The sequence below is a fragment of the Pinus tabuliformis genome, chromosome J (genome assembly GCF_031772625.1).
Source record: "Pinus tabuliformis cultivar Carrire ecotype Pingquan chromosome J, CPIR1, whole genome shotgun sequence".
In the NCBI taxonomy this organism is placed as follows: domain Eukaryota; kingdom Viridiplantae; phylum Streptophyta; class Pinopsida; order Pinales; family Pinaceae; genus Pinus; species Pinus tabuliformis.
In genome coordinates this window covers 903,707,833-903,779,921 of record NC_142295.1, presented here as the reverse complement: position 1 = coordinate 903,779,921, position 72,089 = coordinate 903,707,833, and the positions used below count along the sequence as shown (strand labels likewise).

General features: G+C 37.2%; 1 protein-coding gene across 7 annotated transcripts; it reads left to right on the top strand.

Moving 5' to 3' along the window:
• The first annotated feature begins 25,774 nt into the window (after positions 1–25,774).
• Positions 25,775–58,537, top strand: LOC149229635 (uncharacterized). 7 transcript variants are annotated; one of them, XM_089378694.1, is made up of 5 exons: positions 25,777–26,189; positions 26,649–26,711; positions 34,318–34,338; positions 55,184–55,386; positions 57,280–58,537. In XM_089378694.1, the coding sequence occupies exon 5, from the start codon at positions 57,289–57,291 to the stop codon at positions 58,192–58,194; it is 906 nt and encodes a 301-aa protein (XP_089234820.1). In that variant the 5' UTR covers positions 25,777–26,189; positions 26,649–26,711; positions 34,318–34,338; positions 55,184–55,386; positions 57,280–57,288; the 3' UTR covers positions 58,195–58,537. The 7 variants fall into 7 exon arrangements, with proteins under 7 accessions (XP_089234822.1, XP_089234816.1, XP_089234821.1 ...); XM_089378696.1 differs by lacking the exon at positions 55,184–55,386 and having other exon boundaries at positions 25,775–26,189; XM_089378690.1 differs by lacking the exon at positions 55,184–55,386 and having other exon boundaries at positions 25,775–26,189; positions 57,275–58,537.
• The last annotated feature ends 13,552 nt before the right edge of the window (positions 58,538–72,089 follow it).

Sequence of the window (72,089 nt, the reverse complement as noted above, 5' to 3'; positions counted from 1 at the left end):
TATCTGCTGCCTCAAGGAAACCTTAGTCTCAATGGAGGACCCTGCTCGCTTCATCCTCTACCTTAACCAAGCTACAATAGGTAGATCTACATTCATTGGCCTCAACACTCAGATTGAGCGTTGTACTCAGAATTTAGAAATAAAACCCAGACACGGAGGAGATCTTCATTTCAGGGCTCTCTAGAGAGATTTCAAGCTTCCAGCCATCTGCGTTGTGCAAACCTCCAGCCACCAACCTCTCTCCCCCTCTAGCGACCATTCCCCCCCCCCCCCCCAGTGCCTCTCTTCCCTGTCAGTCACACTCAGGAATGCCAAGCAGAAAGTAGAAGGAACAACAAGCAACTGCAACCAACAGAGGAACAACAAGCAGAAGGAACAGCACAACAACAGAAGGAACAACACAACAACAAAAGGAACAACAAGCAGAAGGAACAACAAAACAATAGAAAGAACATCAAGCAGAAGGAACAACCACAGCCAACAGAAGGAACAACACAACAACATAACGAACAACAAAACAACAGAAGGACACAATAAGCAGAAGGAACAACCACAACCAATAGAAGGAACAACACAACAACAGAAGGAACAACCAATAGAAGGAACAACAAGCAGAAGGAACATCACAACAATAGAATGAACAACAAGCAGCCCAAAGGGAAAAAGAAGGAAGCAAACCAAACGGAATTCAAGACAAGAAGAATCAGCCCTCTCAGGAGTAGTCAGTCTACAAACCATGAAAAAATACCAGAGAATCAATGTTATGTAAATTTTCTTTACTAGTAGGACAATATGTTAGACAATATTCAAGAATAACTACAGAAATCTATGAATTTTTTAATATAAGCACAGGAGAAGGGACTACATTCCCAACACATTCTCATGGCTTAGTTTCCACTTATGCTACAGTTGATTGTAATAGGAGCTTGTTCCATCACAACTTTTGGTAATATATCCACTCTCCGACCTTGTTAAAAAAAATGTGATGTAATGAAAATATGAAACATTTTATGTTTTTTATCCTTTCAGTTTGGTTGAGGATAGAATACTCGCACCCCGATTAGGGTAACTTAACAACAACCGACTCCTAGAATGAGTGATGAGCCATTTTATCGGTGATAGTTTTATGGTGGGGGTTATGGTTGGCGCACACATTTTTTATTTGGTGATTGTGGTGATAATCCTCGAAAGTAGAGCTTAGCCCTACACCTAGCCCTGCATGGGCCACGCATGGTGTTTCCTTGTTTCACTTTACAAGAGCCAACTATCCAAGTCCTTTCGAATTTATTGCAAGGTGATGGGAGATCGCGGTTTTGTGTATGTCAATAGTTTCATTAATTTATTCCCTTCTTTCTGCTCAAGAGTGGATCATCCCTCCCATGGCAGATTGGAGGTAGTGAGGAATTACTCTGACAGTCAGAGAAGTTTCATTAATGAGTTCACTATAATACAATGTCTTGGGATGGATGAAATTTAGTGTACGCATTATACTTGGTTGTCGTTATGGGAATTTTTTGCGAGTGTGGTTCTTTCTTGGTATAGGATACATTATGTTCGCAACTATTTATATAAGTTTCACCAAGGTTTCAAGGTGGCAGAGAGGAGATGGGTATGCAACTATTGGCCTTCAGATGCAACACTTGTGTTTTAGTGCATGGTTAGCAGTTGACTGTGTTACAGTCACGTGAGGTTTGTGTACATTGGTGTTTCCTCAGGTGTTTCTAGTCGGGTTGCATCTTTTCATGTTTTAATACTCGTTATCATTGTATTCAATAGCCTTTGATTGTTGGCTTATAATTTATTCTACGGAGTGTCTGTGCTTTTATGTAGGGCGTCAATGTTATTTATGTTATTCTTCCATAATACAGGGTCTAATCCCTTTTTTGAATTGGTAGTTAACCTTCCTCCAATGACACCATAGTCCCTCGTGTTGAATTTCCACGACCTTGGGTCTAGGTTAGAGTCTTAAAATCACTGACACTACCAAACCAAGAATCTCAACCATAAACTACTTTGCATAGCAGAAATATAAAGAAGTAAATCACATATGCACAAATATACATGGTTTTTAACAAAATTGTACAATATTATAAAATTCCAATCTTCGTTATATTAAACCAAATCTGAATAATACAACAATCTATGGTATACAAGATACAATGGCAAACTTCGTTGCACAACTTTGATGTCGTATCTTATCCTATCGGTCCTTTGCTCCCATATTGCTCACTAGTAGTGCCTTAGTCCATCAAGGCCACTACATATTGAGACTCCAAGAGGTTTGCCTCCTTACAATGTTGCAAGTCACTTTTTCTGCACATACATAGGCTCATCAAATTGCTCTCTAGTATGGCCAATACCTGAGCTCCAATCTGCCTTTTAGTAGCCTCTTTCATCCATTTAAGAGCTACTCATAAGGCTGCAAAACTTCATCCAATCATGCACGAACAACGTCCTTCTTGTATGCTGCTCTATGGCTACTTTGGGTAGCCAACACACTGCCCTCTAATCAGATCAATGGTACCCAATCATCATACTATCAATTATGCTCCTAGGAAGACTCTTCACCACCAAAAATGATCCTCCACATGGCACCAACAGGCTGCTATGTCACAATCCAATTCTGGTCAACAATCTGACCCAAAATCCCCCACAAAAACATTGTTGTCCTCCACTATTTTTTTACTGCTCCTGCAACTCTAGTTAGGGCACAAACTGAAACACTTAACCCTTCACACATTCAACAATATCAAACCCTCATGGGTTGCTGTCTTCCTTGGAGAGATCCCTCCACTGCCACATTGCCTCAAACATGCATTTGTCACCTTGATGTTGCCCTTGAAACAACCTTAGCTAATTGCTATGGCATGTGGCCTAGCTAAGAAGCTAGTTGTAGTTGAGTCTCCCTCAAACACTAATTCAAACGGTCCCTACACAACCATGTTTTGTCCCTCTCTTCCTTGGCCTTGACTGCCCAGCAAACTCGGTCTAGAACATCCTTAAAACAACCCCTCAGCAGCTTCGCTATCATCTACAACACTCGATCCTCCACGCTGCTCGTCAGCCTCCTTACACACTGTCTTTGAACCTCCTTCTAGCTGCGACTAGCCTTATTCATCTCATAGCTCCTTTGGAGGATATGTTGCTCATTATGGATGCTTAAAACACAAGTGCCCACCCTCTTTTTATAGGCTAAAGAGGGGCTTCCATGAATTAATGAAGAGACCCTTCTATTCGAGTGTTTTACAACAAGCCTACATGACTTGACAACCAATAATTTATTAGACAACTTCAAAAATTAATTTCTCTCTAACAACAAATTTGAATCGGACGAATCATATTGCATTGGAATCATCTCGCCGAGAACTATCATCATCATCCATCACATGTGGCAAATCCATCATGGTTTTGGCCCAAACATCGATGGGTGCAAAACCCCACACTTGGGTTCCAAGCCCACAATTTGCCCTTGTGGTGCTTTTCCCTCCAAAACCTCAACCTTAGGGCTTGGAGTACCTCCCAAGCTACACAAATCAACACTCTCTCTTAGTGAGGGAAGTACTTCCAAGACTAGGAAGTCTCTTGTCATCATCATCACTACTCGCAACACTTACGTAACTCTTGGCATTCATAATCGCAACAATCCCTGTATGGTGAACTACGCCCTTCTCGGAAGTGTCGTTGTCACTGCAGGAAGCACCTTGCTTCTTCTTCTTATCTTGTAACGTCTTCCACTCTCTCCATGATTCCTTCTTGGAAACTGTAGGAGAACCCTTGCTCCCCACTGACCACGTGCTCTTCTTGGGATGTAGGGTCTCCCTCTGAATTTGTAAGCTCCCTGTCGAACTTGACTCCCTTTGAGTCTTTAGAACCTGGACCTTCTCAAGAAGGTGTACCTTCTTCTCGCGAACCTGACCTGCTCCTCTAAAACCTACACCTGCACCTTTCCATGATCCTCAAGCTTGCTTGTTAACCTGTAGATACCATGCTCTCTAATTATTAGTACAATCCCATCATATTTAGAGCCTTTGGGTTTGAGTCTTGCCTTCTCATCCTGGAACAAGACCTCAAACCTCTTCCTCTCGATCATCGAGATGGAAATCACGCTATATATGAGTCCTGGTACAAACAATACATCTTAGACCCACATCACACGTCCTTTCTCCATCTTGAATGGTAGAACACCCGATCCTTCAATCTCCAACTGACTCTTATTTCCTAACACCATGTGAAACTTCGAGTCCCATTCAGCTAGAGTCTCAGAAACCTCCTGTGACCTTGTCATATGCTTCATCACACCACTAGCCACGTACCATCCATCCCCATTGATAGTACCCTGTGAGAAATGAGAAGTCATACCAAAGTCCCCCTCTTCCAATCTCCTGGAGAGATCATCTATCTCAGTTGAAGTGGCAACACCAGCGTCCTACTTCCCTTTCCTTTTCTCATCATCTCCCTTCTTCTTCATCGGACATATCAATGAATAATAACCCATCTCGCCATAGTTAAAACACTTAACTTTACTCAAGTCCTTCTTTTCCTTACTCTTCATTTGTGATGCAAGTGCCATGTCATCATCTGAAGCCTTCTTCTTCGGATGAATATCCTCGTCTTTCAACTCTTCCTGAATGGATTCATCCCACATCCTATCCCAGACTGGAAGCTTCTCCCTAGCAATGATTCCTTTGATGAAGGGCTTCCAATCCTCAGTGAACACTTTCAAGGCAATCCTTACCATATCTCCATTTCAGGTAGACACATTGACAACAACAAGCTCATCTTTGACCAATATCGTCTGATACAAGGTTACGCTTTCACCCTTTATCATCTTGGTGGACTTCAACTTATCCTCCAATACCAGTACCTGATTCTCATTCTTATTCTAGAACAAATTCTGAAGAGCCATCCACATATCATGTGCATTGTTCTTCCGGGACAAATGAGGTATCAGGGCATCCTTCACACCATCTAGGATGATCAATCTCATCCTCGCATCCCAATCTTCATATATTTACAGCTCCATAGGGTCAATTGACTTCTTGATCTGTTTCTTGGTGAACTCCTAGAGCTTGTTGACCTGTAAGACCAACTTGATCCTTTCTTTCCAAGGACTATAGTTGGACAACCCCTCCAACCTGTCCTCATACCGGAGACCTGCCTACAACTTCGACATTGTAGTGAGCCCTTCACTTACAATGTGACCAACTCCCTCTCACGTTGTACTTCGTTGTGCACAACTCTGATTTACTTACTTCCAAAGTAGCTCAGACACCCTCTGATACCATGTTGAATTTCCACGACCTTGGGTCTAGGTTAGAGTCTTAAAATCACTGACGCTACCAAACCAAGAATCTCAACCATAAACTACTTTGCACAATGGAAATATAAAGTAGTAAATCACATATGCACAAATATACATGATTTTTAACAAAATTGTACAATATTGTACAATCCCAATCTTCGTTATATTAAACCAAATCTAAATAATACAATAGTCTATGGTATACAAGATACAATGAGAAACTTCGTTGCACAACTTCAATGTCGTATCTTGTCCTGTCAGTCCTTTTCTCCTGTAATACTCATTAGTAGTGCCTTAATCCATGAAGGCCACTACACATTGAGACTCCAAGAGGGTTACCTCCTAACAATGCTGGAAGTCACTTCTGTTGCACGTACATGGGCTCATCAAACTGCTCTCTAGGTTGGCCAATACCTGGGCTCCAATCTACCTTCTAGTAGCCTCTTTCATCCATCAAAGAGATACTCATAAGTTTGCAAAACTTCATCCAATCACACACCAACAACATCCTTCTTGTCTGCTTCTCTAGGGCTACTTTGGGTAGCCAACACATTGCCCTCTAATCAGATCAATGGTACCAAATCACGTTACTATCAATTCTACTCCTAGGAAGACTCTTCACCACCATGGAAGATCCTCCACATGGCACCAATAGGATTTTATGTCACGATCCAATTCTGTTCAACACTTTGACCCAAAAATCCTCCACAAAATCATCATTTTCCTCCACTCTTTGCTTGTTGCTCTAAAAACTTTGGTTATGGCACAAACTGTAATCCTTAACCCTTCACACATTCAGCAATATGAAGCCCTCATGTGTTGGGGTCTTCCTTGGAGATATCCCTCCACTGCCACGTTGCCTCAAACAGGCCTTTGTCACCTTGACGCTACCCATGAAACAACCTTAGCTTCTTGTTATGGCCTGCGACCTAGCTAAGCAGCTAGCTGTAGTTGTGGCTCCCTCAAACACTAACCCAAATAGTCCCTACACAACCTTGTTTTGTCCCTCTCTTCCTTGGCCTTGACTGCCCAACAAACTCAATCTAGAACAACCCTCAAACAACCCCTCAGCAGCTTCACTTTCACCTACAACACTTGTCCCTTAACCAAATACCCTCCACATTGCTCCTTAGCCTCCTTACACATTGCTTTTTACCTCCTTCTAGATGCGACTAACCTTATTCATCTCAAAGCTCCTTTAGAGGGTGTGTTTCTCATTATGGATGCCTAAAAGAACAGTGCTCACCCTATTTTTATAGGCTAAAGAGGGGTTTCCACGAATTAGTGAAGAGACCCTTCTATTGGATTATTTTACGTCAAGCCTACATGACTTGACAACCAATAATTAATTAGTAAACTTCAAAAATTCATTTCTCTCTAACGACAACTTGGAATCGGATGACTCTTGTTGCATTGGAATCATCTCGTCGAGCACTATCACCTTCATCCATCACATGTTGCAAATCCATCATGGTTCTGGCCCAAACATCGATGGGTGAAAAACCCCACACTTGGGTTCCAAGCCCACAAGCTTCCCTTATGGTGCTTTTCCCTCCAAACACTGAACCCTAGGGCTTGGAGTATCTCCCAAGCTACACAAATCAACACCTCGACCCTGTCGGGATTTTTTTAAACTGTCAATTGTTGGTTTGTGGAGTGTGGTACAGGGGATCCTTTTCCATTTGGTTCTAAAAATGGTCATGGCACTACTACCCCTTTGTTAATTCAAATGTGTCAATTCGTGATATCGTCTGGTCTTCTTGCCCTTGGGGTTTCTAGGCAGTTGAATCAATTTGGGTTTTCGAGTAATTTGTATTCAACAACAATTAACCCTCCAAATTATACTTTACGACGTGTTGGTTTGGGTTGGAGTGGGGTATCTCATTCTGGTCATCACACATAATTTTTTAATTAGTGTTATCGTGGTGTCTTATTATCACGGTGTCAGTCATAGTTGGATAATTAAGTTAGCTCAATCGGTCGTCTTGTGGTTTGATTGCAGGTCTCAAGATAAAATGGCTCTTGGTCAAAGACTACCTAGCCACAAGGGTGGTACTTTGGGTGTATCCTCATCCATGCATCGTAGGCTATTCAGATGTGAGTTGGTTGCAATTTTCTTCGATTCAGCTCCCCTGGAGGTTAGAAAAGAGATTCTAACTCTGGAAGCAAAGGAGTTTGGGGGCCGAATGTGTCATTTTGATTCAAAAATTAGTAGTAGTAACCTTAAATGGGTTCTCAATCCAAGGAAGTTGAGGAAAAGAATAGTACATTTCCTTCACCCAATAACGTTGCACTGTCAGATGGAAACACTGCCCAGTATGGTAATTCATGACAAACAGGTTGATAACTACAAACTCTTTGCTAATCAAGAAGAGACAAAGAGAATTCTGAGGGACATCAAGTATGATCTTGATAATATAGTGGTGAGATTAAATCAAGTGGAGTGCTTCATGGTATTAGACTCAGAGACAGACTCAAAAAATCATCAAAACAAGGTTGCCGTTATCAACGTCCCACCCCTTAACATGGTCAATGCAAACTCCTCTCCTTAATCTCTAATTGTCATCATGGAATAATAAGTCCACTACTAAATACATTTCTACTTTCCTCTGTTGGAAGTCACTTGTTGTTTTGTTATATAAATATTATTATCTTGTTGTGGATGCCACTAGTGTAGGTTTATTAATTCGGTTATGTTTTAGGTCCCTATAATACTGGTGTGGCCCCCTTATTTCTATTGTTGTGCCCCATAGAAACCTAGTATTTTTATTATTGTTCCCTTACATTATTATTGTTATGTAGGCTCAAATTATATTATGACCCCTTAGACTCCTATATATATGAAGGAGGTATTGTTATTTGTACCATCAAAGAATTGTTCATTCACGTGATGTAAAGGAGGTTTCCCCCTCGAACAGGCTAATTTTCAAGTCGTTGATCTATTTTTTCTTTTATTTGTGATATGGTTCCATAACATTTGGTATCAGAGCTTTGGATTCTAGGGTTTTGCTGCTTCAAAAAGATCATCTTGGAATGTTTGCTATAATTTATTTTCTATGAGGCTTCAAAACCTGAAATTTCGACTACAAGGAGATGAAATCTTGGTGAACTTAGTATGTAAATTTTAGATCTTGGTTCGTTGTATTTTCTGAGATATGGTTCGAGGAAGTTAGGGTTTTTGCAGACTCTAGAATTTAGTCTCAAACAAGTGACTTAGGGAAATAGTCATAACTTTCTCATTGAACATCGGATTAGAATTTCATAAAAAGTGACCAAAATATCATATATTATAGTTTCTCGTGTATCAACTTCATGGTTGAATGTTGAAACTGTGACATGTGGCATCCTATAAAAGTTTTCTCTATTCAACCAATCCATAATTGGGTCATCATGGGAGATTTGGCATAATTTTATCTTGAAGAATCCAATCTTGGTATGACTTGTGGCATTGGAAAGAAGACTTAGAGGGGTGCTAGAGTACAAAATTTCAGACCTTGGGAGACCAAAATTACAGAGATACAACAGTTTCAAGATCGAGCTCATAAAAGAAAGAAAAATGTGTGTATTTTTTTTTTAAATTTTGAATAACTTTTGTTTGAAAAATCAGTTTGAATTGATTCAAAAGGCATAGTGAAGCATATATATCATTTTTTGATTCCACAATGTCTCAAAAAAAAATGGATACACATAGTAAACAACCAGAAAGCTCTTCTATGATGCATGAAGAAGAGGAAGAAACACAACATGATATGTCAAAATTACAAAGTGCAACAAATTTTACTCTTGCAAAAGTAACAAAAAATGAATTGGAAGCCATGATGAATGTTAAGATAGATGGTAAAAAAATGGACATGGGAGTTTTGAATGAGGGTTTAAAAGAAAACATGGAAGCAATGATGAATGTCAATATAGAAGGGTTGAAGGAAGGTTTGACAAAGTTGTTAGAAGAAAGACTTCCCAATAGTGGCAAGGTAATCCATGAAAATCACGATGAGGAAAAAATGAATATGAATAATGATTTTAGGGACTCAAATATTGGGTTTAAGACCCACGACATTCCAAAGATATATATGAGGAAGTTTGATGACAAGGATCTAGTAACATGGATACTATAGATGGAACAATTCTTTGAACTACATTATGTGTTGCACGCACAAAAGGTACACATTGCATCTTTATATTTAGAACAAAATTAGTTTGTGTGGTATTAATGGCTTTGTTCTTGCAAATAAATTGTCACTTAGACAATTTTTTTGGAATAATTGCTAGCACATTATGAGGATACAAAGAGCAATACCTTCTTTAGCCAATTGATAAATATCAAACAAAAAGGTTCAATGGCGGAGCACATTGAGGACTTCCAAAGATTGAATATCAAGGTAAATGATATTCCAGAGGAGCATAGGATTGATGTCTTCATAGGGACTTTAAAGGATAACATCCAACAAAAGGTTCACCTTTGGGAACTTGATTCATTAGAGAAGGCATTCAAGGTGTCAAGAAAAGTTAAAAACAAAATTACGGCAACAAGGAAGTCTACCACTCACGACTATAAAGATGGAAGTGTTGTTACTCCTAGCCTCCCATGAACTGCAAGGTTGACACCACAACAACTGGAGGAAAAGAGAGAAAAAGGGATTTGTTACAGTTGTGATAACAAATACACTAAAGGTCACAAGTGTGCTGAGAAAAAATTATTTTACATAGATTGTGACGAGGAGGAAGAAAAGGAACAATAAACATCAAAAGGAGAGGATATACATCAGTAACCAAACCTAGAGAAAGAAGAAATGAATCCGACCATATCTTGCAATGAATTGGTGGGAATTACCACTCCTCAAACTCTTAACATAGAATGATATATGAATAAAAAAAAGGTAATAATGTTGATTGATTCATGTAAAACCCATAATTTTATTCATTGTAATATAGCCAAGGAATTAAATTAATTTCTATATCCAACACCAGAGTGTCAAGTGATGGTTACAAATGGAGGAACTATAAATTGCTCTGGAAAGTGCCATAATATCGAGCTAACCATGGGGGAATATGTATTGAATAGTCCAATGTTTTCCATTCTAATGGGTGGTGTTGATGTTGTACTAGGAGTCCAATGGTTACAATCTTTGGGGATGATAGTTTTTAATTTTCAACACATTTTCAAGAACTTTTTTTGAATTTTTTTTGGAAGGAAAGGAAATTGAATTAAGAGGTATCACCGAGAAACCCGGGAAGATAATCATCTCTAATGGAATGACAAATCTTTTGACGAAAGAACAATGGGGCATAATTGCACAATTGTTCTCACTAGAGGGTCAAACATTGAAATCATCCATTTCTCAAGATCTCCAAAAAGCCTTGGACAATCATTTCAATGTATTTGAGACTCCCAAAGGCCTCCCACCTATCTGTGATTATGATCGTGCTATTTACTTGATGTCATGAAGTGTTCCTGCAAACATCAAGCCTTATAGATATCTCTATGCCCAAAAGAGTGAAATTGAACATATGGTTGCATAAATGTTGAGGCCAGTATAATTCAACCTCGCCAAAGTTCTTTCTCTGCTCCAGTAGTATTGATGCATAAGAAGGATGGATCATGGCATATGTGTCCAGATTATAGGGAGCTTAACAAGCTCACTATTAAAGATAAATTTCTTATTCCCATCCTTGATGAATTGTTGGATGAATTACATGGATAAATTTACTTCACAAAGCTGGATCTTCGCTAGGATATCATAAAATTAGAATGAAGTCTTAAGACATTCTGAAAACAACATTCAGAACTTGTGAAGGTCATTATGAATTTTTGGTCATGCATTTTGGCTTTACTAATGCACCTTCCACATTTCAAGGTGTGATGAATTTCATTTTCAAACCCTTCCTTCGAAAATTTGTGTTAGTATTTTTTGATAATATACTAATCTACAACAAGTCTTGGAATGATCATGTTCAACATGTTGGCAAAGTGCTCAAACTATTGGAGAAGAAACAATTATATGCAAAAAGCTCAAAAAGTTTCTTTGGAGTACAGGAGGTGGAATATTTGGGTCATATCATATCTCATGAGGGTGTTAAGGTAGACCCTAACAAAATTAAAGCCATTAAGGAATGGAAAATCCCCACAAACTTAAAGCATCTTCGAGGATTTGTCGGGTTGAAAAGGTATTATCTCATGTTTGTTAAGAATTATGGGAGAATAACAATGCCTCTAACAACATTACTGAAGCAAGATGCATTTTCTTGGACTCCATAAGCAACTAAGGCTTTTCAACATCTTAAAGAGGCAATGTGCCAAGCATCGATCTTAGCTGCACCAAACCTCACAAAAACATTTATTTTGGAATGTGATGCCTCAAGAAATGGAATTAGTGTTGTTTTAATGCAAGAAGGAAGACCCATTGCTTTTGAAAATTGTCCAATTAAGGGAAAGTATTTACACAAACCTATTTATGAGAATGAAATGTTAGCAATACTACATGCACTAAAGCAATGGAAAACTTACATAATGGGAAGACACTTCAAGGTAAAAACATATCATGATAGTCTTAAATACTTTTTGGAACAAATATTATCTTTAGAAGAGAAGCAAAATGGGTCACAAAGATGTTGGGTTATGACTTTGAAATCGTCTACAAAAAAGGGAAGCAAAATGTTGTTACATATGCACTCTCAAGAAAGGATGAGGATGTGGAAGCATTGCCTTGTGTCATTTCTATTATCTAACCTGATGACATAACTGAAGCAAGGGAGGAATGGAAGAATGATGAAGAGGTGTGGACACTCATTTAAAACTTGCAACAAGATCCTAGTACATTTGATACATTTATATGCAAAAATGATTCATTATGTTACAAAGATCACTTATATCTATGTAAAAATTCACAACTCAAAGAAAATATCCTTTTGGAATTGCACACTTTCCCCTTAGGAGGGCACTTAGGATTTTTAAAAACTTACCATAAGGCCAAGAAGGAATTTTTTTGGGATGGCCTTAAATATGATTTTCACAAGTTTGTGGCATAATGTTTGGTTTGCCAACAAAATAAAGTTGAGACAATTAAGACCCTAGGTCTGCTATAACCTTTAGCCATTCCAAGTTAGCGTTGGGAGGAGTTCTCAATGGAGTTTATCACATGTTTACCCAAGTCGAAAGGAAAGAGTGTCATCAAGGTGGTAGTTGATAGACTTACCGTGTATGCACACTTTTGTGCATTACCTCATCCATTTATATCCAGTACACTTGCTACTATATTTATGGAAAACTACATGGAAACCCAAAGATTATTGTAAGTGACAGAGACCCCATTTTCATTGGAAATTTTTGGACGAAATTATTTATTGTCTTGGCACTCAATTAGCCTATCACTCATCTTATCATCCTCAATCTGACAGACAAACTAAGATAGTGAACAAATGTTTGGAAAGATACCTTCGTTGCTTTTATATGATAAACAAACACAATGGGTCAAATGGTTACCTCTAGCTGAATGGTGGTATAACACTTCCTTCCACACTACAACAAAAATGACCCCATTTATGGAATTTTATGGATATCATCCACCGTCCATCACATATTCTTTAAGAGAAAATTCTAAGGTTCAAGCAGTGGAAGATCACAACGAACATCAACAACAAGTTCTCTAACTCTTAAAGGATAACCTCACTTTGGTGCAAAATTGAATGAAACAACAGGCAGATCAACGTCGTAGTGAAAGAAGTTTTGACATGGGCGACTAGGTATTTTTACGACCACAACCATACAAACAAATGTCCCTCAAGCAAGAAAAGAAGGATAATAAATTATCGCCCAAGTACTATGCTCCTTACAAGGTGTTGCAAAAATTGGTACTATGGCATACAAATTGGAGCTGCCTACATCTTCCCAAGTACACCCAGTTTTCCATGTTTCATGCTTAAAGAAGGTTATCAGAGACAAGCTCCCAATTCAAACAATGCTACTAGAACTTGAAGAAGAAGGGAAAATCATATTGGAGCATGAAGCAACCACGGAAATATGAACCCGACATCTATGAAATTGATCGATTTCAGAGTATCTCATTAAGTGGAAGAACTTACCCACTGAAGATTCCACATGGGAGGATGAGAATTTTATACATAAGCATCCAGAACTACTCGAGCTTTAAGGACAACAATTTTTTTAAGGAGAGGGGCATGTTAGGTTCCTGTAATACTAGTGTAACCCCCTTAGTATTATTGTTGTGCCCTTACATTATTATTGTTATGTAGGCTCAAATTATATTGTGACCCCTTAGACTCCTATATATATCAAGGAGGTATTTTCATTTGTATCATCAAAGAATTGTTCATTTATGTGATGTAAAGGATTTTTCCCCCTCGAAGAGGCTACTTTTCAAGTCGTTGATCTATTTTTTCTTTAGTTTGTGATTTGGTTGTGTAACATTATGTCAAGTCAGGAATTCGTTTTTGGAAAAAAAACCACAATCTAAAGGATTCTCTTTATGTAATCAAGGGTTCCCACATATTGTAATCCTTTGGATAGTCCAGTCGTGTTCTGTTTGGTGGGTTTTTTGTTTATCCTGGAAGATGGTTTTCATTCTCTAAGAGAGATTTGTGCGTGAAGGTTTACCAAAGTAATCTCTTTTGAGTTTTTAATGAAAATCAGTTGACAAAATTTACCAAAAAAAAAAGAGGATAGCATACTCGCCTCAATGAAGGTATTATTTTCTTTAGAATGATGCTTTTTGGGATTCTTGAATTTTTAATTATAAGTTTATAATGGGTTAAATTGTGATGTAATTAATTAATTTTTTTTTTATGATTTTTATCTTATTAGTGTGATTGAGGATAACACTCCTTTCAATGATGGTGTTCAACCATTTAGAATGATGTTTTTTTGGATCCTTGAGTTTTTTATTATAAGTTTTTAATGGGTTAAAATTGCAATGTAATAGGGGCGGCGGGAGCAGGAGGGGCGATTTTTAGCCCCGAGGAAAATAAGGAGATAGGTTACGCTTGGTGATTAGGTACAACTATAAACAACATAGCAAGTATTTAACATTGTGGAAAGGTATAGATAGTAATGAAAATAGGCATAAGAAAAATAAAAAATTTAAGGGACTCAATGATTGTTGTTATAACAATATCCAAGTCTCTATTATCTGATAAATCTCCAATTCCTCCCATTGTAAGAAGAATTGTTCTCCAACTGAAAAAGTTTGAATATGTATCCCTTTTTCATGTATTAAGACTCATCATTGGAGAGGTTGGCAGTCTGGCCAATCGAGGAGTGTAAATTGAATGTGGAGCCATTGAAATTTGTGGGTATGACAAAGGTTTCGCCCTTGTGCCATAGACATGTGGATGGACCTTGATCAAAGTGCTAGCCAAGTAGACGTCTTTTTGAAATCTAGATTGAAGGAGTTCAGTTCTCACATGAGCAAAGGTTTGAGCACGATTATTAAGGAGAAACCACTTGGTGATCTTAATAAAAACGGATCGATACATGGTTTTCTCTCATACATAATTACCTCCCTCAATCATGTCATGATCTTGGCTCCAGACAATTGGATAGTTTGGATGTTGGGAGTATGGAGATCCCTCCCGATTGCATTAATGAAGCCAAGAAAATCGCAAACCCTCTCATTCTTGATCATAAATTCATTAAGAAGAATGTCGACTCCTCCCCTCATGAAAGGAAATTCAACAACTAATTTGGATTCTGGTGAAGATCAGGTCTTAAAGGAGATAAAGGCGAAATTCTACGAAAGAATGGAGGGGGAATGTCTATTTAAGGAGGAGGTTGTAATCACTCAGCTATTGATATTTTAGTTTCCCCAGTGCTTCCTTTGCATTTGTGCGCAACTTGACTGCTTGTCTTTGGCATCAACAAAAGTGAGGTCCATGGAGCCTGAAATGGAGAGATGGAAGAAAACAATGGAATTTTTGTTTAAATTGTTAATGAGGCGGATTGATCTTCTCTCTAGAAGATTAGACTTGATAGAGAGTAGAAGGTAAGCCAATGATAGATCGACTGAGGTTAAATTTGAAGGTCTAGAAGTAAAAGTGGACTAGAAATTTGCTAAGCTAGAAGCGGAGTTGATGACTAGCAGTGTAGAGGTGTTGAGCTTTGATTTCTTTGTAGGTACGTAGGATTTCATGAATGTCGAGACAAATGTTGAGGATAAGAAGCGTCAAGATCACTTTAGAGATGGCGCAACTGTTATAGGCACGAACAAAGGAAAAGAAGTATTTTGAAATGTATCAGATGCACTTAGACCCTCTGGTTCTATTTAAATTTTCTAGTTTATCTATTGCAGGTATATTTTGTTGTTGGGTCAATTTGTTAGAATAGATGGTAGATACTAGTGTGGAGCTATAACTTGGAAAGCTTGTAAGGGAAAGAAGACTTTGTTATGAATCCAATGGAATATGGAAGCAACAATCATAACTGAAGCTCATTTTGTTTTATTTTATTTTTCCATTGTAAATGGTTCTAGCCATGTAATCTAGGCTTTATAATATAAATCTATCTGCTTCATTGCACTGTAATGAAGGACATGAAACAATCTATTTGAGTCTTTTAATGGATACAATTGATAATTGAATTAAAGGTTTCTTTTGGTATTCCTAATTATAAATATGCTTATGAAGTAAGCATGTTATGTTATTATGAATGTTATTTAGTTGTTAGTTTTTATAACTTTTTGATGTTGCTACACTTTTTATTATGTGATTTTTTATTTTTACTTTTGTCGTCCATGAATTAAGTGTTTGAGTTCATAATGGGTTAAAATTTGTGACTTCAATGAAAAGATGAAACATTTTATAATTTTTATTTTTTGAGTTTGGTTGAGGATAACATACTCCTCTAAATAAGGGTGTTCAATTCTTTAGAATTATGTTTTTTTGGATTCTTGAATTTTTAATTATAAGTTTATATCGTGTTAAAATTGTGATGTAATGAAAGATGAAACATTTTAAGATTTTGCTTTTTTAGAATGATTGAGGATAACATACTCATTTCAATGAGGGTGTTTGACCATTTAGAGTGATGTTTTTTTGGATTTTGAGTTTTTTATTATAAGTTTTTAATGGATTAAAACTGCAATGCAATGAAGAGAAAACATTTTAAGATCTTGATCTTTTTAGATTTATTATGGTTGGAATTTTGTTTCTCCTATTACAATTTGATTTTACAATATTAATGGTTGATATATATGAATCTATCGATTACAAAATAATGATTAATATCTGTAATTCTACCCATTACAAATGATTTTTATAAGCCAAAAATCTTAATCTTACCTTCAACTTTTTAATGCATAAAGAAGAACCATCATATTTCATATTTGTATTACAAGTAGTAAAATCCATAGCTAAAAATATGTTTAGGATTAAACTAGATTATATAAGTATTTTTATTTATTTATTTGTTTATTTATTTTTATTTTTTTGGTTCACGAATACTCTGGTGAGTGAGTGGTTGCTATGTCCACAAAAAAATCTGGGCTAATCGCCCCTCGGCCTACTGGCAAGACCTAACCCCAAGGGCTTGGGGCAAAATCGACACCATGACCTCCCGATGGCGAGGCACGGTTTTTGACCAACTAAGCTAACCCTTGGGGCTGAAATTATATAAATATTATTTATAATGGTTATAAGTATATTTAATATATTACCTATGATGTGTATATCAATTGGTTTGTGTGGGGTTTAGTTCCCATCAAGTTGTTGGTTCAAATTTTATGGGGATGGGTTGAGGGTGTGAGGCACCTAAAAGAGATAAAAATTGTGATATAGGGTGCCCATGTTCAATGAAACTTTGCACAATCTTGATGACACCATTTCACAAGTGGATAGCTCGTTCTTCATTTCAATGTTGGGGTTGACTTTGGCCTAAACTCAATGCACACACACACACACACCGTTTTTTTCCCAAGAAAAAAAATGCACTGTTGTGCATAAGTATGGATTGCAAGGGTCTCTTTTAGTGTTGGTAGCAAACTGTTCTATCCTTGAGTATTCTTGTGAAAATACAACCCGTAAAGTATGTGTCCAAAAAAATCAACTTGTAGTGGTCACTAAGATATCTTTCTATGCATACAATCTAAGAGGAATTGTCTGTCCAAAGAGTCATAATACAACCATAATATTGTTATCATAAACAATAGAATTATCATGAAAAAAAAATTAACTCACAGGATGGATGAAATCTATCCATGAGGAGCAAAGATGCTTGGTATGTTATCCTTCTTTTGTTTCGTTATCTTCCAACTGCCTCTATCCATGTCTAGGCCCACGAGACCAATTTGGATTTGATTTTGATTCTCATGTACACGATCAAAAGAGATGGAGGTGATTGAGAGACGACTCGAAAAAGGTGGAAAATTTTATGATACCGCAAGCAATATATCTCTTCATCTAATTGATAACAAGAAGAGAATCACCATGTGTATGGATATGAGAAATATTGAGCTCATGAACCAGAATGAGGAGTAAGAATAGGCTGAGAAGTTTCGCATATTTATTTGTTGCTTCCCAAATTCTGATAGAAAAAAGAAAGGACGTGGACTTTAGAAAAATAGAGACTTCCCCCGCACTAGCCTTTGCAGGAGAACCTTGGGCTGCTCCATCAAAATAAGCACAAGGAGGGTCCACGTCGATTTTGGTTACCTGACGATTATTCATTATATATATATATATATATAGAGAGAGAGAGAGAGAGAGAGAGAGAGAGAGAGAGAGACACCTAACACAAACCCCTCTTGATTATTGTGTTCTGTCACCCCAACGGGGATATATTAGATATACAAAATTATGACAAAAGTTTTTCTATAATTTATAATTTTTCATCACTTAAATTAATATATATGTATGTGAGGAAATATTATTCCCACACACATAGGTTAGATTATTATGATTTTGTTTTAATTTATGGTTGGGAACAAATATTTACTTTGAAAATTTACCTACTTCACTAATAAATATTCAAAATTTATACTTCACCATTCATTTTTTCATAAATATTCGAAGTTCAGACTTATCAAGATTTTATTTCTAAAATCCCCGATGGGGGTGTCATTAATGGCTCTTGTAATGACATATATTAATCAATTAACAAGCTAAGGGTGCGAATGGAGAGCGGGTTAACGACCTTCATAATGTGTGCCATACTCTACACTTATCCATTCCTCGTCGTCAAATGTCATGAGCACCGTTCTCAAGGTTGGGGTCACCAACGCATGTCCCCTCATGTTAAATGCTCAGATGTAGTTGCAATCGAGAGGAGGTACGATGTAATTTTTCACATTGTTGCTTATCATTCTGCAGTTGATATGAACTAGGTATCTCAGGGCAGATTGGCTCTTGTCCTGGGAGAAAATGACAAACAGTTCTTTGAGATCATTGATGAGCGCATGAACAATGGGAGAAATGTGTGTTTTAAAACATGTGTCGAGCCTTACATAGGTCCATTCTTGGACCTGTCGTATTATGGTAAATGCTTTCAAGCATTGGGTCATAAAACATCGTCCTCCCATTATAAATGCATGGGTTTATTAGTAGGGTGGCGACATTGCAATGTTATCTAGGGTGGTGGAGAGGGACTCTCTTCACTGAGTTGTTCTTGGTCCTTACTTGTGGTATTCTTTGGATGTGGGGGATGTTTGTTTCTTCCCCTTGGTCAATTTCTCATTAGTTAATGTTCTGGTGTTAAGACAACATACATTTGATCTTTTTCCTTTGGTTTTGAGAGCATTGTCGTGGGTCAATGTTTTTCATATTGTTTTTACATAACACAAAGACTGGTCTGACCTTTGAATTGGTGGCAGTTCTACCCACCTTGATGCTCCAAGGTATTGATTTCATATTTCTTTTAACTGTCTGGTATTGGTTTGTGGTGTATGGTATCCAACCAATTTCTCTCTATGGTTTTAAAGGCTATAATTTCCCTTTTAGGTTGGTAGGGTATTATGGGTTTTGGGTTTCCTTTGCCACTTGTATCTTACAATTCAGGGTTATTATTGTGTTTGGAATTGGGGTGTATTAGGGTTCCGGGGTCATTCCTTATATCATATCCCTCGAAAGTTTCTAGGCTTTGTGTCTGTGGTTTGTTTGACCTCCAATTGGGTGTTTCATTGTTTAATGCAAATGGTATCAGTCTATATAAAATGAAGCCTATTATGCTTGGATGATATTGTGTCAATATTAACTAGGCTGGAGAAGTATGTGCTCTCTGACTTAGAGTTTGAGACAGAGGAGCTCAATGACTCCCCTGCAGTCATAAATGTTCCTCCTGCTATTGCTTCTCCTCCTGTCATTACCTCTTCGCTCACTAATTCCTTACCTCTTTCTCTAGTCATTATATTAGATTGATGCAGGTTCAGATGGTTCAATTTTTGTCTTTTTTAGGTAGCTGCATATATTGGTACTCTTTGAGGCACTCTCAACATCCTCTCTAGCATCTCGGTGGTCAACATTATGGTGTTTTATTTTTTCATGAACTTTGGTCTCGTTATACACAGGGATGGCTTATGATGGTTCCTCACTGTCTTTGTAACTTTCTAAAGTATTTAGTGTGTTCCAAGTCTGGAAGTGCTTAGTTTGTGTCTGCTTATGGACTACCTCATGGTTCTGCTCTTGTTATTATCATTTGAATTTTGTAATGTACACTGGGAGTGGCCAATGGATATATCCTGTTGTTATGGTTTAGTCTTCTTTTTGTCCTTTGTCTCTGTAACACCTCAGTCTTCAAGTATGATTAGGTAGGAATGGTGCTCTTCTTGTATCACCTAGTTGAAGGCATGCTCTCCGAAAGCTTTATGTACTCAATGCAATTCTTCCTTTTATTAATATAAATATTTTGCAAAAACTTACCCAAAAAAACATTTTATTTGTTGAATTTAGGCTTCTGTGATCCATATCAAGTTTATTGAGAAGAGTTTTCAGTGAAAATCACATCATAATTCATTTGTCGACGCGTTTCGAACCAACTAGTGTGGTTCATCGTTAGGACAAGTTGAAAATCCAGATCATGGTTGCATGTTAAATACAGAGAGCAGATCATCCAACGACTAAATTTGACTAGGAAACAACTATAATCGATTGGGTAATTACACTGGACCAATGGCTAAATTTGACTAAGAAATGACTATGTTTGAGAGGGCGATAAGACTAAGGGATAGGGAAAGGAAAAATATAATTGGTTAATTAATTTGTAATTTAGTTTAGTTATATTTATTACCATGTTAGTAATTAACTAATTATTAAGAGCATGAATTAATCAGCTAATAATAGGCCTTATTTTCTTATTAAAATTAAATTGACAAATAATTAGTTAATTAATTTGAGAATAGTTTTCTTGTCTTCACTACCCTAAAAAGTAATTGTTTGTATTTAATTACCAAGAAATAGATCCGTTTATTATTATTAAAACTATCTATCTATATATATATATATATATATATATATATATATATATATATAATTGTTCAAATGGATAACCTAATTAAGTTAGTTAAATAATGACCTAATTAAATATTTAGCAAATTTATCCTAATTAGAATAACATGGAAATAAAATTAAAATCATTGAAGAACTAAAGAGAAAGAACATAGCTTTTTCTAACTGGTTAGCCAATTCAATATTAATTTTATTTAATTATATCTAAAGGGTTGGTAAGATAAAAAGTTGAAATCTTTGAAATTAATTCATCCATGTGTAGGGACAATTTGTTTGTTTTGGTTTTTGTTTGTTTGTTTGTTTTTTTTTTTATAAGAATTTTATTGCTTATTCAAACATTAAGTTCTAATTTTTAATCTAGAAGGAGTGAAAGAGAACTAGTCAAACTAAAATAAAATCCTAGAAATGCAAAAAAACCAAAGAGTCGAGAAGGAACAAAAGGAAATAGACGATCCATAAGACGAGGGGGGAAGGGGCGGCTGAAGAAAGGGGAGGGATCCAACAACTGCTAACTTTCCATCCGTCATCCCTATTAAGATTCCTCGACCTTTTTTCAATTTTGATGGCCTCCCTAAATTTTCGGTGATGAAAGGGAGCAATCTTGGCAATGACCTGGGCCTCCTCAATGCATATGTGATGCTTGGTCTTTTCTGCGTGCTCTGCCAAGGCAGAAGATCGGGTCCTCCCATGTTTAGTGTCAGTTGAGTGTTCATGAATCTATTGATTAATAGAACGCCCCATCTCACCAACATAGGGGGTCCCACAGGAGCATGAAATAACATAGACCCCTTTCATGTCCTTGGGGTCAATAGGGTCTTTTACAAATCTAAGGGAACTACAGATGGTGCTAACGGGTCTAAAGGTAGAGGGAACATTATGCTTTCTAAGGATTCTTCCAATCTTATCAGTGGTCCCCTAGATGAAAGGGAGATGAATCCCTGAGACTTGATCCTTAGGGTCTCTCTTAACCTTAGGACCTTTGTTGGCTTTAAGGAAAGCTTTCAGACCTTGGTGCCTACTATAACCATTATTAACAAAAACGTTAAGGAGATGGGCTTTCTCTCTATCGAGGTTCTTTTCATCAGAGATTCTCAGCGCATGAGTCGCAAGTGTGTTGAGGACACCCAACTTCTGAGCAGGGAAATGATGGGAGCTGGCATGAAGATACTGCTCAGTATGAGTTTTCTTCCTAAACACTTGGTGGGAGAAAGAACTGTCATCATTCTTTGAAATGAGAACATCAAGGAAAGGCAAACACCCATCAACTTCTTGCTCCATAGTGAACTTTATGGATGGGGATTGATTGTTGAGATGCTGGAAAAAAAGTTCTAACTCTTCCTAGCCATGAGACCAGATGACACCAGTGTCATCAACAAATCTTTTCCAGAGCTTGGGCAAGAGATGAGCTGAGGCCAAAGCTTTGGATTCAAAGTCTTCCATAAAGAGATTAGCAACAACCAGGGATAGGGGTGAGCCCATGGCAACCCCACAGGTCTGTTCATAGAATTCCCCTTCAAAGCTGAAAAAGTGGACGTGAGACAAATTTCAACTAAATGAGCGGTATCAGGATCAGTAAGGCGGTTGATGACCTCAATGGCCTCCCTTATAGGAATGCAAGTATAAAGGGAAACCACATCAAAACTCACAAGAATGTCCCCAGGGTTGAATTTTATGTCTTTAAGCTCATTAATAAAGGACAAAGAGTCTTTGACGAACGACTCTGTGAGGCCAACAAGGGGTCTAAGCTTCAAGACAAGGTATTTAGTAAGGAGGTAGGTTGGACCACCTATGATATTGACAATCAACCTTAGGGGAGCCCCCTCTTTGTGAATCTTAGGGAGCCCATAGATCCTAGGAGTGATGGGGCTACTCTAAATAAGCTTGTGGCAGAAGGAACCCACAGTGTTGCTAGATTTAATAGCTAGAGAAAAAGATCTGGAGACCTTCTTCAAAGCATTTTTGCTAAGCTTTTTATAGCTGCCACTGTTTCAAAGATGATCCAACATCTTGTGATGATAATCCTCCTTATTAAGGATGACAACAACCCCTCCTTCGTCGGCTTTAAGAACCACAATGTCCTTGTTTAGGTTCAAGGATTATCATCACAAGATGTTGGATCATCTTTGTAATAGTGGCAGCTATAAAAAGCTTAGCAAAAATCCTCTAAAGAAGGTCTCCAGATCTGTTTCTCTAGCTATTAAATCTAGCAACGCTGTGGGTTCCTTCTGCCATGAGCTTATTGAGAGTAGCCCCATCACCCCTTGGATCTATGGGCTCCCAAAGATTCACAAAGAGGGGGCTCCCCTAAGGCCGATTGTCAATACCATAGGTGGTCCAACCTACCTCCTTGCTAAATACCTTGCCTTGAAGCTTAGACCCCTTGTTGGCCTCACAGAGTCGTTCGTCAAAGACTCTTTGTCCTTTGTTAATGAGCTTAAAGACATAAAATTCGACCCTGGGGATATTCTTGTGAGTTTCGATGAGGTTTCCCTTTATACTTGCATCCCTATAAGGGAGGCCATTGAGGGCATTAATCGCCTTACCGATCCTTATACCGCTCATTTAGTTGAAATTTGTCTCACGTCCACTTTTTCAGCTTCCAAGGGGAATTCTATGAACAGACCTGTGGGCTTGCCATGGCCTCAACCTTGTCCCCGTTTGTTGCTAATCTCTTTATGGAAGACTTCGAATCCAAAGCTTTAGCCTCAACATGTCTCTTGCCCAAGCTCTAGAAGAGATTTGTTGATGACATTAGTGTCATCTAGTCTCATCGCTAGGAAAAGTTAGAACTCTTTGCCAACATCTCAACAATCAATCCCCATCCATAAAGTTCACTATGGAGCAAGAAGTTGATGGGTGTTTGCCTTTCCTTCTTATTCTCATTTCAAAGAATGATGACGACTCTTTCGCCCACCAAGTGTTTAGGAAGAAAACTCATACTGAGCAGTATCTTCATGCCAACTCCCATCATTTCCCTACTCAGAAGTTAGGTGTCCTCAACATGCTTGAGACTCAGGCGCTGAGAATCTCCGATGAAAAGAACCTTGATAGAGAGAAAGCCCATCTTCTTAACGTTTTTGTTAATAATGGTTATAGAAGGCACCAGGGTCTGAAAGCTTTCCTTAAGGCCAGCAAAGGTCCCAAGGTTAAGAGAGACCCTAAGGATCAAGTCTCAAGGGTTCATCTCCCTTTCATCTAAGGGACCACTGATGAGATTTCAAGGATCCTTAGAAAGCACAATGTTCCCTCTACCTTTAGACCCGTTAGCATCATCTGTAGTTCCCTTAGATCTGTAAAAGACCCTATTGACCCCGAGGACATGAAAGGGGTCTATGTTATTCCGTGCTCCTGTGGGACCCCCTATGTTGGTGAGACGGGGCATTCTATTAATCAATGGATTCATGAACACTTGGCTGACATTAAACATGGGAGGACCCGATCTTCCCCCTTGGCAGAGCACACAGAAAAGACCAAGCATCACATATGCATTGAGGAGGCCCGGGTCATTGCCAAGATTGCTCCCTTTCATCACCGAAAATTTAGGGAGGCCATCAAAATTGAAAAAAGGCCAAGGATTCTTAATAGGGATGGCGGCTGGAAAATTAGCAGCTGTTGGATCCCTGCCCTTTCTTCTTAGCTGCCCCTTCCCCCTCGTCTTCTAGATTGTCTGTTTCCTTTTGTTCCTTCTCGACTCTTTGGTTTGTATGCATTTCTAGGATTTTATTTTAATTTGGCTAGTTCTCTTTCACTCCTTCTAGATTAAAAATTAGAACTTAATGTTTGAATAAGTAATAAAATCCTTTTAATTAACATAATAAGATTTTTTTTGTTCCTACATATGGATGAAGGAATTTCAAAGATTTCAACTTTTTATCTTACCAACCCTTTAGATATAATTAAATAAAATTAATATTGAATTAGCTAACCATTTAGAAAAAGCTATGTTCTTTCTCTTTAGTTCTTCAATGATTTTAATTTTATTTCCATGTTATTCTAATTAGGATAAATTTGCTAAATATTTAATTAGGTCATTATTTAACTAACTTAATAGGTTATCTATTTGAACAATTAAAAAAAAAAAAATATTATTTATTAAATTTAATGATATTTGTTTAGATAGTTTTAATAATAATAAATTGATCTATTTCTTGGTAATTAAATACAAATATTTACTTTTTAGGGTAGCAAATACAACAAAACTAACTCTCAAATTAATTAACTAACAATTTTTCAATTTAATTTTAATAAGAAAATAAGGCCTATTACTAGCTAATTAACTCACACTCGTAATAATTTATTAATTACTAACATGGTAATAAATATAACTAAACTAACTTACAAATTAATTAACTAATTATACTTTTCCTTTCCCTATCCCTTGGTCTTCTCGCCTGTGAAACATAGCCATTTCTTAGTCAAATTTAGCGATTGACCTAGTCTAGTTACCATTATAGTCAAATTTAGCGATTGACCTAGTCTAGTTATCATTATAGCCGTTTCCTAGTCGATTATAGCTGTTTGCTAGTCAAATATAGCCGTTGGATGATCTGCTCTCTATTTAACATGCAACCATGATCTAGTCTAGTTATCATTATAGCCGTTTCCTAGTCGATTATAGCTGTTTGCTAGTCAAATATAGCCGTTGGATGATCTGCTCTCTCTATTTAACATGCAACCATGATCTGGTTTTTCAACTTATCAATATAGCCGTTGGATGATTTGCTCTCTCTATTTAACATGTAACCATGATCTGATTTTTCAACTTGTCGTCACGATGAACCACACTAATTGGTTCGAAACTGAATTATGATGTGATTTTCGCTCAAAAATATATATAAACCAACCTAATGATAAACCTCATTGAAAGGGAACCATGTGAATTAGCCGTCACAATCATTAAAATGCATGTAAACTTAACCTGCTACCACCAAAATCGGTCTTTAATTTATTTTAACCTGCTACCACCAAAATCGGTCTTTAATTTATTTTAAACACGAAGTTGTGATCCTTTGCGACTTCGACTCCGTATCAAGAAGTTAACCTGGTTAAATGAACCCTCCGTTTTTGGCATAGAATTTTAACTTCACCACAGCATTTAAAGTTCCGCTTTGGCGCTCTCACAATTTTATTTTAGTCTCCTCCACCGATTTTTTGCATATCGAGATTTTATTTACTAGAAATCCGAGCAAGATCCAAACCCAGTGGTTTTAAAATGGGGGCCTAACTCTCTCCAAAGGCGCATACAACGGTGGGTTTAAAAACTGCTGGTTTCGGCCAGCGCTGCTTCTCGTTGTTTGTATAGCAGGCGACGCAAAACACCGGAGATCGACCCACGCCGGCTTCGCAGGGAAGCATTTTGACCCCGATTCTCACTATTTACTGTCATCTTCTTCAACGGTCTTTTACATTTTCCCCTCTTGCTCATGCAGACCCTCCAAAACAGGTTTGATATCTATTTATATTCTTTTTCCCTCTTTGTCTGTTTCATCTTGGGTAACCGATGTAAATCTGCACAGAAGCGAAAGCTAAAGTGAATATCTGAGCTTTCTTATTTTTTTCTTTCTGAAAACCTTGTCACCCTTACTGTAATATATTTATTTTCTTCAGCGGAAACTAGATTAATTGCATTATATAAAACATACCAGTACAAAATTACCCCAGCCTTTAAGACTGCGAAACCCCTTTTAGTGCTCAAACGCGCTGCAATCTTTGCTTTCGCAGTGCAGGAAAGTATTCAGACCCGATATAGGGAGGGCTTTAGAGCTTACTGCCATCTTATTGGCCTGAGTGTTTGTTGAGGGCTAATTTTCGTTTTGGTTGTCAGCATACCATTATTATTATTATTATTATCATTATTATGGTTGTTGTGTGGCATTCTGACTGCTCCCCTGATTTACTACAGTGGTCAAGTTCGAAAACAGAAGGGTTGCTGTGTTTAAGCGAGATTGGATTTTCATATATGGAGGTAAGCGTCATAACCATCAGTGTGATTCAGTAAGGTTTGGTTTCAAAATCAGACTAGAACAACTTGAAGTTTTAGTTGCCTTATATTGAACTAAACTGTTCTCTGGTTAATCTCTGTTTTGGTTTTTGGTCTGCGTGTGTTGTGTAACGTGTTTGATGTCTTCAACATGCCTGTGGCGGCGATGTCATACGTTGACCTGTTGCCTCATCCACTCCATCTCTTGGTGAAGAAGCGTCTTGATATTGAACTTTGCAGTTGTCTTATATGTTTTTTTACTGAAACTCTTCATGAGATTTCTTCCTGGTATAGGATTATGTAGAGGGACTATCTAATGGGCAGCGCTGCAAGTGTAACCGAGGGTCCAACTCTGTAAACAAAATCCATACATTTGAAAAGGTCATTTAAAATGTGTGTAAGAAATAAGTTAGAACCGTTTTTTTGGTGAAGCATTTTAATGATGTGAAGAAGTCGGGCACCACAAATGGTTCAGTTGCTGTAGTGAAATGGCCTTCGAGAGGTGAACTGCTGAACATATGTACTTTCATTTGGCTGAGCTTTCGTGGCAAGGGGGTATTCTTCCATAAAAAATTACACAATTTTTTTTTGTTGCTAAGCTCCAATGCGACAGGGTTATTGCTCGATTAGAACACCAAGGACTTGTGCCTGGGCTCAACCACCTTTCCATGCCTCTGGGGACCTGAACCTTGGCTGGTGGTCTGACACGTCACCATCTTCACTGCTGAACCATAGCCCCATCGGCATTAGAAAAACCAAAAATACATTTTGTCACTGTTGTGTATTGTCATACAATTGCTGAAATTTTTCCTTCATTTGTTGGTTTTTTCTGTGCTAAGAGTTTTGGTTGTGAAGAGCCTTGGATGTAAAAATATGCAATACTAAAATTATGAAAACTTATTTTTTTTACTCAGGAAGCATTCTTTCTTTGATGGAAGATTTTCTGAGAGAAAAGTGGCCATATTTATCTATCGGAGACTTATTCTAAGTTTAATGCTCAGCCTTCTTGTTCACTCACTGAAGGCCAAATCAGACAAAATCGTCAAATACGTATGATTAAAAAATCATTTCAACTTACAATAAATGGCAAATCTGCGAGCCATTTTCTTGAATGAATTTTGTTTCTTTGCTTTTTACTGATGTCTGTTAGGAGTGAAGATTGATTCAATCCAACGGCTTTGCAGAGTGCTTCAACGCCCAGGAGCTTTAAGGCATAATTAATTGCTTTTGAAAAACGGTTTCTATTCTCATTGCAGAGGCTCCTACTTAATAGAATTGTTAGAGTGCTCATGTAAAGTCCTTTTCTGGTTTTGGTGTTAAATTACTTGAATCAATAGGGATAAGCTAGGCACAATGTTTTTTGGGACTGCTTTAATTCTTACTGTGTTAAAATGATTTAATGCCATAAATCATCTTGCTGCATACCTTAGGATGCTTGATTTTATGTCAACAACTGTCAAAATTTACTGGCAATATAATATATAGTAAAAACGACTTGGAAACAGGTATTGTATCCACAGCGTAACAATTCCAGCTGGCTTGTGCACAAAAGGGGTTTTTGTTGCATGACTTGATGCATGTTGATTTTGAAGCTTTTGGCTTGTGTTACACATCTCTTAGTTGTTGCTATCATTTAGACTTGTATCCAATCATGTAGTTTTGTTCCTGGAGATGGGAGGTGAGTATGTTTGTTCCTTGGGAATTATCAACTTATTTAGTATTGACTAAATCACTACTAATGTTAACTGGACTGGTCATTGTTCCAGTCAACCCCAAATTGAAACTGGAAAAAACCCAGGAAAAAACGATACCAACCAGTCAACCATAAAATATTCAAATATATATATATATATATATATATATATATATAAAAAACAAGTAAGCGTGCATATAACCAAAATAGCTCCGAGTGCATTCCATTTTTGAAACCTAAAATTATAAATATATTAACAAAGAGGCTCTATATGGGTCTCTAGAGTCTATAAAAAATCATGCTGCAACAAATAACTACATATCATGAAAATTGTTGCCTATATTGAGATCCTCATTATTAATATCACCCCCTAAGCATTCAAATAAGATATAACCAAAATAGCACGAGTGCATTCCATCTTTGAAACCTAAAATTATAAATATATTAACAAAGAGGCTCTATATGGTCTCTAGAGTCTAGAAAAAATCATGCTGCAACAAATAACTACATATCATGAAAATCGTTGCCTATATTGAGATCCTCATCATTAATATCACCCCCTAAGCATTCAAATAAGATAGAAAAAGCATTAACATGCTAGATCAAAGATTTTGCTTCAGTTTTGGGTAAATTTTTACAAGGGCTATGACAGAGGAGAGCAACAATCAATGCCACCAACATTGAGGTACATAGAGGGCTTGATTCTCTTGATTAAATTCTAGTCATACATGATAGAATCCAATGGAAACATTACAATCTCAAAATCTTGAAATTTTTTGAAGCCTTTTAAATTTTGAGTGGGATCTAAAATTCTACTTCATCGATATGAAATCCAATAAAGTTGGAACCACTTTCATCTTTCATTTTCATTCTTTTACTTTAAGAATTTAATATTAACATTAATTACATAGCATTGATAGGGTCCTAGGGTTGAGTATTAGGCTGTCCCTATTGTTCTTTCTAACAAATTTGAGTTTTCATAAATTATTGTTTTTTTTAACAAATTTGAGTTTGATTTTCCTAACCACATTGAAGATGATCCCCTCCACACCTTCCACCCTAACACTAATGTGACTTCTTTTGAGCTAAGTCACCTGACACGAGGATTCAAGATTCGGGATTCGTGGTGTCGGATTCGGACATGTTGACCCCTCAGAACAGGACATGTAGGATTCGTTATATATTATTTTATTATATATATATATATATATATTAAAAATTAGATATTTCTTACACAAATTTTAATTAATGATACAAATTTATTGATTTCAAATATAGATCTTCATCTATAGCTATTAGCATGCATAGTACATACAAAATTCAAATACATGTCAATCTATTATCTATTTCTTATGCTTGGCCCTCTTGCCACCACGAGAAATGTCTAATATTTTAGTCTTGTTGGAAAATCAGGATCTTTGTCATTAATATCACCCTCTAAGCATTAATATCCAGAGCTATCTTTGTCATTACCTCTGTATCTGTATAGGGATCTTTGTCATTAATATCACCCTTTAAGCACTAACATAAGATAGAACAAGCATAACATGTCAAGTCAAGATTTTGTTTGAGTGATGCGTACATTTTTATGAGGGTCATGATACAGGAGTTCGACAACCAATGTCACTAACATCAAGGTACATAGAGGGATTGGTGCTCTTGATTAAATACGAGTTCCATACCCTAATACATGACAAAATTCAATGGAAACATTGCAATACCCCAATCCTAAAATCCTGAAAAACTGACAAGTCTGCTGGATTTTGAATGAAATCTAAAATTCTACGTTCTCCATATGAAATCCAATGAGGCCGGAACCACTCTCAAACATCCTGAGTCATTTCATGGTAATGTTAAAAATTTAAGTATAAGGATGAAAATGAAGATTAAGGATAATCTTCATTTTCATCCTTTTACTTTAAGAATTTAACATTACCATGAATAGCATATTAATACTAGGGCCTAGACTTGATCATTAAGCTGCCAAAATGCTTGTCAAATGAAAATATGCGTGGCTGTAATGACCAAATGCGGCCTTTTCATACCCGTGTAGGTCACTTTTGCCGCCTAACGAGTCCTGGAAAATAGGACACGCTGCCAAAATCGTGACACGCAGTCGGATTCGATGTGTCAAAATAGGACACGATGTGTCATGGTTTTTGGACACGAAGCTCGAGAGAATCGTGTTGGACACGATGGATTCGGGATTCGTGGGGCCTATAGGACGAATCCGGTTATCTAGGTTCTGAGCAATCTGCCATAACAGATTTTCTCTCAAATAACACATTTATTATGTATTGTCTACAGTTTACATAGGGCTGCTTATCTTCCATTCTTTTACTGCTTCGACATTGTAAACTCCTATATTTTTGCTGTTATGAATATGATCATCTGGTTGATCTGGGCTCTTGCAGCCTACATTCACCAAGATGGCATGTGATTAGGCCAAGTGAATAATATTTCTTAGTTTCTTCTTGCTTGTTCCATCCCTGTTTCACAGTCCCTGTGTATGTGCCAATATCACCATATTTGAACAAGAAAGTTACCATAGTAATGGAGAGACATATTGATCACAACAAGTGTTGCAAGCATCTCAATTTTATCATGAAAAATCACGATTTTTTGGGCTAGCTGATGTTTGCTGATTTTTACCGATATTTTGTTGGTATCTTAATTTTGCCAATGTTCGCTGGTTTTATTTGATATTTTCCCGATATTTTGGTTTTTCGGACCCTTGCCAATTTTATCCTGATGCCGATGTTTGCAACATTAATCATAACTATCAAGTAATACATCGTTACCTGAAATCCAAAGGAGGTATCAAATTTCAAGAACTAAAGTGTGTTTTGCAGCATTAGAAGAATCAAAGTTCCAACTTATTAAGGTGCTATTGATATATATCTTTTGGAGGCTAAGTCACATGGTTCGGGTTCGAGTTTGGGTTTGACAATAATTTGGTTCGGTTCAAGTTCAAATTTTTTATGAGGTTCGGATGAGGTTCGCCATTTGGTTTGTCTATATGCATTTTCTATGTATATAAATATATGAACTTTAAAATGTAATATAGCATAAAATAGTGAGAAATCAACATCGATAAAAATAAAAAATGCTATCATGGACTTGGAAATTGCAAGGATAGATTACTAGCTTGACTTGCAACATGAGGTCATGAGCTTGAGCTATGAACTTCCTCAATGGCCATGAGGTTTGATGAGGTTCGCCGAACCTCGATTTTTTTTAGGTTCGCCCAATTTCGAACTTAGTTGAAGTCGCTGAACCTTGTGACATAGTTTGGAGGAATGCACTACTATTAGCAAAGAGAACATCTGGAACCAATTAAGACTGCATGTTGGTTCTTCCAGGGCAGAAAACACAGACCAAAACTAGAATCAGAATGAAATATGAGAATTTAAGGAGCCTCTAAAACAGTGTTACAAAACTTGTCTTGGTGAAAAACTCAGTGAGGCAAAAAAATAAGAGTTTGACTTGGACTCTAGGAAAACTCAGCTATCTTGATTATATAATGAGGGACAGCTAGTTTTTGAACCTCTAAAGCAGTGTTACAAAACTTGGTTTGACGAAAAAATTTAGTGAGGCAAAAACTAAGAGTTTGACTTGGACTCCACAAAAACTCAGCCAATACAAAGGCTGAATTGTGGGTTATATAATGAGGGACAACAAGATTTTTGATGGGTCCATGAGTCTAACTTGTTGACCCATCAAAAGCTTGCCAAATATTTGCGGGTTAGAGTTTTATCTGTGAGTAGTTGCAAGTCAATGTGAGTCAAACTTGCTGGTGCCAAGTTTGAGTTGCCCTGCATTGGCTTGGCCTGTTTTGATGGCGAGCTGGGTTTTGCCAGCGAGTCCAGGTCAAGCCCTGTGGGTCTGGTAATGTTGCTTTATAGAGAGAGAGCCTCTTACTGTTGATGAATGCTTGAGGGCAGGTGCTGGAAATTGTTTCCAAGAAAGTTTTTGTCTGAAAACATTCTTCCTATAAGTTTTTGGTATAAGGCTTAAGGGCATCTTTGTGTACCTAATTGTGCTTTACTCAATGGCATCATGATGTCGAGGGTTGAATACACGTATTCATTTTTCCATCATCAACATATTTGGACACCATTTATGTCATTCAGCATATCCAATTATTGCCATGGATCAGTTAACTGTATTGACAATTTGTGAAATGCTTCTGCTAGTCTATGCCTTCCAAAGACTACACTGTACACATAATTGGTGAGCCTTGAGACCTAGTAATTTCCACTGTCATGAACCTAATTAAAGATCATTCTACTGTAAATGGATCTTTCTTAGCAGTTGCCTGTACATAGTCATTTCTGCCATTTTCTTTCCTTACTTTCTTCCTTCAAGGATTGTTTGCTCATCTTTAACATAGTTTTTTTTGAATAGATGTTTTTCCTGCACCCTGCACATGTGGAATAATATTGCCTACAACTGGCATGCTGATTGCAAGTGCTTTTCTAGCTTTGGATGATTGCAACTGCTTCCTTATCTTTGCTTTCATATCCTGCTTCTTTAATTTCATGATATTTGGATTTCTTTTCCTTTCCCTTGATATTGTTCTCCACTTTTGAATTTTTGAACAGCATAATTTTTGCTGTCAAGTTGTGCACATCTGGAGGTACATTGACTACTGCCAATCCATAAAGAATAGATATTAGGATCTAATCTGCTTAATAACTTCTTCACTTTGTGAAGCAACTTTTAGGGAACCTTTTAAAAATTAGTACCACTTTCAAAACTTGCTTGATTTTAGAAAAAAGGACTACAATTTAAAATCGAGTATGCTTATGCATATTCTTACCTGGGTACTATAATGGTATCTTTCTCAGAAACTGTACTGAAAAAGGGTGTCCATAATTGATGCCAATTGGTTTCTGGACTGCACAAAATGGCCCGACATTTCTCATACTGTTTCATGTCCATTTTTGTGGAGAAAAATGTTTCTCCCATGAGTAACAAATGAGAAATTTCAGCTGTTTGAGCATCAGAAATGATTGTTTCTTGATGTTTTCAGCTGTTTCTTGTTGAGAGGCAATAAGAAAAAAACCAAGAAAGCGAAAAATTAACTAAAATGGAAATAACACTTGGGTGTGCCCACAAGTCCCCCATTTGGGAAATGTGTCCCACACATTGGGAAAATGTTTTGCTGAGTTTTGCAAAATGGGGGGCATGGTGAAATGTTTTGGCTCCTCAAACACTGCAGGATGCGTTCCCCATGGAGCATTGAATTAATTCAAATGTTGAGGCTTGCATTTGAGGTATTCTCTTCTTGTTGGGCATATTTACAAAATTACTGTAAATCCGTCTTCTCAATCACTCTTGCAAAACCTCCAAAAGAAGTTCATTGTCAACATCATCTTGCTGCTTGCTGGCCACTGTACTCATACGTTCTAGTGGTTCCGCATGCATTTTGGTGTATATACATTATGGATTATGCACGTTTTTGTTTAGTGAATGTGCTCATGAGTAAGAATATTTGAAATTCTATTCTATAGACTCATTTCCTGGAATTTTATAAATATGACATTCCAAATGCATAAGACATTTCACACATTATTATGTTTCCACTTTTCTAGATAATAGAATGATGATTGCAGACTGTTATGACATGAAATGAATGTGGTTGGTCTACCTTAGAATGAGTTGAAATATGTGATATGCTGTGATTTGGTGATCTATTAACCATATGTTGTGAAATCACTATAATGCTTTCATTTAGATTTTGCACTGTGTCTTTTGGATCTTGAAGGAAATGGATTTCTTTTATCATGCCTTGGGCTGTCATCTCTCATGCTGTTGTTGTTTCTCATTCTGCTTCTCATTTCTTGGCTTGAACTTCACATGAGCTCTGAGTAAGTTTTATTCTTTTCACTGCAGCTGAGTCAAGGGTGATGGCAGGTGTGTTTCTTTATGACCTTGAATGATGTTTGCCTGCCATGGGGCATTCATTCACTTATTTGTGTTTAGGAGCTGCAACTGAACATGGCAGTGACTTCAACCTGTCTTTTCCAGTGTCTCTGTGCTGAGTTTGTTTGTGTTTATCTCAACAACAAATAGACTGGAAAATAAATTTAGGGCAAATGAAATTTTTAGCAAGATCTTTTGTGCAGCTGCACACAGATGGGGTCTCAGTGTGTTGGAATCGCCACTTGCTTTCTGCCGTGGATTTTGGAGTGCCTTTCATTCACGTGGAACCGCAGTTGTGTTTTTGTGAATACTTGTTTATTGCCACGATTTTCTTCCACTATGTTTGATGCTCTCCACAAGTTTGTTGGGAGCCCATCTTAACTTAACTCTCCTTTGTAGACTTTTAGTCATATTCTGCTCTGATACTATGACACATTACAGAGAGCACATGCAAAAGAGAGACCACAGTAAAAGGATGTCCCACAAGAATCACCTATTTCGTATTGCATAAGAACCTGAAATTATAGTACGTAATTTGTTTCAAATTTAGTTGTTGAAACTAAGGATAAATCTTCACTCAGAATAGATCAGTCCAGAATAAAGTCGAAAGATTTTAAACAAATTTTCTCTGAAGATTGTTTGTCTTATATTATCTTAAACTTATGCCTATTTTTATCAAACTAGGGTGCCCATCTAAAATGGGCATTGTTATTTCAACAATTCAACCATGAATTTCTGAACCTTGCATATGAGGTACTAGGAACCCACACAATAAAGCACTCTTGAGTTGATTGATCAAGTTCAGGCACTTACATGCCATGATTATAGGCTTATGCTGTTGGTAGCTCACTGTAAAACATGCTTAATGTGGATAATGACAACCTGTAACCTAAGGGCAACATATAACATCTCTCTGAATAAAGTAGAAAGATTTTAAACAATTTTTCTCTGAAGATTGTTTGTCTTATATTATCTTAAACTTATGCCTATTTTTATCAAACTAGGTGCCCATCTAAAATGGGCATTGTTATTTCAACATTTCAACCATGAATTTCTGAACCTTGCGTGAGGTACTAGGAACCCACACAATAAAGCACTCTTGAGTTGATTGATCAAGTTCAGCCACTTACATGCCATGATTATAGGCTTATGCTGTTGGTAGCTCACTGTGAAACATGCTTAATGTGGATAATGACAACCTGCAACCTAAGGGCAACATATAACATCTCTCTGAGTCTCTATGGCCTTGAATTATGCCAACTCTGAGACTAATATATGACCCTTAACTTTTTCAGAAGATGTTTCACACCTTTCATACAAGCCCTCAGTCAGATGATTCTTGGACACATTAAAACCTATTAAGGCCATTTCACAATGACCATGCCTGTTTCCATAAACAATTGCTTATCCAGATCCGAATGGTCTAATGTACACAGTTTGATGCCTTTTCTTTCTTTTTTCAAATTGAAATTGAAAATAGGTTTTTATTGTTTAAAAAATTGATGTGTTTTAACTGTTAAATAAAAAATACTGCAGCAGGAAATCCCCTAGCCATCTAGCCTCAAATGCCTCATTGAGCAGGCCAATCATGTAAAAGAAAACCTTACAACTCAAGGTCCTCTGGCTGGGATAGGAAAGGCATTCACTATTCTCATTGGTTGTGGGACACCCTTAACTGAGTAGAGTCTGTAGGGCAGCACATTAACTGACTACAATCAGCGATGCTAAATACTTAACCAAATGCGGGACACAAGTCAAGCTGTTCCTGAAAATGGAACTTGCAAGATTGACAGAATAGCAGAAGACAGTACCAGACAATACCAAAGGGTCCATTTAAGATGAGGCACTTGATGGCAGCTGCTTCCCTCAGTCATGCTGTCTGTGGTTGCAGCACAAATCATGAAGGGATTGTGGACTAGGCTGCGGAGCTTCTGACAAAGTACCAATGACTATAGGGGTCTGCAAGGGAGACAATCCACCTGAGAACCACATATTTGATCGTGCTGTAAAGGCTATGCCCCACACCCAAAATCATGTAAGGTGTGCTACAAAAGAGCACAAACATTCCTCGACACTTTGAAATTGGCTGTTCTGGAAATTTGATGTCAGAAACCGTCATCCAACATACGGAAATGCAGTCATTAAAAGCAGTGAATACCAGAAAAGGTGATCACACTGCCATTTTCAACCAAAACCATGACAATGATAAAAAGAATAACTAAGGTAAACCTACAAGCACAAACCCTAGCTGTTGCCATCCTTTACAAAAGCTTTGTACAAAGAGGGCCCCACAAATCCTTGCACAGAAGGGCCAAAAATAATAAAATATAACGAATCACAATGGACAACTGTCTAAGCTTTGATCCAGAGGTGCCTCAAGTCCTAGCAGATTTCGCTTTTCACACTCCCAGTAGAAGCTTCACTTTGTCCCCCCTGCTTTGTGCCTTCACTTTGCCACTTCAAAAAACTGCTGGGAAGCACTTGGTATATTCCTGAGGGTTTCTGGCAGGATAGGTATGTCAGATGGTCAAGGTTAAATGCGTGCTATCCACCCCTTCCTTTTGAGGTCTAGCATATTTTTCTCTTTCATGGTTTTAAAGTGATCTCTTACCTTACATATTACAAACATAACATTAGTTATTCACTTTCCTGTTATATGTCTGTCTATGATAAGGTTGGATTTAGGTCAAAATAATTTGTAATTACTACAGTTGAAAGTTGAAACCTTGATTATTTATTATTTAACTGAATATAAAAGGATAACATCATTGCTTATGCAATCAAGGTTGTTTCAAAATGAGAAAAATATTGGGTAAAAAGAAATTGGATTGAAAAAGTAAGAAAATTATACAATAGTGATAGAAAAGAGAGAAAAATGTGATGAATGATTGAACTTTTTGTTTATCATGCTCCACAAGGTTTGAATGATGGATTCTTGAAGGTAGTGTGTTGAACGTTCAGATCTGTTGAGAAATCTAGGGCATGAAACAAAAGGCGATTTCTCTAGCAATGATAACTGCTTGTGAATACTTTTTACTATAGATTAAGTTCTTCTTTTGAATTATTATAGTGTTCTTTTTCATCAAACAGCTATCAAACAATAAACAATAATGAGACAAGAGACACAGGATGTAGGCGATCAGCCAGGGCCAAAACCTCTCCAACTTGAGAGGAAAACCCAAACGAATTCTTCTTCTTATAGAAACTTCAAGTGACGAATTCCAAGACCAAGACCCTTGACTTATCAACCTTTCCAAGACCAAGTCACAAGACCCTTCTTCACTGCTTCTTCTTCTTGCCCAAGTCAACAATAGTCAAACTGACTTCTAGCACTGCAAATTTCGGCTACTCTGGTATTTCGGCCTTCTTCCACAGTCCTGCAATTCTCGGCTGCCTGAAACTTCTGCAAGATCACACATGTGGGCTGAATTATGGATCTTGATGATGGTTTCCTTCTTCGCTTGACTTGAGGGCTTCTCCTTGTAACCTTGGCTAGCAAGATTGTTGGTGTAGTGACCTTCTACTTGGCTTCTACAAAGGCTGGTGTAACCCTACTGTAGAAACCCTAGTTTCTGTCACACGTGTGAGGAGGATGACCCAAAAACAGTCCCAAATTTCTTCGCTCTTCTTCCCTTCCTTCTCGCTGGTTATGAGGCTATTCTCCTTGTGATTCTCACACTTTTTCTTATTTCAGATCCTTGGTCGAATAGTGCCATGAGAGAGGCCGAGATCTTTCAATATATAGTGATCAGCCCATAGAAAATAAGCCAACTTGTGCCATGGGGTAGGCTGACTTGCCATTCTAGAATCATTTTCATCCCCTTTTTAAGGCCGACTTTATGTGGTACTTGTGACAAAGTCTTGGAGGGTTTGTTACACAAATAATTTCTCTTTTTACAATGTATAACATGCCCAATTGTGTCTTCAATTCTTCACATTGACTGAATAGACTTTATGACTTGATGACTTGATTTCAATGGGAGCTTCATCTATAAAAATAAAATTCCTTGAGCATGAAACCCATGGCTCAAGACTAACAAAATATTTTTTTTTTTCTTCTTTACATCAATTCATAAAATCACGATTACACATGTCATTATGAAGACCGAACCTAGTTACATATTTCAACAAGATCATGGTTCATCCTATTGTGAACCTTCCATAAGTCTGACACCTGGGACTGGGAAATTGTGTCAGAATTAGAAATTACACTTACAAAATTGAGGGAAATGGATAAGCCACCCCTTTCTCTCTCTCTCTCTCTCTTTCTCTCTCTCTATATATATATAGCATGGAAAGTTTTTATATGCTTATTGTGCATATAAATGCATGGTTAGGAACTCTTAAATCTGTCTTTCAACTGTGTTTTCTCTGGTTTATTAACTGTCTGGAAACATCCATGAAATGTTACCCAGTAATATACAGTAAATTTTGGGGTATTTTTCCAAAATTTTCTGAAGAGAATTTGTATGGTTTCCATACTGGAAATGTTTTCTGAATGGAAACGATGCCCAATTCTGAAGTTTTGTTATATAGCTTTATGTATTTCTCACATTCATGCAATGCCTCATAGAGTTGCCCTACCATTAGACCATACATATTACAAACTAAGCAAAAAAGACTCCAGCACGTCATATATTAGTCAGGCATCCATGAAAAGCAACATCTAACTTCTAACATCTATAAAATGCTTCCATTTCTATCTGAGCCATCATTCTGGTTTATGCAATTGTTGGCACAGTGTTATTTTTACCCTAACCTATCATCAAACTGATTGACCTTCAGGATTGCAAACGTTTCAGAACCCATCAGATAACCGTCTCTAAGTTACATGAAACGTGTACAAGTTTTAGACAGGGGGACTCCCGAAACCATTGTTAATTGAAGTTAGAGAAGGAAGGGTTCTTCTAAATAGAAGTGCGCTAAATTTGGCTTATGGGACCCACAAGTGAAGCTAAAGCCTAAGACATTGTTATACTTTCATTTAATTTGGACTTGAATTTTCCTATAGTCAAAAAGTAAATGGAGATTAGCAGTTTGACTTGAGTTGATGGGCTAGTTCTACTTGAGCTGATGGGTTAGTTCGATTTTAGAAAAAGGGAAGGGCACAAACTTGGCTAATTTAGATTACGCACTAGAGACTTGTGTGCTTTAGCTCAGCATAGGAGATTTTTCAAGATTAGTGCATTAGGGCAGAGAAGAGAGGTTGAATTGCCTCAGATTTTTGTTCAGCTAATGTGCTCACTTTCCAAGGCCGAGTCAGCTTGCGCAGGAGGGCCAAATAGTTTGTATGGGTCTCTACAACTACGCATGTAGAGGTTGAGTTGGTTAGAAAGATGCATAACAATGTGTTGAAGGACAACTAATTGAAGGGGAACATCTCCCAGTATTTGTAATCAATTTTATGAGATTTTTGTTAAGCAAAATAATAATAGAACACTCAATTTGGCAGGGTTTCCCCAGTTGGGGTTTCCTGCGTATTAGAAAACTAACATGGTATCAAAGCAGGTCTTTGATTGAAGACCAAAAAGCGTGTTATTTTCCTTAGGAGCAAGTGAAAGACGCAGGTAAGGGGATGTAGTTCACTTCAGGGTTGTGCTAGGGTTTCTGGCTACTGACCAGGGCAAAATTTGTGCAGTGGTTTTTCAAGCAGGGTTTGCGCAAGAGTTTTTGAGCAGTTTGAACTTGTACAATAGCATATTTGGGGCTGAGATTTGAGGACTGCCTTGAAGGGGCCTAAAATTTCTGTTCATGGAAGGAGAGGATTGGTATAGTGTTGGAGGAGCAAGGAGTGTGGGAATTTGTGGACAATACACTAGCCCAACCTCAAGACCTTTGGCTGCTGTCCCAACATAATAAGGACACAAAAGCCAAAAGAATAATTCTTGAAGGAGTCAAGGATCACATCATACCTCTCCTTTCCAAAAAGAAGACAACTTAGGCCATGTGGATAGATACCTTAGGGTTGTACTAGGGTTCAAGTGAGGCTTGGAAGTTGGTACTTAGAGATAAACTCAGAAATATCAAGATGACCAAGTCCGAGTCTGTGATCTCATACTTTACCAGATTCACCCAAGTGAGGGACGAGTTAGCTGGAGTTGGGGAGATAGTTTTAGACAAAGACCTTGTTAGTTTTGCACTATTGGGCTTTCCCAAGTCATGGGAAAACTTCACTGATGCAATGAGTGGCAGAGAAAAACTTCCAGATTGGGAGCGACTATGGAGTGGCTGTGTGCAAGAGGATATCTGGAAGCAAGCTAAATCTGGGTCTCATGCAAAGACTGGGGAAGAATACAACTTTTCCTTGACTGGCAATGGGGGCAAGGCCAAGGAAGAAAAATCCAAGAGGTGTTAAGTCCAATTCAGGAGGCAAGAAGAAAAAAGATCTTAGCAAAGTGAAGTGCTGCTATGTCATCAGTGTGGGCACCATTCCACCAAGTGTCCAAATAGGAAGAAGGGATCCAAGAAGGATCACGTGGCAACATCAATAGAGGTGTAGTTCACTTCTCATGCAAAGACTGGGGAAGAATACAACTTTTCCCTGACTGGCAATGGGGGCAAGGCCAAGGAAGAAAAATCCAGGAGGTGTTAAGTCCAATTCAGGAGGCAAGAAGAAAAAAGATCTTAGCAAAGTGAAGTGCTGCTATGTCATCAGTGTGGGCACTATTCCACCAAGTGTCCAAATAGGAAGAAGGGATCCAAGAAGGATCACGTGGCAACATCAATAGAGGTGTAGTTCACTTCTCAGTTTGAGAAGGAGCTTTCTCTCATAGCTTGCATTGCAAGCTCAATGGTCAACAGTGTGTGGTATATTGACAGTCGAGCATCTTGTCATATGACCGGGAATAAAATTTATTTCAACTAGTTGACAGAGAAGGGTATATAGTTTCATATAGAGATGGGAGATGATGTTAAGTACCTAGCTTAGGGCGTGGGTACTGTTAAGTTTGAGGAGTTTGGGAATCCTCTCTACCTTAGAGATGTCATCTATGCCCTAGGGTTGAAGGAAAACCTTGTTTTAGTCTCAACTTTGGAAAATAAAAGTTATGAGGTCATTTTCAACAGATAAAAGACTTTCCTCAAGCCCATAAAATTTGAAGCCATGAAGCAAATTGGAGTTAGGGTGAAAACCTTTACAAGTTGTAGTTTGAGACAAAAGTGGTCTTGAGCAACAAAGGCGTCAATGCGCATAGATGTGACCTTGGCGAGCTTTGGCATAAGCAAATGGATTAGGTGTATGGGTCATTTACATCATGGAGCACTGAATATTTTGAGGGAGATTGCTACAGGTTTACCATAGTACAATGTAGATTAGCATGACGTGTGTAAGGCTACACACTTGGCAAGTATGCCAAGACATTCTTTTCCAGCAGAGACAACAGGACCAAGGGCATCTTGGAGCTGGTATTTTCAGAGGTACGTATACTTTTGTCCTAAGTTACCCAGGATTCAGATACAGATATGGGTTCAGATTTGCTAGTTTTTTGAAAATCCAGGATCTTGATATGGCAAGAATACGTCAAGTACACAAAAAGTAAACTATAATAATAGTTTTTAAATTTTAAAAACACTTTTAGAGTTCAAAAATCAAATACTCCTTGAAACCATAGTTGAGGGGGAGCGCCCCCCCCCTCGAACCCGCTCCCGAATCGCGCTCCGGGCGAGAGCGGCTCAGGAGCGCGCTCCCTAAAAAAAAATTGCGCTCCTTGCCTTGTTCGGGAGTGTTTCAAGGAGCGATTTTTAGCGATTTTTAACGCCCGGGAGTCATCAGGGAGCGATCGCTCCCGGGCATTAAAAATCGCTCCGGGAGCGATCCGGCAGAAAAAATTTCCGCGGATGCCAAAAAAATCGATTTTTTTTTTTTTTTTTTTTTTTTAAAAGGCCAATGGGCCTAAAAAAATTTCATTGTTACTTCATTGAGCAAGAGTTTGGAGCAAGAGCAAGAGCAAAGGAGCGAGGAGCAAGTGCTGAGGAGCGAGGAGCAAGTGCCGAGGAGCGAGGAGCAAGCCTGCAGAGGTAAGTAACTTAGTAATTTAGTTAGTTTAGTTAGTTAGATAGTAATTTAGTTAATTTAATTTAGTTTATTGAGTTTAAAAATCATGAATTTAAATTAAATTAATAAATTAAATTAATTAATCCCAATAAATTAAATTAATTTGCAGGTTCAAGAATCAAAACCCTACAAACATCAAACACCATGGACCTGGCTATATTTCTTGGCATTTTCCTCTTCTTGGTCCCTTTTATGGTTATTATGGTGCTAGAGAGTAGGAAACATAGGGGCCAAATTGAAGAGGGGGATGAAGAAGCTGGAGAAAGTCAAATTGGTGAAAACCCTGGTGAGGAGGAGCTGGAGGAGGGTGAACATGACCCTCAAAAAACTAAACAAGACCAAACTCCATTGTGGAAATATGTTAACAGGGCTGAAACAGGGAGAGGGGGTGGAACCACTAAATTTCATTGCCCCCATTGCAACACTGATTACATAGGTTCATACACCCGTGCTAGAAGACACCTCTGCGGGAAAAGGCCATGGGATGGAGACAAACAAATAGGAATCAAAACTTGTACAGCGGTGTCAGCAGCGGATAGAGCCAAATACATAAGGGAAGAGGAGGAAGCCCAATACAGATCAAAAAAATCAAGGGGTTTCTTTGAACCAAGCTCACAATCACAAGAACTCCTTTAGCATCCTCCCAAGGCAGTGGATATGGAGGCACAGGGTCATCATCTTTAAGGCGTAGAACCATATCAGATTTCCTTGATGAGGGGTGTAGGAATGATGTGGATTCAAAGGTTTACAGGTTTCTCTATGCATGTGGGATACCATTCAATGTTCTTCGCTCACCTTATTGGCACGAAATGGTTTCTGCCATAAATGATGCCCCTAAAGGATACAAGAGCCCTGGGTATGACAAGGCAAGAACCGTTGGCCTTGATCATGAAAAAGCAAAGTATCACATTCTTTGAATAGAATGACAAGTTCTTGGACTAACCATGGGGTGTCCATTGTATCTGATGGATGGACAAATGTAAAAGGCAAGCCATTGATAAGTGTTCTTGCTGTGTTTGTTAGTGGTCCCATCTTTCTAGCTGCACATGATTACTTAGACAAGTTCAAGACCACCATCAACATTGCAGAAGCATTACTTGAAACAATTGAGCGTATTGGCCCATACAATGTCATCCAAGTCATCACTGATAATGCTCCTAATTGTAAGGTAGCGGGAGCAATTATTGAGGATAAATACTCCAACATATTTTGGTCTGGATGTTTGGTTCACACATTGAACCTTCTGTTGCATGATATTGTCAAGAACAAAAATGAACAATACCAATGGATTGGTGATTTGTACAAGAAAGGCAAACAAATGATAAAATTTATTACAAATCATAGCAATACCCATGGCCTTTTCCGCAGTCACTCGAGATTGGAGTTGTTGAAGATTGCGAAGACCAGATTTGGTAGCTATTACCTCACCTTCAGGCGCCTTTTGAAGGTAAGAGAGGCATTAGCTAGCATGGTATCAAGTCCACATTGGCAGGTATTAAAGGAAAGGGCTACAAATGTAGCTGACATGGCAGGTTTTGAAATGGTGGAGGAGGCCGCTCTTGATGGGCAGTTTTGGACAAGTGTGAGGCAGGTATTGGATTTCACCAAGCCAATTTATCACATGATTCAGTTTGCTGATACAGACAAACCAGTGATTGGCGAGGTTTATGAGCAAATGGATACCATGTTGGGGGAAATAAAAGACATTGTTCATAATAGAGATCCCAACTTGTACAAACTGGTTCATGATTGTGTGTGTGAACGATGGAATAGGCTTAATCTTCCACTACATTGCTTAGCGTATATCCTTACGCCAAAATAATATTCTACATCTTGGTTGGGCCAACCTGCAGCAGGGGGTGGGGTTAGGACCAAACCCCATTTAGATCCAGAGGTAACTAAAGGATATTTGGAAGCATTAGAAAAGTTGGTACCTGACAGGGAGGAATGTGCCGCTGTGCGCTTTGAAATAGGCAGATACTTTAGTGGCACTGGTTTGTATGGTAACTTCCATGCAATGGACGACAGAGATAGATTTGATACTCTCACATGGTGGGAAACATATGGCAGGCATGGACTTTTGCCAAAATTGGCAAAAAAAAGTTCTTTCACAGGTTGTAAATACTTCTTCTGCAGAGAGGTGTTGGAGCACCTACAACTACATACATAATGTGAAAAGAAACAGACTCAATGAAAACCGAGCAGAAAGCTTGGTTTATGTGCACTACAACTTGAGGTTGTTGAGTCATTACTGTGATTGGGCTTATGAGGACCCCACATATAAAATTTGGGACAATCACCCAGAGGATGACAATTTGGAGGATGACATTGTACATATTGAAGAACTGGAAGAGGAACTTGTAAGGGATGAAGATGAGGCAGCTGCAACAGCCATGCCACCTCCACCTCCACCTCCACCATCCAGTAGCAGTGCTCGAGGTCCGAGTCTTGTTCCTTTGCTGTCGCCACCTCCATCTACACCCTCACGTGGAGGTTCTAGTTTTGGTTGTCGGTCTGTGCGGGAGACTCTTAGAAGACCACCACGACCTGCTTATACTCTTGGAGACTCTCGTGGCAAGGGCCACATGTAGATTTTGATTTACAGTTTACTTGTCTTTTTTAGTTTCTATTAGACTTTAGTTTTCATAACTATTGAGTTTTGAGTCCTTGACTCTTGACTCTTGACTCTTTCATATCATAATGATATTTTTTGTAAACAATATATCACTGTGACAATGAAAATTTGAAGTTTGAAGTTGGGCCTTGGCAATTATAACTCATTGGTAATGATGTGAATTATGAATATGATGCTTCGTGAAAGACTAAAGTTGTTTCATTTCATTTCATTATTCATGTTTCATTTTATAAATTTATGACATTTCATATCATGTTAACAGTTAGAAGTTAGGATTTAGAAATATCTTAGATATTACTTCTTGTAATGGTTAAACTTAGCTTACAAGTACAACTTTGGTGATCAATGATGATAAATGTTATTGAATTTTCAATTTTGAAAGCTTGAAGTTGAAACTTTAAGATTGAATTTGATGAATCATGATTCATGAGACTCAATATGTTGCAATTGTAATATGTATTTTACTAACTTATGGACATGGTTGATGACGATTATAATTTCTAGAATCTAGATGATTGATGTGATATTGTTCAATGATCAATCTATGTTTTTTTATGTTTTTTATGTCTAATTCATCATTCTACATGTTTTTTTTGACATATATGTATCAAAAATTAAAAAATATAAAAAATATATATATTTTTAAAAAATCGCTCCCGGATTCGCTCCCAAATCGGGAGCTTTTGAAAATGGTCGCTCCCGCTCCCGTTTTCGCTCCCGCTCCCCGCTCCCGCTCCCGCTCCCAAGCAACACTGCTTGAAACCATCAAACACTTTTAGAAATGAAACCATAAGATATATTATAAATATGAAGATTGAAACATTGAAATGATGCATCCTCCCTCATACAAAAATGATAATAGTAAATACATTTACATTTCCTCAAATGGATCTACATTATCTTTTGCATGTTGCAACTCTACATCATGAATATATGTGGGGGTCTTGGAATGTAGGAAGTTGCATCAGTCGGCTGGACTGGTGGTGGAACAATATCCTCAAGTAGGTTGAGGTGAGTCATGGCATTCAATGTCAGGTTCAAGTCAGAGATCTCAAGCTCCACATCCCAAATCTTGCTTGGACCTCTTTTATATTCTGGTTCAACATGTGATAGAAGACAAAGGTTGGAATGAACATACACAAGATCCTCAGCCTTTGCCGCTGTTAGCCTATTTTGCTTCACTGAATGGATGAAGCCATATGTACTCCAAGTCCTCTCAGCTAATGAGGAACTAGCAACTTGTGATAGTAGCTTGGTGGCTAGAGTGGAGAGATGAATGCTATCCCCACCATGGAAGCCCACCAAGTAATAGGATCAAGATGCTCTCGATCATCTATAGTTACTGGATTCGAAAAGCTACGAGTAGATTGTATAAATCCTCCAAATTCTTGGCGTACTTTCATTGCAACTCCCACATCTCTATAATTTTTCCGCAAAGTTGTGTTGTATCTTTGTACCACTTCAAAATCCTTGTTTGGTGCTGTTCTATTAGGTAAAGACAAAATTTTGGAATGATAATATATATTTGGGGTGCAATGCATAGGCCAAAAGGTGTAATGGTGTGGTCATTTTGTTCCACCTTTCTGTATTTATGTCCTTCACTTCATAATAGAATGTTTCAAAAGGGCCATTTTCACTTGCCCTGATAATTTCCCTTATCCTCTCCAACACACTATCAATGTTTTCATAAACTTCCCCCAAGCAAGGTGTATTTGTGTAAAATGCCTTTATCAAGGTCAAGATTGGTTCAATAAACCACAAAAGGTTTGTCTCACCATGCATCATCAAGAATGATGGACTTGATTTTTTGCCCTCTATTAGAAGTGGAAGTCCTCCATGATTCCCAAAGAGGGTCAATGACCTTTGCTTGTAATGTTTGTCTCACCTCCACAAGCCTCTTTATGACAAGATTTTGGGAGGCAAAACGAGTTTCAACAACCTACAAGTTTTAAAATGACAAAAAGTCAAATCTCAAAAGAGAAATCATATATAATTTTGTAATTAAAATTAAGAATTTCCAATACAAATTTGAAATAATATTGATTAAAAAAAGAGTACCTTCAATAGCTCTAACTTTGCAAAACCTCGATATATGCATATATTTCATTAATCCATTCGATCTCACCAATCTTGGCAAGCATAAGGTTCAATGAATGTATTGCACATGGAGTCCAAAAGATGTGATCATATCAACCCTCCACAATCAAACTTGCATCTTTACGAATTTGCGCGTTGTCCATAATGACTTGGACAACATTACGTGACCCCACACGTTCTATTGCATTAATAAGAATTGTGGATATGAAAGATACATTTTTCTCTATTCCACTGCAATCAACAACCTTCAAAAACATTGCCCCTTGGGGGCATACTGCAACAGCATTAATTAACAGGCGGTTTCTTTGGTCTCTCCATCCATCAGAAATGATGGACACCCCTATTTTTGCCCATGTATCCCAGATTTCCTGTAGCTGTCTATCCTTGAATTGTCTCTCTGATGTCAACAAAGTAGTGCAAACGTTTTCATAACTAGGGCTTTTGTACCCTTTTGGTGCTTCATTAACTGCCTTAATCATTTGATGCCAATAAGGAGAACGCATCAAATTGAATGCTAGCCCATTTGCATAGATGCAACAAGCTACATGTTCATCGACCATGTCTCTACCTTGGTTATTGAAACCTGCTTCAAGAGGGCCTAGAGTGGGCCTTTTATTAGTTGTGGCAGCAGGCCTAGAAGGCAATGGAGGCCTAGTTGTAGAGCTTTGCACATGGTGTTTTCCCTTAGCAAGCTTCGTATTAGCAGTGTCTTGCAAAGATGCATAGAATTTTATTTTTCCAAGACTCAAACCTTGGCTAGGTTTGCCATTTGCGTCTTTTAGCCCAGTGCATACTTGCACCCCTTTGTTAGTTTGTCTAATCAGATGGGCCTTCACTCTAGTATATGAGCCATTTTTTATATATTGGCATTCATTGCACTTCCATTTATAAGAACCACCTCCAGGATTTTTTCCAATAATCTCCACATATTGCCATAAAGGAGATTTTGGGTTTGTATTGATGTTTTCCCCTTCACTCTGCCTTGATGGTTCCATTTCTATAAGTTGTAGGTGTGACTGACTGCGTAGAAAAAATTATAATTTATTATCAATAATTTAAAATTTAAAATACATAAAATTAAAACTAATGTACAATGTTTAATAATAATGTTTAACGCATAAAATAGATTTAATTGTACACTTAAGAGTCCATTGTATTTAAAATTTAAAATACATAAAATTAAAACTAATGTACAATGTTTAATCATAATGTTTAACGCGTAAAAAAAGATTTAATTGTACACCTAAGAGTCTACTGTGCATTTGTCGTGTAGGGATTTAAAAAATTTAAAAGAAATGTATTATATAATGCTTTCTGAAACTAACCTTTCAAAATTCAGACCCTTTCTTTATCTTTGTCCCTGTAATCTTTTTTTTTTTAACACCTTTGTTGCTGTCCTTGTAATTTAATTTTTTGAACGCTTGTCTCGAGAATGAGAGCACTATGCAAATTGGTTTTTTTAACACATGTCCTTGTGATTTAATTTTTTGAATGCCTTTGTCTCGAGAGCACTGCAATTTAATTTTTTTAACGCCTGTCCTGAGAGCACTATGCAATTTCTTTTTAGTCACATGTCGTTGTGGAGGTAGGGTCAGGGTTGTTTGTGTGGAGTCGGAGAGCATAGACTGTGCTATTTTATTTTTTTGAAACGCCTTCCCCAAGCCCTGTGCAATTTAATTTTTTGTTAGTCCTGGTCGCTGTGGAGGTAGGGTCGGGGTTAGTTGCGTGGAGCCGGAGCCAGAGAGCGCTGTGCAGTGTGTTATTGTCGGTCATTTGCGTGGAGTCGAAGTCGGAGAGCATTGTGTAGTCACCGGTCGTTTTGCGTGGCGCCGGAAGTCACCTGTCATTTGTGTGGAGCCGGAGAGCACTGGCTGTGTGGAGCTTGGAGCCTATTTGCTGGAGCGTGGACCCTGTGGAGCTGAGTGTCAGAGCCTGTTTGCTTGGAGCCGAGCGCCGGAGGTTGCCTGCTCAATGCCAAGTCTCGACAAGATTCAAGAATGTTGCGCGCCTTTGGAATGTCGACAAAATTCAAGAACAATTGCTTTTAGAGTGAAAGGGCCTACTTCAGTTAATGAAAAACCCGATGAAAAACCAAGAAAGAAACCTAAAATTTAAAAACCTAAATGAAATTTGTTTGAAATCCACCTTGACTTAGAAGGATCCTTTTTTGATTTGCGGGATCCATTTATGGAAGACAAGATTCGTTTCCTGAAAAGCCAGATTCGCCACCTAGCCGTTTCTTAGCCGGTTCAAGTCGGATCCGGATCGGATACATGGAACGACATTTTTGGATGCAGACCTGCTGGATTCGGTAATGTAGCTATTTTCCTCTCCATCCATGATGTGATACATATATTATATCGCCTTCATTGATGATCACTCGAGAAAGACCTGGATCTTCATGACGAAGAACGATCATGGCTTTTCAAAGTTTGTGGAGTTCAAAGCCTTGGTGGAGAAGCAGACTGGTTGGAGGATCATGGTGCTGAGGTCAAACAATGGTGGGGAGTGCATCTCCAACTCCTTTAGAGACTTGTGTGCTAAGGAGGGCATAAGGAAAGAGCTCACCGCACCTCATAACCCTCAGTAGAATGGGGTGGTTGAGTGTAAGAACTAGAGTAATGTTGGAGCGGTTAGGGCTATGTTGAATGACCAGGGGTTACATATGTTTCTTTGGATTGAGGCATGCAATACTGCAATTTTTTTGCAGAATAGGAGTCCACACATTGTACTGGGAAGAGTCACACCAAAGGAGGCTTTCGTAGGCAAGAAGCTTGATGTTTCTCATTTCCGGATCTTTGGTAGCCTTGTTTATTGTCATGTGTCTTCTGATAATCGGAAGAAGCTGGTGCCCACTACAGAGAAGGGCATTTTCATGTGCTACTGTGAGACATCTAAGGCATACAAGGTGTATATTCCAACACTCAGGAAGACAATTATCAGACATGATGTGATGTTCGAGGAAGAAAGGGCTCTCAAGAAGTCCTTGGAGTGTGAGCAAGGTGTTGCACATGAGGAGGAGCAGTAGGCTCCTAAGAAGGAGGCTTAGTTTCTCAAGCTTCATCACAACCAATTGTTAAGTAGGCGGACTAGCACATAGCTGAGGAGAAAGTGCAGGAACAGGAGTAGAGAGGTTAGTTAGAGGGGCCCACTTAGCTAGTGACTCTCAATGCAGGGAGAGGACGAGCTGAGTGGGCATATCAATTGATTACAGAGGCTAAGGAGAGAGTTGGAGCCCCCAACTCCACATTTAGACGAAGTAAACAACCACAGAGATATATGAGGGTACATGGCACTTATGACTGAGGTGATAGACTCAGAGCCTTCTTGTTATAAGGAGGTAGCTTCTCAGTAGTTATGGCTAGATGCCATGGCAGAGTATTACTCTATCATGTAGAATGATGTCTGGGAGATTGTGCGAAGACTAGTTGGCAAATCAGTGGTTGGTTCACGTTTTGTGTACAAGATCAAGCATGTAATTGATGGGAGTGTGGAGAAGTGTAAGGCTAGATTTGTCGCCAAAGGGTTTTCTCAGGTCAAAGGGATAGACTATGATGAGATATTTGCACCGGTGGCCTGGTATTCGTCCATTAGGATTATTTTGGCAATTGCAACACAAATGGGTTGGAAGATCCACCAAATGGACGTGAAGGATGCCTCCCTTAATGAAGTTGTTGAGGAAGAGATATATGTTGAGCAACCTGAGGGGTTTGTGACTTTCAGCGAAGACACACATGTATGTAGGCTGAAGAGAGCTCTTCATGGGCTCAAGTAGACACCGAAGGCATGGTATGCTCAGATAGGCAACTACCTTCTCAGTTTGGGCTTCACCAAGAGTTAAGCTGACCCTAACTTGTACTATATCGTGGTTGAGGGTTAGCCTCTCATTCTTTTGTTATATGTTGATGATTTGATATTGACAAGGGACAAGGAGCTCATTCGTGATTGCAAGAGAGATATTGCAAAAGAGTTTGAGATGAAGGATGTAGGGCTTATGCACTATTTCCTTGGATTGGAGGTTTGGCAGGGTGATGGGGAGATATTCTTGGGACAAGGTAGGTATGTGCAGGAGATTCTCAAGGGATTCCACATGCTGGATTACGGGCCCATGACCATGTCGCTAGTCACAAACTGGAGGAAGGTGGATGCTACTAGAGGTGAGCAAGTGGATCCCACTCTATAAATAGCTCATAGGGTCGTTGATGTATCTAATGAACTCACGACCAAACATTTACTTTGCAGTCAACAAGTTGAGCTAGTTCATGGTTGAGCCGACCACAGTGCACTGGGTTGCTGTTAAGCACGTGTTGAGGTATCTCAGTGGCACAACAAATTATGGGTTGTTGTACAAGTAGGTTGATGGAGTGAGTCTTTAGGGATTCACAAATGCAAATTGGGCAAGGGGTTCAACAAACAGGAAGAACACTTCAGGGTGTGCTTTCGGTGTCGGTTTAACAATTGTTTCTTAGTTTAGCAAGAAGTCGAGATCAATGGTACTGAGCTCAACTGAGGTTGAGTATATGGCTACCAACTTGGCAGCTTGCGCCTCGCCTTAGTTTAGATAAGGATGGAGATCAAAACACTTTGCCTCCTTATGGCTGATTTGATGACAACACTGGCACTTATCAGGAATTTCATCAATTTGTTTATCATCACCTTTGTCATCAATTTCTTGAACATTTGGCTCTTGCCCCTTCAAATATTCAACAAGAAATCCAACACTAACAAATTGAATTGGTTTAAATTTGTCATGAATGTTGAAGTTGATGTTTTTTCATATCCTAAGCCATGCCGATTTTATTGTTGAATTGCAAATTTTGAAAGGTTTGACAATGATTTTGGAAAGATCATTCTATACTTGATGTTCATGAATGCTTTCTTTTATAACTTAAAAAGAAAATTCAAGTTCACATTCATGCATACTGCTTTTGGTATCATTTTCTACTTTGACATCTTTTTCTTGTGATTCATCTTCAACAAAACTTGTCTTCATTAATTCACTGTTAATGAGTGATTCCATTTTATAACCAGTTAAGAATCATTGATCATATCTTTTGTTGCATATGTATCAACCACTTCTATTAGGTCATTTATGTCACAAGTAGTGTCAACCATTGCTTGTCTTGCTTCATGTTTTTATTTTGCATTGTTAGCATCTTTTGCTCCTTTTCATTCACTTTTTAGTTATAAGTGATTCAATCAATTTATCGTTCATATCTATTTTCTTACTGAAGATCAGCGACCTAATCATTTAAATCATGTAACGAGTCCAACTGTTCTTTAATTATTGATTGGCTTTTTGCAAATGCTTTTTCCTCTGCCCATTTTAGATTTGCAATTGTCACATTCACTTATACTTGCTTGCTTGCACTTGTTTTCTTTTGTGTCACGCTTGCATTTGTTGTCAACCTTAGGGTATGAGGTAATATCGAGCATGCGTGCCAAAGTGTTATTCCTCTTGAATGTGAGCAGTGAGATGACTTTTCAATGTAAACATGTCCTAAATTTGAGAAGGTGACTATTTCTCAATGACTTCACACTTTCATTGTAAGGCCTCCTTATTCATGTTCAAGTAGGTTCTTATGTCAATTTTTACAATTGAATTTTGAAAACCATTCTGCCTTTTGTACTCTTAAAAATGGATCCAATTTGCTTCAATTCAATTAACTCAAAACACTGTGGAAGCAAGAAGACACTTGAACTCAAGCATATGGATCACATGACTTATGCACATAACCTTGTGTTAAAGAGTCCAACTAGGGGCTAATTTGCCTACTTGGAAGCCCCTCCTCGATGGCTTATTCACACAGTTGGATCACCCTTGATGGCATCTTCCTTGGTTTCAAAAATCAGAATTTTTGCACTACTACAAATAGCATTTCTTCAAGTCGGTCCCACTTTCAGTCATCTTCAAGTCGACTCACTTGGTCAAGGGACATGACCCTTGACCCCACATTGTCCACTATAAATGTAAGTCAAGTTCATATCATTTTGGCATCACTCACTTACACATCTTCTCTATCATGTTCTGATTGGTTCGTACAACCTGAGGCAGCATCTTCTTTCCACACATGCAAAGGGTTCCTTGGCAGCTCTTTTTTTCCCTGTGTTGACTTTCTGATCTGACTTTGACCAGTGTTGACTGAGGACTTTGAGAGATTGTTTGACTATGATTTGACCTGGAATAATTCTGTTTGGGCAGGCTGCATCAAACACACAAAATGAGGAATTCTGTTTTTGCATGCGATGACTTTCTCCAGCTGACTTCAAGCGTTGACCAAGGACTTTGAGAGATTGTTTGACTACGATTTGACCTAGAATAATTCTGTTTGGGCAGGCTGCATCCATTGACACACAAAACAAGGAATTCTGGGCAGGTTGACCAGTGTTGACTGCAGGCATAATTACAGGCTTTGACCACAGAGCATTGACTTTGATTGGATTTTCATCTCTGTTTTGGGCTTATTTTGACCTGGTCAAGAGGCCGAGTTCCTTGGTGGTTTGACCGAACTGATTGGAGGCAGTTTGATCACTGTTGACTGGACTGGTTAGTGCAAGTTGACTGCTGTTGACAGACTTCAGAATTGCAGATTTGACAGAGACAGATTTGGATCAGATTGGGTTTCTTGTTTTGGCATTGATTCTGGTTGGTCATTTTTCTTTGAATAGTCAAAGTTTTGACTTTGACTTTGTCTACAGTATACAAAATTGGATTTTCTCTCTCTGCTGGACATTTGATATTTATCAATGGAGTCGTCTACGGAGGTGGAGGAATTGCTCGGACGGCCAAAAGTGGCTGGAATCCGGACAAAAAAATTTCAAAAAATCTTGTAGAAGCAGTGTTTGAATCATGTTTTTGATGGTGGAAATGGATTCAGCACCATCAAAAACTTCTAGGGCACTTAAAATTATGAATTTTGACAGCTTTTACTTGGATTTACAAAAATCCCTGCCGGATTTTTTTTCAAAATATGACTGGAATTTCCATAACTTTCCAGGCAAAAAGCATAATTGTTAGACTATGGCTTTATTGATAAGAAGGATTGGTTGGGTTTTCTCCCTTGTGGGTTTTTCCCCTGGCATTAGCCTAAATCTGTGTGTTCATTGTCTTGGCTTGTCTTCCTGTGCATATTATTGATGATGTTCTAGCTACAATTACTGTCAATGATGATCTAAAGTATGTGCTAAGTGATTGCTCAAGTTTATTGTGATTGCTATTGGAAAAATAAAGTGAAATTGTTATTGGGCTAATAGTAATAAGACATTGAAGTGATTGTTGCAAGCATAGAACATACCATAAAATTAACACCTTGACATGGATCAATTGAAGCAAATTTTACATAGACCATTAATAGTTATGACCTTTGAAATTTTGACAATGCCCAATGATGATTTGAGGAGCAAACAACTCTTTGGCCTGTTGTTACATGAAATTAGATACTTGCTTTGTTTATGAGTGTTTTAATCCCTAGTTTCAGAAATAATCACCATGTGTAGTTAGGAAATTTCTTCTTGAAAGTGTGAAGAAAGTGTCAAAAGTAGACACAAAATCAAGCAACCAAAAAATCATGCACCATTGCACACTAGTACAAACTATACCTTAGACCCTCTTATTCTGATTTTGGGACAGTTCTAGGACGCAATCACCACAAAAATGAGTATTTTTATTCAATGATTTTCCTTTTCATGATTTACAACACTATTTTCCTTTGTGTAAGGAAATAGGCATGTTTGATGGTAAAAAAAAAATGGTTGCCAATTGCTTATGGGCTTTTGTGAAATTAACGTCATTTGGGCTATGGGATTTTGAAAATTACGTCCAGCATAATCATTTGGAATTAAAAAAACTATTTAGAATTTAAAAAACTTCGAATAGCCCAAAAATTTCAAAGTATTCCATGATAACTTCAATGTCTATTTCCACTGTCCAAGGGCTTGTAGTCTGTGCAGGATGCCTGAGAACAGGCCACTGAGGAGCTCTCTGTATTTGTTGTGACGATTTTATTCTTCGTTGCTATTCTCACAGATTGTCCATACTTTCTGTGCTGCAGTTTTGCTTGTGGCAGCTCCGTGTATACTGATATATCTCCTTCAAGGATCGTGGATGGACTGCTTAACCTGCACGTGGGCTTCAAAACATCCAAATTAACCCCCCTGCGGACGCTTCAACAAGTTGGGTAATGCAGAGCTTCAGTTTGAAGATTCAAGGCATCTTTTTGCTCAAAGTTCTACCATTTTCAGACTAGACGTTGAGGCAAGTGAAATTCTTTTCCTTTTAGTTGAGAGGTGTCTTGGTTTAAGAAACAGAATGCTCTCTGTAAATAGAGGTTCTGAAGAATCCTTGTTTCAAGCCAAAAGACAACAGAATTATCCACTCCCTCATACAGTGATGGGTTTTGATGGACATTCAGCTTGGAATCTGCAGTCATGCTGCTGATTGGGCACCATGCTGCCATATATACAATAAAATTCAATCCAGCAAGAACACTGATTGCATCTCCATACACTCCGCAAAAATATTCCCCCATGTGATTAAAGAATAGAGCAAACATGTAAACGAATAGAGCAAACACAAGAAGATGGTGGAGGTCAATCGTTTGAAGCACACTCATTGCTCCTCTCTTTCCGGTGGATGTGTGCACAGGCAAAATTACAACCGATCACAATTCTTTAGGTCACTCTAGTTGATCTGTAGACTTAATTCAATCAAAATGAAATGGTATGGCTGCAATAATAGATTTGAGCACATCTGTGGATCAGGAGACTAGAGTAACAATCTAATGATCAATACAGTTTGTTTGATCAATATCTGTACAAGAAGAAATAGAGTAATTGGCCAAAATGAATCAATGCATCTAATATGGTTGTCCAAGATACTTCAGCTAATTTAGGAAAATAAGGTGGATCTTGCATTGTGAAGCGATCTGGAAGGTCTAGAATACAATCCATTTGATTTGTTGCTGGTGCCAATTTCTGCCCTCAAACTTTTCAAATTGTTTGTCTCTGCCATTGCACCTTCAAGAGGGTGTAGATCTGCTTTCGTGCATCTGTGTATACTGCCCATTCTTTTATTTCATGCTCAACTTAACACCATCATATACATGTATCAACTTGGCATGGATTGCATTATCAAACCTCCCATGGAACACTACTATGAGAAGCTATTGTGCTCTTAATTCCTTGGATCTACCAAGCCTTCAAGACCAAAGGAACTTCACACGCATACACTTGGAGAGATGCTTTTTTCTGCATTTCGAATTTTTTTGAAAGCATTAGGGAGAAAACTATTCCATCTTGTTAAAGTATGTAAAATCTGTCGCTATTTTGAGTATTCTTTTGTTCTCTGCTATTTTTGAACTTGGATTGATAATGGAAATTGAAGACCCGAACTCCAACATCAAACAAGAATAATGTTGTTATCTTAGTAAAATAAATACATGAGGAAGTCCAATTAGTAATTGTGCTAAGAGGCGCGTTCTAAAGCATAGGTTGGGAGACATCTGATATAGAGCCAAATGGGGAACTAACCTCATCACTGGATAAGGAAGACCGAGTCTTTGAAACCATTTTAATTGCAACATGCGTGTAATTGTTACAAGGATAGGCAGGTGACTTCTTGTATGTTACTGCTATGTGGCTGTTCTTTAAAAGGACTAGGACCTATTACATATTTGGTGAACAATGTATTCATAACGCATGTTTTTGTGATCTAGTCTTTGGAAGTGAAGTCATTCATTTTAATACATGCTTTCAGAAACTATTCCTGGAGTTGTACCCTTGCTTTTTGTACTAATGTGTACGTTTGAAGGTTCTCTTTTCTTTTTAGCTAGTACAAGTAGTGGGACTTTTAAGCTGGCAAATTTATACAATGTGCTTCTTACAGGAATGTGCTATGTTGTATAATGTAGCTAGTGTCTGTTAAACTCGGGTATATTTTTCTGCTCTAGATATAACTTTCTTATTCTAACTGATGGGCTTATCAATACCTTCAAGGCCTTCATACTTCTTTATTTTAAAAGCAATTAGGCATCATTGCTAATTCTGAATTCCGTTGGTGGGCACTTAAGAAGTTGTATGTCCAGTCACATGTTTTTGTTCTTTCAAATTTACAGAATAGAATGAAGTTTGTAGATGTTTTTCAGTGCAGGTGTTAAAAATGAAAGACGAAAATCAAGAAGCTCAGACTGATTCTACAAGTATACCTCCAAAACGGAAGCGAGGACGCCCCCGTAAATCACACGTTTTGTATCCAGGTGAGAAGGCTCATGCACCACAACGGTTGGATGGGAAAAAGAAACCAAGACGCAAGAAAATAGATTCGTCAATGCCTTCGTTTCCTGACAATACTTTGGTAGGCCAATCAGTTCATGGTGTATTGGATGGTTCATTTGATGCTGGCTACTTGCTGATGGTTAGAGTGGGAGACACTGATACAGTCCTGCGAGGTGTTGTCTTTGATCCGGGATTGTCGGTGCCTATTTCTAAAACAAATGATATTGCACCAAATGTCAATCTGACAAGGAGGGATGAGAATATTCTTCTACCCCCCGAACTTCCTCCATCTATTCACAATACTGTGGCCATGCCATCAACTCCTGTTTCTTTATTGCCAGCTATGGTGCCTGTTGTGAATAGTCAGGGTACAACATCAGTTCCTATACCAGATCAAACTACACGTCCAGTGCAGGTTGGTTCAAATCAAACAAGAGTTGCTTTGGGTCAACCAAATGGGAGCTTACCAAAGTCTGTACATGATCATTCTAGCCAGATCAACAAAGAGGCTGCCCCTAAGCCAGGAGAATCTTTCTCATACTTGCAGCAGCCAAACCCCATTCCCACTGGACCTGTCTCTCGTCTGCAGCAACCAATCCCCCCCACTGGACCTGTCTCTCGTCAGCAGCAGCCAATCCCCTCCTCTGGACCTGTCTCACGCACACCAATCCCCATCCCTGCTGAACCTGTTTTTCATCCGCAGCAGTCAATTCCCACTGTGTCTGAACCCATTTCCCGTCCACAGCAGTCATCCCGCCCTCTTACTGAGCGTGTCTCTCATCCACAGTAGCCAATTCCTCTCTCTGGATATTTAGTCAAATCATAGATGAGTATTACTGATAATGTTGAAGAGGCATAAGAAAGCTGTTCAGTTACTGAATTTGTTCTGTTGACTGGTTATTAGAAAGCTTGCCTCTAAATTTTTTGGTGAGCATCATTGTCAACGGTGAATTTATTGAGCATTGGATGTGCCTATGAAGTTTGTACTTCTGAATGCTACCCAGAGAAGAATATTTTCTACAAGTTTGCTGACTATCTATTTCCGATTGGGTGATCTTCATTAATCATGTCTTATTAATGTTTTAGTTACTTTAATTATACGGTTATTCCATAAAGCACTATTGTTATCTCTATATTCCCTTTTCTACTCACGTCTGAATTAATTGTCTAATTCATAGCATTTTCATATTTAAACTTTAATGCCTTTTCACCGGACCAAACTGAATAATTTCATCTAATTTCCCCCAGATATGCCCTTGACAGGTTGTTTTGTTTGCACTTCTATAGACCTTTAGGCATGACATGCCTTAGCATTCTTAGTTGTACTAAAATTCCTTTGTCTTGATTCATGTCATATACGAGTAAAACTTCCTGGCTTTTGACTTTTCACAGGCTACATGACTTAATGTCATCTTCTGATACATTTCATTCTGGGCATTTGTCTATTTTAATTGCCTGACAACTGTTTAGCTAATAATGAAGTGGGTAAATTCCGCTACTAATAGAAGCTCTGCCTTGTGGCGACTTGGCAAAAATTGGGATTGTTGTTAATTAATGTTCAATATTTTGAAGCTTGTATGTATCTTTTCAAAATATGCATGTTCTCACCCTTGTGCTTTTGGGCATGATGATCTTCCAATTCTTTAAGAAATCAAACATTTATTTTTATGGTTATCAACCACCAAGTCCTCTTTTGCTAATATGACTCCATGATTCATCAACAAGTTTACTTTTTTCTTGTTATGTCTTAGAATATATAAGACACCATATATTTATTTTTATTGTTATCAACCACCAAGTCCTCTTTTTCTAATATGACTCCATGATTCATCAAGAAGTTAACTTTTTTGTTGTTGTCTTAGAATATATAAGACACCATATTGTTCAAATTTATGAAACAAGCCTCTTATTACTATAATAGTAGTCTGCAATTTCAAATTATCAAGGGAGGAGCCTTTTTGTACTTAAGAGATGAGGAGAGAAGAGTCCTATTATAGTAAACTTGGCGGCTTTCTATATTAGCATTTGGAAAACATCTTGATAAGGGTTATCAACGTTTGCTTGATTGTTTGACGTTGAACTGATACCTCAAAAATACAAAATTTTTCGTTTTTCCTTAGTAATATACCACCTTTATTTATTACATAGTATTAGTAATAACCCTAGGGTTAAATATTAGGCTACACCACTCAATTTTTTTGTTTGTTGTTATTATTATTATTATTATTGTTATTTTTAAATTAAATTTGTGTTTTGAAGGTCCTTCATTGCATTGTACGGATTTGAGTGTTTAGTACAAGAGTGGTTGGTTCGGTGTAAAAAGGTTGGTTCAGTATTAGTTGATCTTATTCGAATATATGCCATCAGTGAGATTGGTTTGTTCCATTGGTTCCACTCTGATTCTGATAACACTATTTAAAACAAAAATGTTATTAATATTGCATTGGTAATATAGGACCAATGACTATACCGATAAGAGCATCAAATATTGAGATAAGTGACTCTCATGATCTAGGAGCAATGACTATACCTATAGGAGTATCAAATGTTGAGATAAGTGACGTTCTCAGGATCTAGGTTGACTTTCAATGTTTGGAATTTTAGGATTGTTTGTATTGGAACTTGTCAACAATATTCGGTATAATTAGTTCAAACACATTGACTTAGAACAATTATGTTACTTTGAAGTGTACAAAATGGGAATATCAAAACATTGACTATACATGAGTAACAAATGTTAAGGCAAGAAAGGATGACCAATTGCTTTTAATTATATATATATATATATATATATATATATGTATGTGATTATACTAAAATTTCTAAGATTTCCTTAATAAGTAATTTAGATATTTAGTAATTTAGAATACTATCCATCCACCTTATAATAAGTATAAAGCTTTAGTAACTTCCTAACGGAAAACAAAATTTACATTTCTTTGGGTACTAGTCTATTTTTTGGGTTTTGATATTAATAAGTCCTTGTCCTCTTGGCCATTTTCTCCCCTACAAGCATGTTGATTTCTGGGAGTTCAAAGGAACTTGCACGTAGCCAACCGATTACTCCATTTGTTTTCATATTTTGAAAGGCCCACTTGTGCTTTTGGGAATGATGATCTTCTAGTTCCTTAAGAGATCAAACATTTATTTTTATTGTTATCAACCACCAAGTCCCCCCTTGCCAACAAGTCAACTTTTTTATTGTTATGTCATATGATATGAAAGACATATTGTCAAGCCTCTTATTTCTATAAGGAAAGTCTTCAATTTCAAATTATTAGGGGATGAGCCTTTCTGTACATAAGGGATGAGGAGAGAAGTCCCCTATTATAATAAACTTGTTGGATTTCAATAATAGTGTTTGGAGAACACCTTGATAAAGGCTATAGGCATATGTTTGATTGTTTGAGGTTGAAACCAAACCTTAAAAATACAATTTTTTTCTTTTTCCTCTAGGGTAACATACCATCGCTATTAATTACATAGTATTAGTACGACCCTAGGGTTGAATATTAGGATACCCCACTCATACCACTAATCCACTGGTTATATTAATGTTATTAATACTACGTTGGTAATATTTGAGCAATGGCTATACCTATAGGAGTATCAAATGTTGAGATAAGTGAGGTTCTCACGATCTAGATTGCTTTTCTATGTATTTAATTTTAGGATTGTTTATATTGGAACTTGTCATCAAGGTTTGGTGTAAGTAGTTCAAACACACTGATTTAGAACAATTATCTTATTTTGAAGTGTATAAAATGGGAATATCAATCTTATTAATGGTATGTTGTTAATATAGGAACATTGACTATACATGTAGGAGTGATAAATGTTAAGGCAACAAAGGATGGCCAATTTAGAGTACTATTCATCCACCTCATAATAAGTATAAAGCTTCTAGTATCTTCCTAACAAAAAACAAAATTCACTTTTCTTTAGGTACTAGTCTATTTTTTGGGTTTTGTTGTTGACAATTCTTTGTCCTCTTGGCTATTTGCTCCCCTACAAGCATGTTGAGTTTTGGGAGCTCAAACAAACCTCCACGTAGACAACTGATTACTCCACTTGTTTTCATATTTTGAAAAGGCCCCCTTGTGCTTTCGGGCATGATGATCATCCAATTCTTTAAGAAATCAAACATTTATTTTTATTGTTATCAACCACCAAGTCCTCTTTTGCTAATAATACTCCATGATTCACCAACATGTTAACTTTTTGTTCTTATGTACTAGCATATGAAAGACATCATATTGTTCAAATTTATGAAGCAAGCCTCTTATTCCTATAAGGAAAGTCTTCAATTTCAAATTAATAGGAGAGGTGCCTTTTTGTACGTAAGAGATGGGGAGAGAAGAGTACCCTATTATAGTAAACTTGGTGGCTTTCAATGACAGTGTTTGGAGAACACGTTGATAAAGGCTATAGGCTTCTGCTTGATTGTTTGAGGTTGAAATCAGACTTCAAAAATATAAAGTTTTTCTTTTTCTTCCAGGGTAATATACCACACCTATTAATTACATAGTATTAGTATGACCCTAGGGTTGAATATTAGGCTACCTAGCTTATATATATATATATAATTGTTATTTTAAATTAAATGTGTTTGAAGGGTTCTTGGTTGCATCATACGGATTTGATTGGTTTAGTATAAGATTGATTGGTTCGGTGTAAAAATTTTGGTTTAGTTTTGAGTTGAAACATGATCTTAATCGAATATGTGCAACCAATGGGATTGGTTGGTTCCACTGGTTATAGTAATGCTATTAATATTACGTTGGTAATATAGGAGCAATGACTATACCTATAGGAGTATCAAATGTTTAGATAAGTGAGGTTCTCACAATCTAGATTAATTTTCAACGTATAGAATTTTAGGATTGTTTATATTGAAACTTGTCATCAAGGTTTGGTATAATTAGTTCAAACCACGTTCAAACACATTGATTTATAACAATTATCTTATTAATGGAAATATCAATCTTATTAATGGTACGTTGGTAATATAGGAACATTGACTATATGTGTAGAGTGAAATGTTAAGGCAACAAAGGGTCGCCAATTGATTACACTGAATTTTCTAAGATGTCCTTAATAAGTATTTAGTACTTTAGTAATTTAGAATACTAGTCATCCACCTCATAATAAGTATTGCTTCTAGTAACTTCCTAACAAAAAATAACAATTCACACTTCTTTGGGTACTAGTCTATTTTTTGGGTTTTGTTGTTGATATTTCCTTGCCCTATTGGCTATTTTCTCCCCTACAAGCATGTTGAGTTTTGGGAGCTCAAATGAAACTCCACATGGCCAATTGATTACTCCACTTGTTTTTGTATTTTGAAAGGCCCCCTTGTTCTTTCGGCCATGATGATCTTCTAATTCTTTAAGAAATCAAACATTTATTTTTATTGTCATCAACCACCAAGTCCTCTTTTGCTAATATGACTCCATGATTTGCCAACAAGTTAAATTTTTTGTTTTTATGTCTTAGAATATGAAAGATATCATATTGTTCAAATTTATGAAGCGAGCTTCTTATTCCTATAAGGAAAGTCTTCATTTTCAAATTATTAGGGTAGTAGCCTTTTTGTACATAAGAGATCAGGAGAGAGGAGTCCCCTATTATAGTAAAGTTGGTGGCTTTCAATGATAGTGTTTGGAGAACAAGTTGATAAAAGCTTTAGGCTTCTGCTTGATTGTTTGAGGTTGAACTCGGACCTCAAAAATACAAAATTTTTCTTTTTCCTCTAGGTTAATATACCACACCTATTAACTACATCGTATTAGTAAAAGACCCTAGGGTTGAATATTAGGCTACCCATTTTCTTGGTTGCATTGTAGGGATTTGATAGGTTTAGAACAAGATTGGTTAGTTAAGCGTAAAAAGGTTGGTTCAACATTGAATTGATCTTATTTGAATATGTGCCATCAGTGGGATTGCTTGGTTCCACTGGTTCCAATCCGATTATGATAACACTGTTTAAACTAAAAATGTTATTAATATTATGTTGGTATTAGAGGAGCAATGAATATACATATAGGAGTCTCAAATGTTAAGATAAGTGAGATTCTCACGATCCAGATTGAATTTCAACCTTTGGAATCTTAATATTGTTTATATTGGAACTGGTCATCAAGGTTCGTATAATTAATTCAAACACACTGATTTAGAATAAATATCTTATGTTGAAGAATACAAAATGGGAATATCAATCTTATTAATGTTATTTTGGTAATATGGGTAGGAGTAAGAAATGTTAAGGCAAAAAAGGATGGCAAATTACTTATATATATATATAAATTTCTAAGATGTCCTTAATAAGTATTTAGTAATTTAGAATACTATGCATCTATGTCATAATAAGTATAAAGTTTCTAGTAACTTCCTAACAAAAAACAAAATTCACATTTCTTTGGGCATGATGACCTTCCAATTCTTTAAGAAATCAAACATTTATTTTTATTGTTATCAACCACCTAGTAATCTTTTGCTAATAGGACTCCATGATTCACCAACAAGTTAACTTTTTTGTTGTTATGCCTTAGAATATGAAAGACATCATATTGCTCAAATTTATAAAGCAAGTCTCTTATTCCTACAAGGAAAGTCTTCAATTTTAAATTATGAGGGAGGAGCGTTTTTGGACATAAGAGATGAGAAGAGAAGAGTCCCCAATTATAGTAAACTTTGTGGCTTTCAATGATATTGGATATTGATTGGAAAGCACATTAATAAAGGCTATAGTCTTCAGCTTGATTGTTTGAGTTGAACCCAAACCTCACTTTTTTTTCTTCTTTCACCTCCGGAGTAATAAACCACCTCTATTAATTACATGTTATTAGTATGACCCTAGGGTTGAATATTAGGTTACCTCACTCATTATATATATATATAAAATTTGCGTTTGGAGGGTCCTTGGTTGCATTGTATGGGTTTGAATGGTTTAGTACAAGATCGGTTGGTTCGATGTAAAAAGGTTGGTTTAGTATTGAGTTGATCTTGATCGATTATGTGCCACTAGTGGGATTGGTTGGTTCTACTGGTTCCAGTAACGTTATTATTATTACGTTGGTAATATAGGAGCAATGACTATAACTATAATAATATCAAATGTTGAGATAAGTGAGGTTCTCATGATCTAGATTGAATTTCAATGTTTGGAATTTTAGGAATTTTTTATATTGGAACTTATCATCAAGGTTTGGTATAACATTCAAACACACTGATTTAGAACAATTATCTTAGTTTGAAGCATACAAAATGGGAGTATTGATCTTATTAATGGGGATATTAATCTTATTAATGGTATGTTGGTAATATAGGAGCATTGGCTATATGTGTAAGAATAAGAAATGTTAAGGCAACAAAGGATCACCAATCATTTATTTATTTTTATATTTGTTATCATACTAAATTTTCTAAGATGTCCTTAATAACTATTTAATAATTTAAAAATTTAGAATACTATCCATCCACCTCATAATAAGTATAATGCTTCTAGTAACTTTCTAAAAAAAATAAAATTCACATTTCTTTGGGTACTTGATGCAGACAAAATTGACTTTTCTTGCTATGTTCACTTCCACAAACCTGCAATCTTAAGAATAACAAACAATGATATCTTTTCCAACAATAAAAAAACTAATAATCCACAATTTTGTGCTAATTCAATAATCCATAATTTATTGGATTAGATTGATATGTCAATCACAAAACGTTTTTCCATGCTTTCTTGAAATCAAATAATCAGATCACACTTCACATAGAATTATTAGATTCACAATTTGTTGAGGCCCCAGAAATCTATGGCAACAACAAAGGGGATAACCACCAGGTCCGAACATTAAAGCAACTCTTTTTCTATTTAGGATAGTGGCTCCCACTGGGTATGATGGGACCAGTTTCTTAGTGTTTTGGGTTTATATGATTTGTGGGATTTTTTCTAATGATTCGCAAAAGAATAACTAGAAATTAACACAACTTTATTCTAAGATGCAAAACTTTGAATTAAATCTATTTTAATCTAACCTGGGGTATTGCTGGTTTTATGCGATATAAAAAGATGTCTATGTAATCTATGATGATATAGATCAATCGTAGATTATATAGAGTTAATATATTGTAAGATAATTCCTTTGAAAAAATAGTTAATCAAAAGAATTGTGAAAAACATATCGCATATTCTAATGATCACATATAAAACAGACCATTCTCTATTCTGATATCGTACAATAGTGCAACTGATACTTCAAACAGAGATGACAGATTTCATACATAATTCATGAAAGATAAACTTATCACTAATACTAGAACAAAGATTTAGCAAACATGATAATAGTACCAGATGTGTACCGTTCTGCTCATTTGACCAATGACAATAGGCCACAATCAATATTCTACCAATGAGTATCTCAAAGAATACAATAGTGCATCAATAGTGATCAACAAAAAGATATTTGATTGAAAAGACCATGTTCCATGATTCCATCAAGGCATCTACAAATTTACGATAGCGCATTCTTTGTAAATGTTCTTAATAAAATTCTGGACCCTTCTCTAAATGCATGAGAAGGGTTTAAATACTATTCTTAATTAACTAAAAATAACTTATACAAAATATCTATGAGGAGGTTTCAGACAACCTTCCTTGTTCCTAGTATCCAACTTTCCAAAAATAAAACTGCTAAGAAATGACTCAGGTCTTCATTGATTAATCACCGCTGTCAGCTTTGCCTCTCAGCTCACAAATGTTTGACAATGGCCTGACTTGTGGTGGCATATCAAATTGTGTTCTCAACTGCCCTGCAAATATAGCATCATGTAAAGGTGGCAACATTCTTTGTACTGAATCCAAGGAGCAATTCAAGGTCATGATCTGACTGTGTGGTTTGACCAAAAGTTGCCATACTGCATCCTAGCCGATTTTTGATAGCCCCTCAATTGTTTATTTCTGTAGCTGACTTTTATTCTTCCAATTCTCATCTAATGCTTTAAGATCAGGAAGTGTTTTTGGATCACTTTCCTTTATGAGGTTGGATGTGTGCAACATGTGATTTATTGTTTTGATAATGCTTTTTGAAATACCTGATGCTCTGGCTATTGCCAGTTCGGCTTGTTTCACCTATGAGTCCCAATCAGTGAATAGAATATCCTTATGTCTTTTGTTGATCTTCAGAAGACTTTACCTTTTCCCTTCATCTGAATCTTGCCATTAATATAATCAGAGATCTTAGAATTGAGTTCATTGAACTCAATTCTTTGATCAATAATGATGTTTGTTAATTGTTCACTAATATTCAGATGTGGAATGATATTTGATATATGTTGGAGGAAGAGCTGCTTTTGCTTTGACAATAAAGTATTCAGTGTTAAAACCTCACTAATGAATTCCTATGCAGTAGGAATATCTTTATACCTTGCTAGGTCACTCTTTAGCTCCTGGATTTGTTTGTTTTTAGCAGATAAGTCATTTTCATGACCTATTCTCAGTACTTCCATATCTTGTTGCATCTTATGAAGCTCCTCCTCTGCTTGATGGTTCACGCTGGCTCTTTCTTCATCGAACTGTCGCTGTAATAGTGTGATTTGGTCGTCTTTTTATTTAATCAAAACATAGACTTCGATTGCTTTGTCGATTATCGCTTTAGCATAGGCTCCAACAAATTGAGATAGCCGAGTCAAATGTTCGGTCGGATTTATTTGTGTGTCCTTCCATAGGACATCCATAAATTCATGTCCTGAAGGAGTTTCGATTCTCCTCCTCTTCTTCTGTCTTTTTACAACTTTATGAAGAGGGCTATAAAAGACTTCTAGAGGAGGGATATCTGTTACATTCAAGACAATTTCAGTAGTTGGGTCTATAGGAATTACCTCTGTATCTTGGAAACTTGTTTTTGGACCTTCAGTGGTCATTGTTGTTATTTGCCCTGGTTGGGTCTGAAATCCTGTAATTTCTTGTGTTGACGATACCTTAGGGGTATCCTGTAGTTTGTCATTGAATGCATCCCACAACTTTTCTAATTCATCTGTTTCTGCTTCCTGATCTCGTGACGCGCCTGGCTTAGTTTGCTCCTGAGACTTGGTTTCAATTCTATGATTAGTAATATGAAATTATTGTGGAAGGTATTCTAATCTTTGTTCTCTAAACTCCTGGAATCTTCTCAATTTCTCTGGATTTAACTTTGTCTTGGCCGCATTCAGAATTTGCTCAAAGTTCTCGGCTGATTCCAGTAAATCTTCAAACTCATCTACTGTATGAGTTACAGGTTTGATCTTAATTGAAAGGGTGAATTTGTTTGCTACTTGTTGTGGATCAAAAGACCTTGATGGTAGAACGAGGAGCTTTAATAACTGCAAATTCTGATACTCTTTATATGCATGACCATAATTAACAAGGGTAAATGATCCACACTGAAGGGGAAAATTTGGCCATAGGGATTTCTTCATTTCCCTCAATGTTTTTGTGAGGCCATTTCCTACTGTTTGGTATGCTACTTCCCTTGCCAATAGTTTATTCGAGACATACATAGGGAGGACATGTGGAAAAGCTTGGCTACCAAATATCCTAATATAAGAGAAGGATTCTTCAAGAAAATACCTTTCGATTGCTTGGAGGTCTGCGATAGCTTCTTTTGTGAATCTCAGACATCTTCTGTTGAAAACTAACTGATGCAAGGGAGGAACAACTCCATGGCATAATTGGTGAAAATGTGGAATAAAATATTCTTCCCACATTTGCTTATAACTTAGGAAGATAGGAGTAGTCCATTTCCAACCCATGGTTGGAAAATGAGTGCATAAACAAATAGCATCGAAGACTTATGCAAACATGAACAATTGGGGAATTGCTCTAGAGGAGGCAACCCTGGTTTGACGATATTCAGTAATCACTTTGGCCAAATTCTCAGATAGATTGGTTTCCCAATTCATAATTTGAGAATTAACACAAGCATCAATTAAAGGAACCCAATTGACCGAGAACTTAGTATTATCAGGGAGACCATACAACCTACATAACATAGAGGCTGCGAAATTATAAGGGTTGGCTAAAGAAGCAATGGGGTACATACCCGCTTTATCTTGTTTGAATTTATTATCTCTTCTCCTCCATTCCTGTATCATTTGAAACGGGTCTTCATTTTCCTTTACAAACTTTGGAACAAGCTGTTTGTCATAAATGTCCCGGGCATCAGGTAGCTTGTACATTTGTTGTAAATCTTCGGCCATGAAAGAACCCAAGATTGTGTTTTTAAATGTCTTGATAAGTCTGTCTTCCACTTATGTATTCTCTACTACCCATCTTATCATATTTGTGTATGGCAAGAGCCTATCCCTTGCTACTATTTGGTGAAGGAAAGAGCATGCAGCATCTCTGAACTGTACTCCTGACGGTTCTGTACTGTCAGCATTTGGTCGAATATCTGTTACTTCAGGGTTTTCATTCTTCAACTTAGTATAGATATTCTGCCATGCGGTGGCGCCTCCATCTGCAGTGCATACTGTATTTGTAAAAATGGACGGCATATTTGTGCTTTCGGTTTCTACGATAGATGGCTTGGTATGCTTCTGCATCACCTTTCAAATGGACATCACTTGAGTGGAGTTCCTATTAAAACCAACAACAATCAATTGTCGGGTAAAATACAAGATTTGATGAAATGACTGAACTTTGTAAGAAAAGGTCCGGGAGCGGGTTCAACATTAATCAACCATAACGAACACCATGATTACATGCATAGGGATGATAACCGTATTAAATCATTTTGACCTAACTCGTGTCCAACTTAAAAACTCTATTAAACATTTGTCAAATCCGTCATATCGAATATTTAAGATATAACATGAATGAAACTTTGTTGATGGATCTTGCAATATGCGATATGCGATATCGCAAAAGCGCAAGATCACAATATCAGGATATCGTAATATCAAAGTTTTGATATATAACGATTAAGCTCTTGCCATAATATCCTCCGATGTGCGATATGCGATGAGGACTTTAATATGTTTTAAGTTAGATTCAAAAAGGCTTTAAAAAGTAACAATTTTATGAGAGTTGGCATTTTATTCAAAAAATGGGGAAAAATTCAATTTTTAAAAGGGTCCCCATTTGTATTATATACAATAAAAATGGGGGGGGGGGGGTTGTTGTATAGCACAACAAAATTATGCATGAACTCTCATTCATTAAATTAGCTTTGTACATACATATGCTTAGAGGAATTCATTCTCCCTATGCCCCGATTTCCAATTCATTTAGCCATTAGTTTCCCCCTTAGGCTTACAATCATCAAATATAGATTTTTCTAAATCTATAAATCAATCTCTGATTCACTCCCTAAAGATATCATGATTTATTCACTGAAGCTCTCATGATTTATTCCATAAATCTCTCATTGTTTTCAAGGAAACTTTGCTTTTGCCTTATGGAAAAAAATATCTCCTATCTATAATTTTTCTAAAACTATGTTATAATAATTAAATGAAACCAAGAATATTTAAAATTAAGGAATTATAATTCCTTTACAATATTGAAACCCATTTTGGAGATTTTCTTAAAAAACTTGATGGTTTGGAAGCTCTAATGCTCCTGCATTAGACTCCCAAGGTAGAAAAAATTCATGACCTCCTTGTCATGTGTCATTAATGCCCGAATTCTCCTCGATCCCAAAATTTGTACTATAACTGATCACCTGCTTCTTCATGTTGCTGCTTTGGTTGTTAACGTTGTCTTCTTTAAACTTCCAGGTTTCCAAACTTTATGTTGTAGCTATCCACTCTCTTTGTTGATGAAATCATGTATAGTCATTTTCCTCCTACAGTTGTTTTCTCTTCTTACATCAATGTGAAATTTCTCATGCTATTTCATAATCAACATTCTCATCTTGTCAATTTCCATATCCAAATTTTCCTCTTGCTGGTACATGTTACTATCACCACTCACTTGTAATTGAATCTCTAAATTTAAAAATTTTACGACCTCAATGGTCATTTCATTGTTTTCATAACTTCTCTATTCATGCTTTTCATCATCATACATATTTTCCAATATGTTTAAGACACTTAAATGTCTTCTCCCTCGTTGCTCCACAAATTTTAGAGTATTTCCTTCTTCATAATTATTAATTATGACTTCATTTTTATTATTGTCTTCAAAGAAAATTCCTTTCTTTATATCTTCCTCCTGAAAATGAAATAAAATTTCATTTTTATGAGACAAACTTGTCCCACCTTCCACCACCTTATTTTCATTCGTTCGCATCAATTTTTATTTGTCATCATATCCCTTTACATCTATGGCTGTAATCTTAGGTACTTTCAACCATATTTCCAACAATTTTATTTCCTCCTCAAATTTCATAAGCATTGAATCTGAGTGTGGCTCCTAATCATCTACTTGATCCCTCTTTTGGCTTTCTACATAAGCCAACTTTCTCTTACTCACTGCACTAATAGGTTCCTACAATTGTGCACCATCAATTGCATTTATCCATTGTGTATAATTTCCACTCTGACTACCTGCATAAAAAAATGTTGTCTTATCTTCTTTCATAACATAATTGCTCTTCTATTCTTCCCTTATGTCTTTCGAAAGCATATCTCCACTTTGTATGACAATTTTAAACAATTTTCAAGCTTCACCAACACCTGCAACCATACACAAATCATTAGTTTTAAAATCATAAGACTCTATGGTCTCATTTGATGACTTAGTGACCAATTCATCATACTGCTCTAAAATTTCCACATAGTTCAGAAGATCTTTTGTAGATATCTTCTCACCATCCTCATCATTATCCTCACCAAGTAATTATCCCTACTTTGGTTCACAAATGCACACATTCATGTTGGTTTCCTTGAGTTCTTCACTCCTTTGTTGAATACTCAATTTCACCTTTTTCCGTAGCACCCATCCACATATTTGGTCTTCAACATGTTGTTGTAGCAACTACATAAGCACATTCAACCATGCTTTCATTTCAACAAGTTCCCAATCAAACCCTCCATCACTTGTCTTCTTATTGATGTATTTTGCCTTGGCATCTTCAAGTTTCCTTCTGTTGTGGCTTCCACCTGAAAATTTGTTATGACCCTCTGTGGTCATCCTTCTCTCTATCTTTACGAGCTTCCCCATGCTCAACAGTGAACTGCAACCAAGCTTCTCCTCTATAGAAAGTATCTTCTTCTTGCTACTCAATACCTCATCAACCTTTCTTCACTAGCTTGAACTTTTGGCATTTTCTCTAGTTCTCTCCTTAGAACCTTCTTGAGCACTCCTTTTCTCCTTTGGTTGTTGCACTTACTCAATTTACTTCTTTTGAGAACTTCCACTTGTTCCCTGCTTCCTCTACTTCAAGGTTCTTTTGCCACAATTCTTTCTTCACTTGTTCTCTCTGACATGCTTCTAAGCTATGATCCACTATCACTCTCCTTTAGCTGCTACCTGCAAACATCAAATCCTCTGCACAAATCAGTTCAAAAATATAAAGACTAGTTTATCTATTGCATTGCCTCAATTCTCCAATCTCCTTTTGCCACACAACTCGCTTCTGTCTTCTCTGACTCTCTTCTTTGAAGAGATAAACTAGCTCTGATACCACTTTGATGCAGGTAAAATTGACTTTTCCTGCTATGTTCACTTTCACAAACCTGCAATCTTAAGAATAACGGACAATGATA